General features: G+C 45.7%; 1 protein-coding gene across 1 annotated transcript; it reads left to right on the top strand.

The window, feature by feature from the left end:
- The first annotated feature begins 23,261 nt into the window (after window positions 1-23,261).
- On the top strand, window positions 23,262-48,750 carry LBH (LBH regulator of WNT signaling pathway). The gene is made up of 3 exons (XM_006197246.4): window positions 23,262-23,509; window positions 26,100-26,202; window positions 46,170-48,750. Exons 1-3 carry the CDS (start codon window positions 23,484-23,486, stop codon window positions 46,356-46,358), a joined length of 318 nt encoding a protein of 105 aa, XP_006197308.1. The 5' UTR covers window positions 23,262-23,483; the 3' UTR covers window positions 46,359-48,750.
- Window positions 48,751-71,756: the final 23,006 nt, after the last annotated feature.

Here is a 71,756-nt window from a genome sequence, read left to right as displayed (position 1 = left end):
AACATAATGAGCTGCAGGGCAGATGCTTGGCAATCAGATTTGAATTCTGGGGAGACTGGGCAGGGCTCTGGGAAACTGAGGTGTGTAGCCTTCCAGACTGGGTGATCTCTTAATGCAAAAATGCCAAACCTGCTCACATGTGGCAGAATATGAGATGGTTTTCAGCAGCTCCTCTGCCAAAACTGTCAAGTAATTCGAGTTGCCTTCTCTACCTCCTTTTTCTGAACACTTTCCCAGCCTCCAGGTTTGGGTGCCCTTCTTCCCAGATGTCCTCACCTGGTCCCTTCACTGCTTTAAGTTCCTCACCCATCCAGGCTTACCTGTCCCCAAATTACCTCTCACCAATGGTGTTCTGAATCGCTTGCTGCAAGCATCAATGAGCTGATCTGGATTCCATGTGGAGCTATGAATGGCCAAAAGACCCACTCAAGAACAACTGCATTGTAAGATAAGTGTAAGATATTATACCCCTTTTATAGATAAGGAAACTGAGGCTCAAAGAATTGGAAAGATTTGCTCAATATCCCACAAAAGACAGGCGGTTCAAGCCTTCCTATATTTTAGTCTGATGCTAATAGTATGATATCATGATTTTCATTCTGTTCAGACACAGTAAGAGCTGGAGAAAAAAAAGAATCCCAGAGAAAGAAAATGATCTCAAAGAAGAAATGCAATTGAATGGATAGACTAGCTGAGGGCAATCTCACAAGTTACCAGAAGAGGGCAGAAGCCTGCCATTCTAGATGCTTACATCCTTTAAAGCCCACGGAGCTCTGGGAGTAAGTGTAGTAAGGAGTTTTCACTGAGAGGGAACCCAGAGAAAGAGCAGGGAAGCATCAGTGTGGACTGCTGCTGTCTCAGGTGGCATGCATCTAGGAGCCAGGGGCATGGAAAGAAAACTGCTCTCCACTTCTGGACCCCCACACCCAGATGCTTCCAGGAGGCCTACAACAGCACAAAACACGGGAACATGCACAGGATCTGAATACAGACCATGCAAGATCTGCCAGTGTCTAGCTTGTGCTGCTTTCCCTTTGTGCACCTGCTTCTGCATCCATGAGCATTGTAGGAGCATTGGAATTATCAGGGTAAAAGCACTTTACAAACTATAAAATATGCTGGCAGGCTAGTGGTGGAGAGTCCGAAGGCTGCTCCCCCTAGCGTCTCTCACTGGCAGGGAGCTGTTGAAAAGGGGCCCGTTGACACCTGTGATGGGAGGCCGGTGGGGAGGGGGTGTGGGGCTGGCATTTGAGGTGCTAGACAGAGGAGGGGATGCCACTACTGCCATTGTCTGGTCCGCGTCACTCTGACCTCAGGACACTCCATTCCAGGTGATATGCTTCCAGTGGGATGCCTGTCCCTCTGGGGTCCTGTGTCCTCAGAGGAGAGCCCTGAATCCCCTGGGGAGCAGCTGAGAGGCCTGAGGTTCAGTGATGTGGCCCAGGGACTGCGGACAGAGTCTCCTCCCAGCCGGATACTCAGAACTGAAATGCTGCTGGTGAGGCTGAGTGTGAGAGACCAAATGTCCCAAAGCGGCTCACCCACAACCCTGCACTCATCACAGTACTAGCACTTCACAGTTCTTCCCGGGAGCGCAACTTCCTCTCTCATTTGTGATTTTGCTCATCAGGCACGCAATCCTGAGAGGGAGTTGGGACAGATATGGTTTTAACTCCAATTTTTTTAAGATGAAGAAACTCTCAGCCAGCTTAACATTTGTCCAAAGCCACACAGTGGTTAAAAAACAACAAAAACAAAAAAACCCCGAACAACCAAGAATCTGGTCTTATGGCCCGAAAGACACTACCTTGTGCTAATATTTCTATTAAGAGAGATCCTCCATCTCTTTCCATCTGCTCTCTCTCTTTTTAAATTCCCAGTGTAGAAATATAAGGTCATCATTTTCAACTTGTGTACATGATCGTTGTCAAGCCATGCAGAGATCTTCTCTTATTTTGTTTGATTTTATTGCATTTTTCATTATCCACAATTTGAATTTCCACTCAACACCTCTTCTCACTCCTTAAATGGGCACCGCCTCCTATCTGGTTGTTTGGTTGGCTGGGTGGTTTTTCATTCATTGATTCATTTGTTTATTCATTGATGAATTCATTGATTTGGAGGCTAGAACCAGATACTTTTCTGACCAATACTGTGTCTAAGGTGCTATTAACAAGCATTTTTTGTTATTGTTGTTCACAACTCATGAACCCCAACCTCGGGTCCTCTTTCTCCATATTCCTAGTCATTTCCCATTTGTATGTCTATGCTTTGCTCATCCCCTACTCCTGCCATCCCCAAGTACGTTACCTGCTACTTGTGCCTACTTGGTTTGTTTTATTCTTATTGGCCCCTGATTTGTTTTATATTATTCTAGGCTTTATCACCTTGGAGGTGTTTCCCTGCTAATTCTGTATTATTTGTGTATTTACTGTACATGTCTCTGAGTCCTTCATCCAAGTTGGTGACAGTGATGTCCACAATCAACCACTTTAGTCAGTCCTCACCATCACCTAAAAGTCTGAGTAAACTCCTTATAAGGCTGACAGTCAATCACTGATACACCAAGAGAACTTTCCATGATCATGGAAATGTTCTATATATTTTTGTGTTGTCTAATATGTTAGCCATTAACGGTATGTGTCTATTTGAGCAGTTGCAGTGTGGCTTGTGTGACTGAGGAGCTAGATTTTAATTTTAATTAACTTAAATTAAAATTTAAATAGCTTCATGTGGCTAGTGGCTATCTGTTGGAAAGTACAGATCTGTTGCATTACTACCCAAAATGTGGCCCCTCCACCAGCAGCACTGCCCTCTGGAAGCTGGGAGCTTGTTAGAAATGCAGAATCTTAGGCACATAAAATTCTACTGAATTAGATCTGCATTTTAGCAAGATCTTTGTATGATTTCTATGCACACTGAAATTTCTGCCTTCCTCCCATATTTATTGAGTTATAATTGACATATAACATTGTGTAAGTTTAAGGCTTAAAATGGTGTTGATTTAATATACTTGTATATTGCAAAGTGCTTACCACCATAGCTCTAGCTAACACCTGCATCACGTCATATAATTACTGACTATTTTTTGTGGTAAGAACATTTAAATTCTACTCTCTTCCAGGTATATAATACAATATCATTAACTATAGTCACCATGCTGTATGTTAGATTCCCAGAACTCTTTTATTTCACAGTCAGAAGTTTGCACTCTTTGACCAACATTTCCTCATTTACCCCTCCCTGCAGCCCCTGGTAACCACCATTGCAGTCTATTTCCATGAGTTTAGCTTTTTAGATTCCACATATAAGTGATATCATACACTATTTGTCTCTCTCTGTCTGACTTCTCTCACTTAGCATAATGCCCTCAAGGTCCATCCATGTTGTCACAAATGGCAGGATGTCCCTCTTTCTTGTGGCTGAATAACATTAATATATCACATATGAAGGGATAGAGAAGATGTGAGATTATATCTTATATCTCACATCTTCTCTATCCATTCAGCTATTGATGGACACTTAGGTTGTTTTCAGTCTTGGCTAATCTGAATAAAATGCTGCAAGGAACATGGGAGTGTAGATTTCTTTTCAAGACCGTGTTTCCATTTCCTTTGCATATATACCTAGAAGTAGGGTTGCATGACCATATGGTAGTGTTATTTTAACTTTCTTTGAGGAACTTCCATCCTGTTTTTCATAGTGGCAGCACCAGTTAACATTCCCACCAGTAGTGCAGAAGGGTTCACTTTTCTTCACATCCTTGCCAACACTTGTTATCTCTTGCCTTTTAGAGGGCAGTCATTCTAATAGGTGTGAGGTAGTAGCTCATTGTGGTTTTGATTTGAATTTCCCTGATGATTAGTGATGTTGAGCACCTTTGCACCTGTTGGCCATTTGTGTGTCTTCTCTAGAAAGAGGTCTTTTAAAAAAATCAGAATGTTTGTTTTTTGCCATTGAAGTGGATGATCTCTTTATATTTTTTGGATGTTAACCCTTTATCAGATATATAATTCACAAATATTTTCTCCTATTCTATTGGCTTGATGTTTTTGTTTAACTTTTTTTCCCTTTAAAGATATTATGCTCCTTTATAAGAATGATACTCAAATACTTCATAGGTTGTTTTGTTGTTGCTGTTCAGAAAAAAATGGTATGCTTTTAATTTTTTTTAATTTTAATATACTTTTTATTGGTGATATAGAAGAAAGACCCTTATAATATCTTTACTGGACAACTTGCTAAGCTTTCTTATTGATTCTAATAATTTGTTGACTATGCTGAGTTTTCAATGTGATCAGTTATAGTTTTTTAATAGTATAGTCAGTTTACAATGTTGTGTCAATTTCTGGTGTACAGCATGTTTCAGTCATACATATGCATACATATATTCATTCTCATAATTCTTTTTCATCATATTTACTACAAGATATTGAATATAGTTCCCTGTGCTATACAGAAGAAACTTGTTATTTACCTATCAGTTACAATTCTTTTTCTTTCCTTCCTATAGCTTTTATTTATTTTTCTGATTTTCTTTCTTTGGCTAAGTCTCTAAGACTGTGCTGAGCCATAGCAGTGCCAACAGGCACCCTAACTGTGGAGATGAATCTAAACTTCTCCATGTACTATATATATTATAGATACTTAAAATGTAGCCTCCATCAACTTAAGAAAATGTACATTTATTATAGTTTTATGAGAGATTTGTTTTTAAAATTCAAATGTGTTTATTGGATGTAAATGATGTTCAAAATGCTTTTTGATATAAATGTTCAAATTTAAAAAAAAAACATTTCTTGAGACAATCATGGAATTCTTCTTCAGTCCATTAATGGTAAAAATTACATTAATAGTTTTTTCTCACGTTAAACTTTCCTGTATTCCAAAAATAAACCTTGCTTGGTCATAATTTTTTAAATACACTGTTGGATACAGTTAGCTAATACTTTATTTAGAATTTCATATCTATATTCAAACATGAACTAGCCTTTTAGTTTTTTGTTTGTTTTCGACCATCCTTATCTGACTTTGTAATGAAGGTTAGACCAGTCATATAACAAAGGAGAAACTGATTTCTATTTTCTGAAACAATTTGTGTAAGTCAGGGTATCTTGACAAGTGGGTGGAACTTATCTGTAAAACCATTTGAGTCTAGGGTTTTTTTAGGAAGAGGGGAGTCTTTGATCATATTGTAATTCTTAATAGAATACTTGAAAATTCAATTGCTATTTATTATTGTTGCAGTTTTGGAATCTTATATTTTTCCAGAATTGTATCAATTTTAATATGTCTCCAAATTACAGTTCTTCATAATATTGTTAGTCTGAAACTTTTTGTTATGTTTGTGTTTATTTCATAATTAATTGTATTAATTATCTCTTTCTTTCCTCTACTAATTTTGTCATATAGTATTTGGATAGTTTATAATCTTTTCAAGAAACCAGCTTATTTAATATCTTGTGTTTCTGCACTCTGTTTCTCTGATTTCTCCCCACCCTCTTCTCCTCCTTCTTCTTCTAGGTTTATTCTGGAGATTTTTTCTAGCTTCCTGAATTGAAAAATTAGCTCTAAGAATGTTTCCAAGCGGGTTTGGAGATAAGCCATCTAAAGCCTCATATGCTTGGTACTATTTCTATTTTACTTGAATTTAAATAATAGTTTGGCTGGATATAATATTCTAGGTTTGAAGTCCTTTTTCCATCAACTTTTAAACTATTACTTCATTGCTTGCTTGTAACAATTTTTGTTACTGAGGTTTCTTGTTATTCTGATTCTTTTTCCTTTTTAGTTGATCTACTTTTTCTTTATAAATATTTTGAGAATTTTCCTTGCTGTTAATATTCTTAAATTTCACTACAGTATAACTAGATATGAGTTCCTTTTTTATCCACCTTGTTTAACACTGAATTCTTTCAACTGAAGTTTTATATTTTCTTTATTTCTGTAAAATTTCAACTATTATACCTGCAAATATATCCTCTCTCCTTAATTCATTTTCCCATTCTGGCTCCAAAGCCTGTGATCCTAACCACTACATCTCACTGTGTGGTGAATAAATGAATGAATGAATGAATGAGCTAAGAGAATGGGGGAGTGGTGGTAGCCACAAGGCTGGAGCAGGAGTTGCTATGGGGCCAGGACAGCAACCAAGCTTCATGATAGTGCTGTGTGCATGACCTCTGTCAGGGTGGCAGCTCCTTTAGCAGGCCCGTCCCTGTGGGAGGAAGCACCTGAGGCAGCCAGCCGAGCCCAGTCATGCTCTAAGATAATGACCTGGGGTCAGTGCCTGCCATATCTTCAACTGGCTCTCCATATGACCCAAAGTGCCATTCTGACATCTGTGGGGAACCTGATGTGAGGCCAGTCTGACTCCCTCCTGTCCAGCTGTGGGACCTATAGCAATTTGCCCTCCTTTCTGAGCTCAGTTTTTTCTTCCATAACTTGGGGATAATGTCACTGTCCTGTCCAGCTTCCAGGGGTATAAGAGCAGCAAGAGAGATATTTAAGTGCTTGCAAACAAGGTGATGCTGTCATCAAGGACATACCACAGGGCACGTAAGAATCTCTGACCTTGGAGTCTGTGTTCTGAAGAGAGATCTCATGTGATGGTATGCAGTCCTTGATCTATCTTGCTTCCTTGGAGGGGAGTCTTCCACTCCCCACAGAGCTGTGGCTTTTCAGATCATTTGAAAAAAACATTTGAGAGGTAGAGCCAACTCCCTTCCAGATGGAGAAGCAACTCTAGGTGGTGATTCCTTGCGTTCTTCACCCTCCTCTCCCACATCCTTACCCACACCCTTATACCCTATTACCCAACTCCATCCCCTCATCGTCCCCTGCTCTGGTTTCATTGAGTCTCTATTCTGGCCTTCCCTGCTTGGAAGAGGGTCACACCCTGAGCATTTCCCTTTCCCTATGCCCAGCAGAACTTCCTTTGCTGTATATGTACCTTGTGATCTGCTCTCAGCTAAGCCTAAGCTGAGGAATTCAATCTAAGGATCTCTTGGATGATAAGGGCTTTCTCCTCATGAATTATGCGTATTTTCTTTCAATAGGGCATCAAAAGTCTTAACACAGAGGTAGAAATATCAAGTCTCCTGCAGCCTGGTGGCAGGGAGAGGGGAGGGAGTTGTTCCAAGCCCTTCAAATAACCCATTTAAGCAGTGATGAGGACTCTTGAGAAGTATTCCCTTGGTTTCCAAGGCACAGACATTTTTCTGAATGAGGTTCTCTCTTTTGGACCTAGAACCACCCCCTTCCTTTTGGCTTCTCTTCATGGCCACTCCCAGCAACCTTTCAACCTTTAGCGATTCATGCTATTTCCTACCATCTCTTCTGTTTTATTTTTTAAGTAGATCTGATGCCCTTTTAATATTCTTGCCTTTCTGACCTTTCACAAAAGTCTTCCTTTTTCTATAGATTTATTTTAAGAGGTTTCAAGCATGAGGTAAGAAATTAGATTTGATTATCTTGGGCACCATCCAACCTTGAACTCATTGATTCTGTGAAATTTGCTACGTGGTTAAAACTTAACTAGCACCACTGAGGACCACTAATGATTAAACCTGCAGCTATGTGGATGGTGCCCTTCTGCTTAATGAGAAGATATAGCACTAACAAGTAAGTTCTTTGGCATTAAGATTAGTGAGTTACTCTGACTTTATCTAGTTTGAACATTGAAACTAGCCACATTCCCAATGTGCCATGGGAATCCCATCTTAGTAACGACAACAGTAGGTAACACAATATACCAGGTGCTGTCTTTACATGCATTAAATTATTTATTTCTCACAATAATGCTATGAGATAATTAATATTCTCATCCCTACATTACAGAAGGGAAAACTGAGGCACAGTGAGGTTAAGTAATTTGCCCAAAATAGAGCTGGGATTCAACTCAGCAGTCTGGTCTCTACCACTATCCAAACTATCTCCTGAAACTTAGCAAAGATTACTGTTCACCCCCCTATATGTAATTATGCCATCATATCTCCTCACTGGGGACTATTGGAACACTCTCTATTACTCCCTTGTCATTATAATATGTGTCTGGGGTTTATCCTTTGCACACTGGGAAAGGTTGGAAGAATTAGGAGATCTTTGAAAGAGATAAATACTACAAGTAAAAATACTGAAGCTACAATAAGAAATAGGAAGTGAGCAATGTTCGCGTCAAAGTGAGAAAGGCTGGAGAGGGGAGCAGAGGAGGAAACGAGGGCTTGAAAATCATAATCGCATGTTATACAAAATAAAATGAATAGGAACATTCAAAATCACAAAGGTGTCAAATTCATCTATAGAATGTTAATTAAAGTCCAATAGGGTGTTTTGCTTTATTTGGAACTTGATAGTCTGAACCCAAAATTGATTCAAAAGAGGAAAGGGCCAAGAATAACTGAGAAGCAGTTTTGAAAAAGTACAAAGTGAAAGAACTTGCCCTCCCAGATATCAAGACTTATTATCAAAATAGTTAGTAATGAAGACAGTATCATTTGGGCAAAAGGATAGATTAATGGAGCAGAATAGAGAACCTAGCCACCGGCCCACCCACACTTGGAAGCAATACAAGGCGGAGGTGACGTTAGAAATCAGTGTGGATCTATTTAATGACTCTAAGGAGCAACTTTTCCATATGGAAAATACAAAATTAGATTTCTACCCTAGATCAACCCTAGGTAGATTAAAGAACTGAAAACAAAAAGTAAAACTTTAAAATACAAGATGAAAGTATAGAAAAAATTCTTCATGACTTAAAGAAGGATTTCTTTAAAAATACACACACATAAACAGAAACCAAAAAAATTGGGTAATTTTGACGACATTAAAATTAACTTCTACACACAAAAAAAGGCCACTATAGCAAAGTGAAGAACAGGCCATAGCCTCGGAGAAGATATTTGCAATGACTGTAACATGTAAAGAAATCTTTTAAATTAATTAGAAAAAGATAAACAACACACGGGGGGAAATGGGCAAAGAATAGAAACTATTGATTTATAGAAGAGAAACCCTGGGAGATCAATAAAAATACAGAAAGATGCTTGCTCTCACTATTAATCAAAGAAATACAAATTAAAACAATAATGTAATACTATACACACTCACTAGATCAGCAAAAATTTATGTCATCCAATGCCAAGTGCTGGCAAAGATCTATTAAATCATGGAGTCTCATTCACTGCTAGTGGGATTATAAATTGAAACAAGTACTTTGGAGAGCAAGTTGGCAGTTACTAGTAAAGTTGTAGGTGGTCATGTCCAGAAATTCCACCCTAGGCATATGGCTTTGTTTGTGTGCACAAGGAGACATGTATTAAGATGTTTGCTACAGCATGGAAACAACCTAAATGTTCATCAACAAGAGAGTGAATGACTAAATTGAGTTATAACTATGCAGTGGAATACAATACAGTATGTGTCAGCATAGATAAAAATCTCATAATTGTAAATGCTAGGGGAAAAATGCACATTGCAGAAGATTATGGTTATGTATACACACACATATAGTTGAAAAGCTGGCACAGCATAATAATACTTTATAATGTTTATGAATATATAAAAATGCAATAAATATAGTAAAAAATATAAAAACATGCACAAGGATGATTAACACTGAATTCAAAACAGTGCTTTGCTCTGGGAAATGAGGGAGGAGAATGGGGCGGGGAGGAGTACAGAGGGAAACTCAATTGTATCTCTAATATTTACTTTCTTTAAAGTAGGAAGACTTGAAGCAAATAAGACAATATGCTAATATTTGCTAAAGTTGATGTGGCCATCATTAGTGCTACCCATCAAATATTTCTGGCTCTCTGCCTTCCAGGCCCATGGTAGGATTGCATTTTCAATTTGCTTTGAAGTTAGGATTGACCTGAAGACTTTGGCCAAAAAAATGGAGTGGAAGGGACTTACATTTCTGGCCTCATGAGCCAGTACACAAAAGTGTTGGCTAACATGGCAGCCCAGAGACAAAACTTCTCTCCTTCCCAGGCCCTAAGGAGATATGACATCTCCAGGTAACCTGTAGAGGACAGGTGGATGAGTGAGAAATCAACCTTTGTTGCTTTCAGGGGGTGTTTGTTACCAAAGCACAACCAACTCTGTCCTGACTGATACAGCTAGGAATTGTGTCCACTGGGGTTCACTATATTAATCTCTGATTTTATCTACATGTTGAAATATTATAAATATATTTTTATATTTGTATTATGTGTTACAAATACAAAAATAGTTTTTAAATTGGACTGGATTAATCATATTTCTCAGTTCATGGCACTTTACCTTTACTGGTCTGAATAAGGCCTCTTATTTTACTAATTCTTGTTTTCTTAGTAAGTACTTTGAACTTGGGATGGAAGCAGTGTTGAATGACAGGAGATCTTGATATCTTGGTAAGGGGAAAGAATGATGGGCTTGCACTCCTAGCATGAGTCCAGATTTCCTCTAATTGCTATCTGTTAGCCTCCAGCATCTCTCCTCAGCTTGTGGGAGCCAGAAACCCAGTTAGAAAGTCGCAGTTCTTCTCCAGAGAAATGTAAACAAGAATTGTGATGAATGCAATGGTCCCAACTCTTTGTATGGTTTTAGAAAAATTGTTTCACCCTTTGTTCCTAATTCTCTGAAAGCACTAGGCTTGCCCCCAAGGAGTCCCTTCCCTACCCCCTTAGAGCCAACATCTGCCCTCCATCCTCACCAGCCAGCAACTGTTTCCCCAGATGCAGGTCACCTCTCTGAGAAATGCGAAGAAAACTTTCCCACATCTGGTGACTTCCAGGTTCCCTTTCAGGGCAGCCTGCAAAACCCTCAAGGAGTAAAAACCCCAGAAAGAGGTGGGGGCAGAGTGCTGGGAGAAGGAAGAGAAACTTGTGCTCTGGCCAGTTCTGTTCTGCACCGTGCAGCGAAACACAAGCGGTGCTTGGAAGTCGCCGTGAAATGCGATGCCTTTGAGAAGTTCCGTGGAAAGAATGACATCATGACCAACCACTCCCCCCACCCCACCTTTTTTCCAGTGGGAGTGAGAAATAAATAGGCTGACACATTTTCCAGTCAGGGAGCGATTCTGGAGAGCAAGTTTACCTTGGCACGGGAGCTCAGGTGGGGCTGTGAGAAACCTTATCTGTGCTTGCCCAGTAAACAAGGAGCCCTCGAACTCTCCGAAGCCTTGGCCACTAAGCAGGTGACCACAGCAGGTGAGCAGAGCAAGCCATGTGCTGCCCGGAGCCACTGCAGAACTAGCCTGGCCCCGAGCAGGATGTTATAAGTAAATATTGCCTACACTTGACTGACCGACTCATTTACTGACTGTCATTTACTGTCTGGTTGCCAAGAGAAATGCCATCACACCCACTAGATTCAAAGGTGAAACGGACGTCCCTTAATTCAGTGTTTCTCAAACTGCATCTGGTGCATCTGGTCACCTGGGGGCTCTCGTTGAAATGTAGCTTCTGATTCAGCAGGTTGGGGCAGGGCTGAGAAATCATATTTCTAATAAGCTGCCAGGTGATGCTGGTGGTGTTGGTCTCCAGATCACACTGTGAGCTAGCAAAGTCTTAATGTTCAGATGACTGTGCATTTTACACAATCGAGAGAGTTACCGTTTAAGGAGCTCCGTTGGACTCTGTGACAGGTGCTGCACCAGCTGTTTTCTCTCAGCTAGCCCTTTAACTCTTCGTACCAGCTTTGTTAGTGGGCGTTGTTATCCCTGCCCCTTCCTTGGCAGGTAAGGAAATTGAGGTTAAGAGAGGTTAATTCCTGCTATGTAAGTGTCATTTCCAAGAGTTTCATTGCTGCCTTCCCTCCCCTTCCCAGCAATCTGAAATTACCCAAAGGATAATAAACACCCCATGGTGGGGCTGGGAGTTGTCTGCTTGTGCTGATCGGTCCTTTTGACACCTGAGAATGAGTAATTCCTTTTGTACAGAATCATCAGGGCCAAGCACAAGAATTCAGGAACCCTAGGGTGAACATTTGGCCCTGTAAGCCTTGGCCTCAGTAGAGACAGTCACTCAGAAGGGTGGACGTGTCAGGTTTTCAAATTCCTCTGGTACTGATGTATTCACCCCTAGGACATGTGATTTGAGATTCTTAATACCGGGAGGAGATGCTTTGATGTGTCAGCTTGGAAAGAATGCCTCTTAAGGGACATTCATGACTGCAGGAGGGAAAAAAAAGTGCCCCAGCTTGTGGAAATACCAAAGTGAAGGCAGTTATAACTGACTGACCCACCTGGAGATATTCAAATACCTTGAAGAACTGTGATGCGCCCTTGCAGAACCCAGACAGCTTCCAGGTATGAACTTGCATCACGTCTGCATCTCAAGGAGCAAGGCGGCCAACTGGCTCCTTCGGGCTACACACAAAGCAAAGAGGGAAAAAAAATATGAGACTCTCCCACAGACCCTTGGAAGACCTGAGTTCTGGTAACCGCTCAGGAAGTCAGACTGAGCTCCAGTCGGACTTCTAGAGCTCCATTAGCATTTGAATCTCATTAATAGTGGTTCCAAATGCAACTGTGATTGGTACTGCAGGGTGGGGGAGGTCAGGTTCAGGCCCTCCTGGAGGTTCACAGCTCCATCCCTGGGAAGCTGTTACGCAGAAGAAAATACACAGAGCAGCAAGTTCTGGACAAATTGAAGGCCTCCAAAGACGTCGTATTTAATTTTTTTTATTTACATATTATATCATCCTAGAAAGTATTTGAGGGATTTTATGGAAACCACATAAAATAAAGTTAAAAATAAGAGGAGAGACTATGGGAGGAGGGAAAAAAAAGGTAGAAGAAGATTAAGCCTCGTGCGGTCGATACCTCTTCAACTACTGTAAGGTCCCATGCACTTGGACTAAGGTACCTTTAAATGAAACTCTCACTTCCTAACCTACAAGGCAAAGTGCAAGGAAAGCTTGTGCAGCACTCACTGCTCCTATGCTGTAAAAAATTAAGCACCTGCTTCAGAGAAGCACAGCTGTGTCTGATGCTGAGGCCCCCATGGGGCTTCACGAGGGAGAATCAGATGACTCAGTGGAACGTCATTGAGTGTCCTCATACCAGCTCCACGGGAAGCCCCACAGGTTGCTTCTTGGGGACGTTCCCTGTACTGTGCTCAGTGCAGGCCAGTGGCCGGCCAGGGCCTAGTCCACTGAGAGCAATTGTGACTGACTCCAGAGTGACCCCACTGAGCTGGCTCAATCCCACTATAAAAATCAGAGGCAAGGAACTGCTTTGGGAATCTGACTGCTCGATTTCTAAGCACTCCCCAGGCCTGCCTCTCTGGGAATCTGAGTTCAGTTTGCTCTCCAGGTCTCGTGCCCACCTCACTCAAGTGCTTTGGAGTGTGAGTCCCTAGTGCTTCCAGCAAATCTACAGACAATGATGGTGAAGATGGGTGATGTGACATGCAGCCCGTCCGCGAGCTGGGCAGCGGTCTTCTCAGCGTGACTTGCTGGGCACAGAGCAGTTTCTTTTCCTGGGCAAGCACAGGCCGAGGAGCCAGAGGACCGAGTTCTGCTCTCTGATATCAGAGTTGAGAAAAGTCAACTCTTCTCCCTGGGCCTTAGTTCTGTTGCCTGCAAAACAGAGAAGATGGGTGGCATCTAACCTGTCCCTTCTCTGAGAATCCCCCCAGCTGTGTCCTCTGCAATGCACAGCACACCAAAGTGAGGTAGTAGAGCAGGGATGCAAGCTTTGGGGTCTGTGGGAGAAATGGAAATGTGCTGCCTGGACCCCCTTTCAGAGGAGGCCACGCTGCCAGCTGCGGTGAGGGGGTCAGGACACTGCCTCCAGCTGCCAGCTCCTGCAAGGTCAGCCTTGGCTGAAGAGAGCCTCTTCACCTAAGATCATGCCTTCCTCAGGACAGCCCACACCGCTGACGCAGGGGAACAAAGGTCCAGGCATTTTGTCCCAGTGCAGAACACTCTGGTAGGTAGTCTTTACCCAAAGCTCCCCGTAGGTTTGGCAGAGGTGTGTTGAGCCTGCATCACTATCATCACCTTTAGACTTCTTTTTCAGCCCAAGCCTGCTCTTCTCCTTCCTTTCATCGGTGCTGGTCCCAAACCCTGTCTCCACAGCTGCCTTTGAAGAACCTAATCTGCACCAGGGTCGAAGCACCCATGGCACAGAGACCTGCCAGGCACTTGACCTTTAGAACAGAAGTCTTAGCCACAATGGACCCCAGAAGGAGAGAAACAACTAGTGTGGGTGATATGACAACACTTTTCATGTGCTGCAGCTCAACACAGCTGCAACTCACTGGGCAGTCATCACGTGGACGCCCCCCACTCCCTGGTCTAAAACGGACATGACCCTCTTCTCCCCAAACCAGCCCCTTCTAAACTTTGCTTTTCCAGCAGAAAGTGACAGTTTTCCAGTCACTCAAGCTCAAGGACTCCAAGTCTTTTCCAGTTCCCTCCCCCTTCTGCTCCCACATCCAAACAGTTACTGAGTTCTGAAGCCTCCATCTGTGGCCTCTCCCCTCATCGTCTGCATCCCCCACTGACACAACCTCCCTCTTTGGCCATCATGGCAGCTCCCTTTCTGACCTCCCTTTCTCCAGTCCGCCCCTCCTTTCCAACTATCAGATTGTCATCCCCCAGTGGATCCCTGTCACAATGATGGCCCCCGCTGCATCATCACTCTGCAGAAGGAAGAGAATGCAAGATACCTTGGAATCACACCAGCCCTCACACCTGTTTCCCCTGAAGTCACGGGGAGGTATTTGTTGCTGCCTGTGACAAATACTCAGACATAAACAAAGGTGATAAAACACCGTGAATTGGATGAGAAGTTTCTATTTCTATTTGGATTGAGATCAGCATTATTTCCCTAGCTTAGACCCAGAAAACAGAGCATTTGTTTAACTGCCGAGGTGCCCCTGGCACATAAGTGTACATGTTTGTGTGGACATGTGGAGGTCCCAAGGACAAAAGAAGAATGGGGTGACTTGCTGGCACTCAATACCAGGGTACGTCTTAATGTTCCTTGTTGAACAAACAACTTTCATCTGCCTGTGTGCCCATGTGCCAAAAGGAGTGCTGTGAAGGTGGGACACCATGTCCTCGGTGCACACAATCCAAGGAATTTGCTGGGAAGAGGGAGGCATGGGTTATCAACCACTGTATTTGGTATCATTCTCTCCTAAGAGAACTGGCTTAGCCTCTCTTGCTCAGAAAAGAAAAGAGTTGTTGCCTTTGCTATGTTTTCCCGTTAACAAGCAACAAAATGAAATAATTGATGCAGGTTTCACTTTCCCATCTTTTTACTGTTCATCTCCACGTATATCCAGTAGAGGATAATTTAACACCACACTTCTTTGCCAAGGAAGTTGAGTGTTTGCTGTTACTGCTCCATCATGTGTGACTAGCGGAGGGCAGGGACTATCAGGCCCATCTTACAGATGAGCAAACTGAGGCTAGACAATTGAAGAGACCTGTTCATTCTCTTATTCAGAAGGTCAGACAACATCATATCTGATGTATAATTCATTAGTCTTTCTATTTTCTTTTTAAATGGCAAAATAAGTAAGCATTGTGGAAGATTAGGGTCTCAGAGATGCCACCCCTACATAAATAAAAGCACATGGTTAGGGCTGGGGAACGCCCACCCCCGCCCCTACCCTAGCCTCCAGAAAGACTAAAACATGCCTAATGGTCTAGAATTTTTCAATAGTAACATCAGAGGCATTAAAGAGTGAAGTTAGGAAAGAGCCTAGGGAGGGTCTCCTTCCCTCTTTCCAGTTTTCATTTCCTAAGAGGAGGCCTGGGTGAGGAGGAGCAAGATGGCCAGATGTTCACTCAGAGGGTGGCTGGGGGTTCAAGGCAAGATTCCAGCAGTGGTTCAGGCTTCAGATGTCGGGGTGGGAGGTGTGGGCGGCCAGCTGCCCCATCGTCCTCAGCAGCTGGTGAGCAGTACTGTGTCCAGCTCTGTCTGAGCCCAAATGTGCCACACTGTTTATTCACTAGGCTTAGAAACCCTTTGTGGAAGCCTCTGTCGCCTCAGGCCCTCATCGAGCATGTGAAAAGGCCTTTCTCTCCATCACCACCTGTCACCAGCTTTGTTCAGGCTGGTGCAGGACTTCAGCAGGGATGTCAGAACCACCTCTCCTGGTGCACACCTGAGCTTCTTGGCCTAGCCTGGGCTTGGGCAGGGGCCCTGAGTGCCTGGAGTCCACTTGGAGAAGTCCCCTTTGGTCTGAAGCTCTGTCCCTTCTTAGTAAAAAGAAAGGAAGAAAATAGTCTGCCCAGACTTGTTTTTACCCCTCCCCATTGATCAGTGGAGTTAGTCTGCTACAGTGCTGTTGTCAGATTAGCGCTGGAGGATTCCAATCAGATCCCTCCAGAAGGGCTGTGACCGACTAGGGAAGTCATTTTATATGTATACCCTTGGTGGCATCCACCCAGCACTTCTGAGGGGTTCACTTCCTTCTCTGTCTTCTCACAGCATGGTTTCCCCTCAGACCCCTACTGCCAACCATCATCCAACCTCTGGGACTCAGAGATCTTCCCTCTTACCCACTTACCCTGCCAGAAATGGCCGTATTAGACGGAGGCCCTGGAGGTACTGTGAGCATGTCATTCTCACCATAGTGTGAATTTATTTGGCAGATCAAGTTTGCTTGTCTGACAGCTGCCTGAGATTTAAGGAGCTGAAGGATGGACGTTGCAGCAGAAAAGAAAAGGGTGGCTTTGGAGTTTGGAAAGCTGTTATAGAGGAGGGAGCGTGGGTTTCTTGCGATCAGTGGGTGCCCGGAGGTGGTCAAAGAGAGGTGTGAAACAAGAGAAGATGGAAAGGGGAAGTCTCAGAAGAAGCAATTCATGTAAACTCTATCTGACCTACTTAACACTTCTGCTGAGGCCCCACCCAACTGGAGGAGAAGTGCTGATATTAACTCAAAATAACGTAGAGGCGAGGAAAATGGGATTGGTTTGGCTAAGAAGTGACAGACTTTTTTCCTGCCAGAAATTCGGAGCTCAGTCCATCCTGCAGAGCACAAGGCCTTTTCCTAACAAACAAGCATTCCATTCCACAGGCAGATGCGGAGCCCTAGGGGCCTGCAGTGCCCCTCCACCAGATCCGAATTCTTCTGCTCACTGCTAGTTCCCAGCCCATCCTGGCACTTTCTCACTGCCCCCGCCCACCGCCTTTGCTTATGCTGTTCCGGTTGCTAAGACTGTCCTTCTCTGGCTTTTACCCATCCTTTGAGGCCAGCTCAGTAGCATCCTTTCGTAGCTTTTCCTGATAACATTCATTCATTCATTCAACAAATATTTCTTGCATGCCTATTCTGTGCCAGGCACCCTTCTGGGTGGTGATGGTACAGCAGTAAACCAAACAGACTCAGTCCTACCTCTTAAAGAGCTTAGATTTGGGTGGTCAGCACTGGCTCCCCAAGACAAATCAGGACATCCCCCTACCCATGCACACATTTCTGTCACAGCAGGTATCAGATGGTCTGGTTCTCCCAATCTCCCTAGTGATAGACACCATGACAAGCATCAGAGGCAGCTTCTGATTTCTTGATAAAAGGAACTTGGGGGTAGAAAATCTGGTAGGAAGGGTAGAGGCTAGGGGTCTTATATGGAAACTGCACTTACATAGCATATATGCTGTTTTTATTCGGCTTTATAATTATTTAGGGGTGCACTAAAGCAATTTAGTGATTTGTCTCAGAGCTGTGTTGGCCTGGCAGAACCCCTGTGATCACGTAGTGTGTGTGTGTGTCTATTTGGGATGGTTTTGAGGGTGATGGAGATGGGAGAGAACTAAAGATCTCCTAAAGCAATTCCTTGGAACTCCACCACCTGGCACATGGTAGGTGCTGAATACCTGTTGGTAAAACTCTTATTGAAAGGTCAAGAAGGTGTAATATAGACCCAGCTATGTGATCCTAAGGCCAGGCTCCACGTGGGTGTGAAGTACACTGGGGACTCCAGTAAGCTGGCGTTAACTCGGGTTACAGAGTTGGCAGAAGCATTCAGAAGGCGCTGCTCCCTGTGCATAATTCACTGCTCGTTCCTCCAAGGAGGAGCGGTGGGTGTGAAATCAACAGGGACAGATGCAGCTGTCCCTGGAGGAAGCTAGCTGACATCCTGTATATTTGAAAAGAAAACTGAAAGTGCTTTTCTTCACAAGAAACTATTGTAAGTGTTTTTCTCTGTTTTCCTAACCCCACAGGTATCATGGAGTTTCTCTGGTCCAGAGCTGTGGGTGAAATGGGGGGAGGTGACGTGTTAGGGTGATATGAAGGGAATTTAGATTGTTCTGTGGTCCATGCTCTTTGTCTAATTCAAGGAAGGTATCAGCCTGCTGGAGCCCACCCCGAGGAGCCCTCTGCTATATGATCTGTGTCCTGGTGATAGTAACCTCTTTTCTGGCTGTTAAAGTGCATTCCTGGGTAGATGTGGAAAGAGAGAAAGCACGCTAGGGCCGGAGCCAGGACAGGAATGTGAGTGTTTCCTTAATTGGACACGAGGGCCTTGAACTGGTTCCAGTTTTAGTGTTTTCTTTTAAGAGCCTGGACTGTAAAGGTTCCATAGAGTTTTCTTTCTTTGAAAAATCCCTTTGGTTCAAAGGCCCCTTGGTAGAAATAAAGAGTAAGCCAGGGCTGAATCTCTTTGATATTTGGGAAAGCAAGAGTTCACGGGCTGCCAGATCCCAGGGGGTGAGCATGTTGGAGAACGATGGAGGCTCCTTGTGAGATGGCACAGCGCAAGAGTACCCACGGGCTTTATTGGCTACAGAGCCCTGGTGATGGGCTGCAAAGCACTTCCCTTTTGAGCATTTATAGAAGCAATTTCTCTCAGCCTTCTTAGCACTCCAAGAGTGAAAAAGAGACATCTATTGCCTGCTTTTATTGCTTTAGGAATCTGAGACAGAGAGGTCACACAACTTGCCTGGGGACTTACAGCAAAGTCAGTGGAAGGCTGGAGGGTTCTGTCTGGTGGGTTCGGGTTGCTTTGTGTGGGGGACTGCTAATTCCATAATGGTCAAGGTGGGAAAGTGTGTCCATGCTCTCAGGCCCGCTCATTCATCATGTATCCAGAATGCAGCTTAATCCTTGCTGGGAAGAACTCATAGCGTGTGAGGGGAGCTGCTGGGACACTGGGACCACAGCAGTGCCCACCAGGCAGAGCTTCACTGCTTGCCTCTGGTGTCTGCCCCCCTCCCCCAGAAGCTGGAAACTTCAGTCAAGGGGCTCCAGGGGAAAATGGGGCAGTCTGTGGTTGAAATAAGTGAAAAACTGAGGCCGATGCAATCACGTCTGCTGAACCTCCTCTCTCCCCACACACCTTAAAAACAAGCTGTGCGTCTGTTCAGTGCTTTCCAACTTACCAAGTGTTTTCATAACATTATCTCATTTCATCCTCACATCAACCCACACACATTCTTGCCTTTCAGATTTCTTATATACTCAAATGAGTTTCACCGAAAAATTGGCTAGAAACTCCCCTTCTCCCACTCACTATTTTTTTAAACCCAAGCCTTTGACTGACACCTTTGAGACATTCCCAGATTCCCAGGGTGGGAAATTTGTTTATTCTGCCAGCCCTACCCCACTGGATGGACACAAAATAGTCCTGATCTTTGCTGTTGGAATCAACACTTTTGTATTCAGTTTATGGATTAGCTGTTAAGACAAACAAACAAAACCACAGAGGCCAGGATAAATGTCATATTGTGGAGAAAACATAGGCTTTAGAACTAACAAGCCCCAGAATCAAATTTTAGTTGAGCCATTTCAGAGTCAGATTACTTAACCTCTCAAAGCCTCTCCTTTTTCAGCTATAAAATGGGGCAACAGTGCCTCTGTCTTAAAGTTGTTTGCAAGACATAAATGTTCTAACAGATAGGAGCGTACCTCAGCAAGCTTACTTTGTGAAGTTCCTTTTAGCTAACCCAAGGTCCAGCTTCACCACTAGGTGAATTACAAGCAATACTGCCTTTTTGCAAAGCCAGAAGAGGAATAAAGTGTGGGAATATGTTACTAAATGAATGTAATTGGAGACTTTTTCTACTCCATGAATAATTAGCTACATGTCCTGAGTGTGTGACACAGTGATGCTTGAGCTAATGCTAATAAGATATAAAACTCGGTACTTTTATTCTTTTTTAAAATTCTTATTTCAGTTGAGAGAGAGAAGGAGCTGGGAAACTGGATTGATATAACATTGGAAAGCACGGAAGTTCTGATTACCCTTGGATTTTTATTGAAGCAGAATTGCAATTCAGCTCTCTAGTTCCTGCAAAGGTAGGAGAAGGAAATACAGAAGGGTGTCTAGTTCCCTGGTCTGCACTTAGTAGATGCTCAGTAACTGTTGGTGGTGGACTGAGGGGGTTTCAAGAGACCAGATCCCATGTTTGACCTCTGCTGTTGACTTCCTGGCAAGTGCAGTGCAGGGCGTAGGTTTGCAGTGGAAAGAACATTTGACCAGCCATCTGAAGGCCTTGTTCAGGTTCCATCTATACCATTTAATATCCTGGCGACCTTGGACATGCCACTTAATCTCTTAGATGTCTTCTCACCTGTAAAATGAGGAGACTGGATTTGGTGATTTGGAAGGGCTCTTTAAGCTCTTGAGTTCTATGCAACTTCATTTGCTTGTGTTTCTGCTTCTTCATTTACTCAAAGGCAGTAGGGATAGAAACCTATCTCATGGGATATTGGGAAGAAATGATCAGTCTGCAGGTTAAAATAACTTGTGTCTTTAGAGAGATGAAGGAAATGCATGATCCAGAGCAATGCAGCACAGTGGCTGTGTGATCCTGGGAAGCCCTTTCATTTATTTCCGCCTCGGTTGCCACATTTGTAAACTGGGGACTGTACGTTGTGCTATGGTAATCTTTCTACATTCTTTTGAAAGTTGAGATAATAGAAATGCCTTGGAAACCTGCAAGACACTATATAAAGTATTATGATTGAAGAGTGGTGTACTCATTATGGTTGCATCAAGGTTTGGCCCCATGATTCCCATATTTTCAAATGAATAAATGTGTCATGGGGACCCAGAAGGGAAACAGAAAGTGTAGATTTGGGGTCCCAACCCGAGGCTTACTTTCAACTCCATCTTACTGATGGAAATGAAATTTAGCTAAAATGGGCATTAAAACGAATTTTCTCCAAGAGGAGCATAAGATAATTACCTCAATGTTCTCCAAAGTAGGGAATTTTTCCGGAGGCTGGATATCTGCTGGTGAAGGCCTTACTTCCCATCCTCTTCTCCAGAATGAGGCCATTTTGACACTAAGGGATGTATGTGTGTCTGTGTGTCTGTGTGTCTGTGAGTGGTAGGAGCAGCTTTCTGAATTTTGAAAATTTCACAAAGCGATAATCACAAAGATGTAATGCAGGGCTGTTGCTAAGTGAAAGTGGTGAGACAGTCTTTCATGCCAGGCCTTGCCAGGGATTGTTACTGGGGAGAGATGGCAGAAGGCATCAGTTCTGCTCACCAAGGGCCTAACTCAGGCACTGTCCTCTAAGTGCCCCAGAAAGTCCAGCCTGGAAACCAGCTCTCCAAACATTGGCTTCGCCTTTGGAGAAGTAGACGACAGGTCACATCTAGCCTTTGAGAAGCTTCCAAATCCTACGCACAAGGCACACAGCGCCCCCTGTCGGCAGTAGCGCTACACCGGACCCCCTACCCCTACCCCTCTGCCCACTCCTCGCCCCCGCCCCGCCATAGCACCTGTCCACAGAAAAACATCGCCCACCATCAGGACTCTACCTCCAGAGGAGCAGAGTGGAGGTCGTATTTGGCAGCACAAATCAATTTCTGATTTATTTTGTGGCGAGAAGCTCCTGAATTTCTCTGGTTGGAGGGAGAAACCCGGGGTCTGGTCTTGAAGCTGCGTTTTCATGGGAAGTACACTGTTTTTATTCAGGTTGTATATATGAATGAGTGTAAAAAATAGCAAAGTTGGTTTTAATTTGATTATTCTTATCTATTATTCTTATTTGTGTTGGCTTGGGTGGGCTGATCAAAATTATGAGGGTCTCCTCATAGCCCTGCCAGTGTCAAACCCTCGCCATAAATCCTATCCTTTTTACCTGAGATAGGCTGATATTTCCCCCTTTAAACACATATATATGTATTCAACACATTCCCTACCTTTCCATGCACACTTAATTTTGCCTAGTTTTGGATACCATCCCCGCCACGTCCCTACCCACACACACACTTCCTCTGTCGCGAGGACACACTTGGGTCAGGGTTATAAAGACATTTTACAGGAGGAGTCTTGAGGCAGAGGTGTGAAGCAACGCACTCCAGCCACAGAGGGGCAGACTCCCATCCGGGCTTTAGGGGCTGCGCACCGCCCGGAGAGACTCCTGGCGTTGCAATTCCTGGGCAGTGTGGGAGGGGTTCGGCTGAAGCTCTTTGTTTCTTCTTCTTGGAGCAGATCTGGGAGCCAAAGCTGGTGGAGTTTGCTTGCGCGGCGTCCACCAGCATCCCAAGACACCCGCCGCAGGCTGGGTGTACTTGTCCAATGGAAAAACCCTACGACGACAACACATCTTTTCTTATACAAATAAGACCCTCCACGGCTCTCAGGGCTGCAGACCAGCTCCTTGGAAGCTAACGCGACCCCAGGGCCATAAGGTCCTCCAGCTCTGCTTCCCTTCTCACCTTCCCACCGCCTCTTTGTTTTAGCTGTGCTCTCATTTCCACTCAGTTTCCTGGGGGTAGAGGAGACGTGCCTCGGGCGCAGCGATCGAGGTGCTGCGAGCGAGGATGCCTGGGAAAGGCCTAGTTTGGGGGATGAACGCTGAAGAGGAGTCCCGAGGTGGGGGCTGTAGACTGCTAGTGGGTGGAAAAGGGGGCGCTGGTTAAGGGATGGCGCCCTTCCCTGGCGTAGGGCGGCCGCTGAGCGGTCACAAGCGGAGCCTGCCCGGGCGCCCTCCTCACACCACGTCCTTTGCCCCCAAGCACCCCCGGGGTGTGTGCAGGGAGAGGGGCGCCGACGCGGGTGGGATTGTAAACGCGAAGCGGCGCTGACTTTGAACTCCGGCCCCCTTGCGTGCGTGTGTGCGCGCGCGTGTCCACGCGCGTGTCTGCCTGTGTGAATCGTGGGGAGGGGGTCGGGCTAGAAGCTACAGCAAACCACGGCTCTCGGGGAGCGGAGCCTAGCGCGCCCCCGAGCCGCCGCCCGCCGAAGCTGAGAGCGCCGAAGCCATTCATGATTTTGGTGACGTTATTCCAGGAGTGGGCGAGAGAGGGCGGGGCCTCCCGGGGCCGAGCCCCGCCCCCGCTCCTATAAATACGGCTTCCTGGGCCCTTTGTGGGGCTGCGAGCTCGGTGGAGAACCGAGAGCTCCGTCTTCTCTGCTGACGCCGCTGGCAGTGGGGCTGTCTCCAGGAGGCGGACCGGCGAACGCCCAGTGCCCGCACTCGGCTGCCTGCCGCGCCTGTCTGCGCCCGTGACATCCTTACACGGGACGCAGTGACCGTTTTTAAATCACAAGGGCGTGGGTCAGGCTCCCCTAGGACTTCATGTCTGTATATTTCCCCATTCACTGGTAAGTATCCAGCGCCCTCGGCGGGCATTTGTCTCGTGGCCGTGGCTGCGGGTCCCGGGCGCCTGCTCGCACCGGTTCGGGTGCGAGGGCAGTGAGCGGCGAGGGCGCCTGGCATTAAACCGCTGCCGAAGCCCGTGCAGGAGTCAACGTCAAGGTTGCAAAGGTGGGGGTGGGGGGAGGTGGTGCTGAGCATCCAGACAAAGGAAGTGAACTCGAAGCCCTCACTTAAGTGACAGCTGGGAGGGTGTGTATATGGTGGTGGTGGTGTTGGGGGGTGGTGCGGAACCAGGGATCACAGCTGAATCCAGTTAATAAAACCCCCTATGCGGAGGGCTGCAGGAGGCGCGCACCCTGCCTGGCGCAGGGGCTCCTGCTCTCCCTGGGCCCCTCCCCTCTTCCTTTTTGTTTGCATGCAAGTCTCGGCGTCGAGGCCGGCGGCAGAGGGGCTGAGCTGGTGCAGCGGCGGCGTTTGCAGAGCTCCGAGGGGTGGGGGAAAACGCTCTCCCCACAATTAACCCGGCTGAAACCACAAGCAGCAGCACAAGCTGTCGTTGCACCCTCTCGATCCCTTTCCTCTCCATGGCCCCTAAACCCGACGAGCATTTATAGGGGCCCGGGCTGAGGAGGAGCCGCCCTCACCGGGCCCGGCTGGAAGGGGCCCTGGCCGAGCGGGGGAAGGCCGAGATTTGCACCCAACCCCGATTGGGGCTGGGAGGGATGCGCTCTGGGCGTCCGGTTCGTTGCAGAGCGAGGCCACGGGCCGCTGGGACTTGCGCGCAGGCTGCTGCTTCCTCCCTGCGCTAGGGAAGAGGAAGAGCGGTCGAGGGGCGAGCGCTGGCGGCCCCAGAGCGCGCTCTCAGGTGCCGGCGCGGAAAGTAGGGCCCCGCAGGCTCCAGCTCCGCGCAGTCCTCCTCAGCACAGGAACCGGAAAGTTCATGCTTCTTGCTTTAACTTTTCGCGGCCGCGCATAGCCGGGAGCGAGAAGTGAGCGCCCTGAAACCTGATTAAAAGCCTGGAGAGAGCCCGGTGGGCGCTCTTCTGGCCCATTTCTCTGGGGGTCGGCGGTAGCCTTTCCATGACTCAGGAGGAAACGGACTTCGGAGTCCTGACTCCCAACCTTAAACTTGCCCGGAAACCCAGCATCTTCTCTTAGTTTTCCCTCCCCCATCCTAGTCTGGCTCTTTTCAGAGAGGAGACTGAACTCTCAAAACAAAGTGAAAATTTCCTCGCCCCTGAGGCTTGCAGTGTCCTTCTTCTTCTGAGCGCCCCTCCATTCCCTCCGTGGTATGTGAGCAGCCAGGTACCATATGGGTGAGACTTGGAAGGCCGTTGGACGCTGTGTGCCCCTGGCCACTCAAAACTTGCTAAAATGGGTGTTAGGGCCTATCAGAGTTATCGTCCCCTGAGAGATTAAGGTTTGGAATTACTTTACAGTTGATGAGCATTTCAGTTTGCAATGCTCTCCCCCTAGATAAGTCTTTTAGCAACTGTGAGATATGCATAATTAGTATCGTGGTAACAGCCTAACAGGGTACCTGCGGCTCAGAGAGGTTATATGACTTGTTCAAGATCACACTGCACTTGACTGGCAGAGCTTGGACCAGAACCTATCGCTTCTGTTTCCAAATCCAATGCCGTTTCTACTCTATGTAGGAGCCATAAAATGAAGAAGAGTTTGGTACTCCTGTTTCCTTAGTCTTTCTAAAGCCTATCCTACTTTTTTTTTTTTAACCACGTGTAAAGGCATGATGGTGAAAATACTGGATGTTATGTGGCCGGTACGTTGACTTTGGTATGTGCTACTTGGCATTACACATTCGGGACCCTGTATGTGCCCATGGCTTGTGTGAGGATAATGGAGCATTTGTATCCTGCTTATGAAGTACAAAGCACTTTCACATGTCAGCCATTGGTGGGCCAGCTTGGCCCCTCTGGAAATTTCCTTTGCAATCAGAGTCCAGGCATCCTTAAGGCTTTTAATCCAGGGGATGTTTTTCAAGCTGTGAGCTGCAGCTGCTGTGGCTGGGGCTGGAGAAGGGGGTTGGATTGCAGATGTGAAGCTTGCAGAGAGCTTACCCCTTGGGGCTTTAAGTGGGACATTTTGCAAAAAGGAACACCAGAGAGACAGAAATTTAGGAAGGCAGCATTATTGAACTTGGTTTCCCTGAGGTTGACCTGCTATCATTATGTAATAATAATATTCAGTTCCCCTAGAGACGGGTTGAATTGGTGTTAATATAGACAGATGGCCTCAGCTACCTACTGTTTTGTTTTTTTTCTAGTTCTGTCACTTAAAAGAAAATCCAGAGTCACTCTGTGCCAGTGGGGACAAGTACAGGAGAGGAGGGAAGAGGAGGTTTGCAGAGTGGTTTTCAGACAATGGGCTTTGTTGGTAGAGGTTGAGAGCTTGATTCTCTGGGCTTGTAAGGTGCTTCCTCGGGGCATGAGCTTGTTTTTCTGAGAGTTCTGTTTCGAACACCTCTCATCCTGCTTCCGGACAGTCCCCTGCTCTAAGAGCAGGACGCACCACCGAGAGTAGGAATGTGAAAGTGTGTGTGTTTGTTGACTTTTTTTCTGGGTTTCTTGGCAGCCCTGACTATCTGAGATCGGCCGAGATGACTGAGGTGATGATGAACACTCCATCCATGGAGGAGATTGGCCTTAACCCCCGAAAGGATGGCCTTTCCTACCAGGTGAGTTCATTACTGGCTTCCTTCTGGCTCTTAAGAGCCTGGTGGCTTATGCCAGGGCTGGAGGCAGACTTGATTCTATATCCCAGTGCCACTTGTAAGAGCTATGTGCCCTTGAGAAACTCCCCTAATGCCAGTAAGCCTCAGTTTCTTCCTCTGTAAAATGGGGCAACAATAGTCCTCATCTAAATTGTGGTGAGATTCAACATGATGAAATGACATGTATAAGGCATTCATAGTGCCTGGGACACAGTGAGTGTTTGGCAAGCATGAGGCAATGTTATTAACTAGTTGTCCTGGTTGCTGTGGACTCTCCCCCTCACAGTGGCAAAGGGGAAGTGATTTGTGCAGTCAGTTCAGACCAGAACTTCCCTTTCCAGCTGTGCCTTGGGCAATGACAACATCACTGTGAGGGGCAGCTTATGGAGAAGGGTGGTCTGGTGGAGGAATGGCTGTGTCAAATGCTTCTTTCTTCCTCTGGTTGATGGTTGACCAACTGATTCCAACAGGGTTAATGTTCAGACTACTTAGAGTTGAGGAGACCTTTCCTCAAAGGGTAGCTATCTCAGGGATGTGATTGCCAGAATCCAGCTTAGAGATCATCCTGTGTTGTGGATCCAGAATGCATAAGGACCAAACAAGTGGCCTAAGTAACCCCTTCAGGTTCTCAGCCCAGTGCTGGTTCTGGCTGGCCATGTGCTTTTCAGTTGCCCCTGGCTGACTGCAGAGACCTTCACATACATCTGGGGCAGTGAGCTGTCTTCAGATTTCCAAGGAGAGTGTCTAGGTTATTACATTTGGGCGAGGAAAGAGTCTGTTTTTAAGCAAAGACTTTGGAACTAGGGAAATTGGGCAGGATGGCTGGCCAGGGAAGATAAATAGGTGTGATGGGCTCATTCAGCAGATAGTAACTGAATGCCCACCATGCCCTTTACAAACGTTACTCATTCACTCTTGACTGTAGCTCTGAGGTGGGAATTCTTGTTCTATTTCACAGATGAGGAAACAGACTCAGACTGAGTGGATGACTTGGGTCTTGGACTCCAAAGCCTCGCTTTTCTGATGTATCACGTGTCTGTGCCTTGGGGCTGGGTCTTGGCTAGAATCTAGACTGGCTCTGGGTAGTCATTCCTTATGACCATCCCGGGCCATTTGTTTTGTAAAAGAAGTAGAAACTAGGAAGCTGAGTGGGTGTGATGGAGGGAGGGTGATCAAAGGGAGGTGACATGAAAGCTAAGGTTGGGTAAGGTAGCTTGGCCGGTGACAGCAGAGTCACCTCAGACATGCTGGGGAGGTTCAAGAAGGCCCCTTTGTTGTGTGTCAATGTGGCTAAGCACCTTGGCTGGCTGGAAATATGTATTAGGTAGCCTGATGGGGTCCAGGGGGAGAGGGGGAATACCCTTTCCTGGTTGGTTTTATACCTTCCGCCCCCACAGTGGGTCTGAGAGGGGCAATTGGAGGCCCACAGCCTGTAGGAGGGTAGAAGTTTCCTGACCCACTGGCTGGGGTGTTTTTGGATACCAGTTTCCAAGCCGCTGAATCAGACTGAATCTCTTTGTGGTTACAGGTGAGATTTTTTTTTTTTTCAGTTCTGAGCTTTAGATTTCCATCACAGAACCTTTCCAAACACAGCCTTCGATATATCCTGTGTATGCTTTTTATATTCTCCTTTTGAACATGTCCCAGGATAAAGGGCCAGGTCCTACAGGGCAGTTTTCTTCACTTTCAGATCATTCTACTGGATCTGAGGATTATTGCAGGTGATGATGGAGAAGGGGCTGCAATGCTGGGTGAGGACAGCTGACTTGGGGCTGCAGTGGCAGGAGGAAAATAAAATCACTTCTGTGCTCCTGAAATAACTTGTTGCTGCCTAAGAAAAGGACCCTCAAATCTTCCCTTGTGGTACTAGAGTGAAGGCCCAGTTTTCTCTCAGGAAATCTGTCCCTGCTACCTGAGTGGTGGCTACTACCCAGTTCCAAAATATCTTACCTAGAACTTCAAAGCACTCTGTCACAAGATTTTGTCACAGGATTTCAGAAAGTTCTTCTGGTTGCCTGATGAAAAGAAAAGGGGGAGGTGGTTATCTTCAACCAAGCAACATTTATTGGGTACTCGCTGTATGTAACGTGCTATGCTGGGCACTTTAGGGAGGGTCCAGGGCCCATGTGGGAAACCAGTATCTACATAACTGGAGCACAGGCAGTCTGGTGGGACAATACCAAAGCTACGGTCAACCCAGGCATGTGTGGCAATCAGAAGGCTTGGGAAAAGGCAGTCAGACTGGGGCTGGGCGTTGAAAGAAAATTAGGACTTTGAGAAGGCACCTCCAATCTCTAATTTTGTTGCACCTTCAAATACCGCTTGACTTGCTTCTGTTTAGGCCAGCTGCAGGGCTCTGCAGAGAGCTACTCTGACAATTGTCATATGACTGATATTCTCTAGACCCACTCAAAGCCAGTGCCATCCAATTAAACACATTCCCACCAGAGCTCTGGGGATTGGTTGGAGCTGCACTTGGCCAGAGCCTGTTCACTGTGCATGCTCAGGCTGGGCTCAGATCTGGGGTGGGAGGTCTCCAAGCTCTGTTCTTGGCATTTGTCCTGAGGGTAATAATAGTACATGGCTTTTACTGCGACCTGCTTTTCCAAGGAACTAAAAGTGGGAAGGAGACATCAATCTTGACTTGGCAGATGAAATAGAATCTCAGACTTGTGGTTTGACCTTGAAACAAGGTTGTAAAATAAATAGGCACACTGAACTTGGTCAGTCATCCCCCCACCTTCTGGACCTACCCAGATGAAGCTTTCCCGATTTCTCTGTGCCAGATGTGACCTTTCTTCTTCTAACACCTGTGGCATTTGAGCTTAAATGATGCTGCCCTGATCCTGCCTGACCTTCTCCCTGTCCAGGTCTCTGAGGGCAGGGGATGACTTATTCTCTCTTTGTGTGCATCAGCCATCACCCCTCTAATACCCCTCCCCAACCCACGGTGCTTGCCGGCCCAGGGCCTTCACAGAGCAGGTGCTAAGTGGATGGTGGTTGTCTCAGTGAAATCAAGTCTCTTGATTCTAAAGCTGGCCACCTTCCCCTCTGCCATAGGATTTTTAAAGGGCCTTCTCAGACTCAGATAGATGTCTTTTTATCCCCTGAAGGATTCAGGTAAGCTCTATCTCTTGTGCTTAGGAAGTTAGTGCCATTTTATGAGCATGTATAAAAATCAACAGAGCTAGTGCCTTGTGTCATCTTAACATTTATTTAGAGAGTCAATTCAATATGCAAAATCCATGTTGGCACTCTCACTTGGCATGAATTATGACACCTTGCCGGGTGGGTGAGTAAACGGTTACTAGAAAGTCTTGAGTACGTTTTGGGCGGGATGTGGGTGGCGGCCAGCTCATGGGGCTTAGTGGGAGGGTCTCCACGAGGATGTTTATGTCCCTGCTGTCTGCAGCTCCCTCCCCACGCTGTGTCTGTGGGCCTCCTGTTCTCCGGCTCATGGGACAGGAATGTCTGTGCCTAATGCCTTCTTACTTTTCCTAATTCAAGAAGGCGGGTCAGTGGCTGCCTTGCAGGGCCCTCCTCTGACTCCAGGGGCTCTAAGAATGTGGCATTTCCAAATGCCTCGCTGGCTGGGTCTCCTTCCCTGCTGTGCCCGAATGGTCTGGGCCCTGAATGGGGAAGGGTCCTAAGTGTTTGCCTGTGGACACTGATGCTGCCACAACCCAAGGGCTCTGATAGTCTGACCTTGCTGCCTCACTTCCCCCAGCACAGCACAGCATGCTGAGGCTTCTGCAGTTTTATCGCCCATGCTAAGTTCTAGACAGAGATCTGGCTCCATGGTTTTTATTTAAAACTGTCCCTTCTAAAGCAACTGGACCAAGATGATAACTTTTACCCTTCCCGAGGCTCTCTAAATTCCTCTCTGATCAGCACACATGTCCCTCACTGGTCGCCCATTGTATTCCTCCTGCTGTTCTTGGTCACATACTCCTACCATTTGACATCCACCAGTCAGGCTGGCAGGGGGAAGCCAGGGAGGATGCACTGTAAACCAGAGGTGCTAATTCTGCACGCGCCACAGTGTCCCATGTCCTGGGCCTTGCTTTTGATCTGCAGAGCTAAGATCTTCCCTGCGTCTTCCCATGCATTTCTCTAGACAGGGGGAGGGGTATCTTGGTGTTTTATATGATAGGGAGGAGGGACAGTGGTGGGTGACCTCTTCCTGCCACAGTCCTTTCTTTTGTTTCTTGCAGTCTGAGCCTCTGTTTTGGCTCTGCATTAGGGTGGGTTCAAAACACCGTGCTGGCTGGGAGCTAGCCCCTCCCCAGACGGGACCTCTGCCTTTTCCATCTTCAAGGCCCAGCAATAGCCAACTCCTTCATCTCCCCTCCTCACTCCTTCTCAGAAGCAGCAACTCCTCTCTCAAAGAACAGGCTCAGTTTAACAGCTAAGGTCAGGCAGCAGTTCAGAAACACTTTCTCTTCACTCCTATCTCTGCTGAGCTTTTCTTTACGAGACCCCCTGAGCCTGGCTTCCCTGTTCCCACCTGTGTAAATGCAGATGTTGAAATCATTGGTGGGTTGAGGTTCCTGAGTGCATCTCTGCTCCGTCTCCCACAAGCCCCTGCTCACAAGGCCACTCCAGGTGGAGTTCATCCACTACCTTCATGTCCTCATCTTTGTGCCCTTGTCTGATTGGCTACCCACAGCTGGGTACCCAACTTGTTCTCGAGAGTTTTGGAGGCCCTACTGAGCAGCTGCACAGAAGTCCCACATTCACCAGGAAATCATCTTTCACATCAGACTTTAAAAGCCTCAGTTGTCCCTGGAGAGACATAAAGCTAAAATTCCAAAGCACTTGGCAGGAGACGTCCAGCCATGGACACGCCACATTACTGGAGTTTTCTTTCTCCTATTCCTACCCCGTCCCCCTGCTCCCTGCTTAGTACAATTCATAAGAATGTGATGCAAAACAGGCAGATTAGGCCACCCAGTTCAGAAGCACAAGGAGCCTGTTTCTTTGAGTGGCATTAGGCCTGTATCTGCACGTGCTGCCTCTTTTTGAGTCAGTGCCCACGTTGGTAAGGTCTCGTCTACTTTGTATGAGGGATCCAGCACCTCCCTTCCAGTGCCCAAAGCCTCAATACAAACTTGGTGTTCACTATTTTAGAACGCCACTGGGTGAGGGCCTGCAGAGGGCTGGAATTATTCCCATGGCCCCCCCCAATACGCACACCGGGGTCACAACAGTGAGTCTGTAACACAGCCAGGGAGAGAACAAGCTCGCTTCACTTCCCAAGGCAGCGTGTCACACACTAGAGCCACACAGCCTGGCCTTCTCTCAAAGGGCCTGTGTTAGGCCAGAGGCCTCTCCATCGGTGGTGCGTTCATCACTCTACAGACCCCGGCTCTGTGTCTTAGACGGCTCTTTGTTCCCACAATGCTCAGTGCAGTGTCCTGCAAATCGTTGCTTAATGATGCTTTGTGATTGATTGGACCCTTCCGCTCTCCCTTTCCTGCACTGAGAATTATCCCTCTACCTTGGCCATCCCATGGCATGGATTTTTATAGGATCAGCATTTTCTCTATGCCAATCCAGTCTCCCAAGTTGGATAGAGAGGAGGATTGGGCCATTAGGGAAAGGGATGAGTTTGGGTGGTAAATCTTGTGACTGGAGCCAAGAGCTATTCTTGGGTGTCTAGTGAATGTCCCGAAATGATCTTTCAGGCCCAAGTCCTGAAATAAAATCCTCGGAGGGTAAAGACAGGCCTTCATCTGTGTGGGGCTCAGAGTTGCCAGGGCTTCGCTCCTTTTCAGTCTCCTAGCTGCTGTGCCCCACTGGCTGCCTCACACCTCGCCACCCACCCTTCCCTTGTCCCTGAGCCCGGCTCAGGAGGATGCTCTGTCAGTCAGTCAAATCCTGTGTCTGCTCCTTTCTCCTCGTCTGGGGGAGGGCCCCTTATTGCACAGACCTGTCTTAGAAAAAAATTAAAATTTGTTTAAACTTTCTCCAGACCATTGTCCAGCTAGCCTTTGACCTCAAGGGAAGTTTGGGGGCTCCCTCAGCCCCCTCCCTGGTAGAATAAATTGCCTTGCACTGTCAGAAGCTCCTTTTAGGTAAACTGTATAGAAGAGGCACCTGAGCACTTGGCTGGAGCAACGCTGACTATTTGCAGCTTGGCCAGGAATTGTATTGGAGCCAGCGGGAGGGAAGGTTCTGGACCTCTCAGCCAAAGTAGGATTGGCCTGAGCAAGGAGGGCAGTTAACCAGCCTCAATCCAGAGAGGGTTGGTCTCTAGGTCTGACTTTCTCCTAACGTGAACCTGAAGGTAGTTTCCAGGCAGAATTAATAATATGTCTTGGATTCATTGTCTGCCTTTGCTCTGTAGAGCTTGAAACACTTGTCTACCCTGGATTGGAGAGGCATCCTTGGTTTTCCCAAGTTCCTAAGTATTTTCTCCAGAAACAGCCCTGTTTATAAGCTCTAATTTGTCAGTAGGAGAGCATTAGCCCGAGGTGTGTGGGCAGCGCCAAGCTCAGCGGCTGATCCCTGTGGACAGAGCCTGAGGTGCCTACGGAGGTGTGCACGCTCACACACACGCACACACACACACTCTTACGTGAACTCACACATACTCACACTTACTCATGACCGAAAGGGCAGACAGCGGAATGTTAATAGCGGTTGTTTTAGGTCAGAGTGCTGTAATTATAGGAAAATTTTCTTTTCCTTCCTACCTTTTTGAGTAATTTCATATTTTCGGTAAAATTGGCGTATTTTATCATTCTTATGCTTACTTTTCAAATTTTTAAAGTAACATATGACCATTATGGAATTTTTATTTTCTTGTCTAAGCTTTTTGTTTTCCAGTCACCACAATCTCACCATGAGTGACTCTCAACTGTTAACATTTTAGCATCTTTTCCCTTCTTTTCCATAGTGCTTGTATTTTTATGGGGCCAAGATCACAGAGTTGTGTTCTGCTTTTTTACTTAAAGGTATGAAAGTCAGTAGCATCACATCATTAAAATTTATCTTAAAAATGCTTTAAAGCCAGCATTTTAATAATTGCACTATGTTATATCACAAAGTTACAACATGATTTTTTCATCAGTCTTCAATTACTGAATTTTAAAAAATTTTATACATTTTCTTTTATAAGTAATGTGATAATTTATATGTAATTTTACATATAAATTTTTTATCCATAATTTATACTATTTCCTGAGAGTGGAGACTGAGAGTAGAATTTCTGAGTCAAAAAGTGTAAGTGTGTGTATGTGTGTGTTATTATAAAGGTAATATTAATTCCCTTTAGAAATTTAGGAAAATACAGAGAAGTACAAAGGACAAAAATGCCCATATTTCCATCACTGAAACATTTTGGTATGTTTACTTCCAGTATTTTTCTATGCATTTTTATTAAAAGATAAAATTGAGATAATACTGTATATGCTAGAGTGAATCTTTTCCCACTTAGTATAATATTGTGACTGTGTTCCTGTCATTTGTTTTTCTTTGTAAAACGGCATTTCATTTTGTTATGTACCACTTATTGCTGAATATTTAGGTTGTGGCATATTTTATTCTCACAGAGAACACTGCTTTGAACATCATTTTACACAAATCTCTGCACAGGTCTGATTTGTTTCCTCGGAATGAATTTCTGGAAGTAGAATTACTGAATCAAAGAGACTCAACATCATTAAGCCCCTTGATTGTATATTACCTTAAAAACAGAAAACAAAGAAAAGAGTTTATCATAATATAAGCTTCCAGCATTGAAAGCTCTAGCAAATAGAATCTCAGGGGTGTAAAATCTATAGAGATGGGATAATGGAGGAACTTTGTGGAGAGAAGTCAGAAGGGTGTTTGGTTATTTTAAAGGGTTTGGGAGATGTTGTACATCTTCCTCTAGCTTGTTAATTGCTTATTTTGAGCAGAGATGATGACGATTAAGATGTTTAGGCAACATTTTGTCAGCATTGCCAAACGGCCGGGGAGTGTATTCTTGTCCCATAGTGGGAAAATTGATGTGCTCTGTGGTTACGAATGCACATGAGTCCGTGTTTGCCCTACTCATCTCCTTTATTCTATTAATGACATTGGAGCACCATGTGACCTTGAGGAAGACCAGAGAAGCTGCCCCAGCCTGGAGCCCCAAGAAGGTTGACCAGATGTACATTTAGTCCCCAGAACCATTTTGGTTTTCCTGGGGTTCTCGGTCTGACTCATGAAATAGTCATGGTTTAGAAATATAGCTTCCCTGGAATTAAAGATAAACAGGCTCTTAGAGGTAGATCTGACCATAATAGAAGTGTTGGGCCAGTGTTCTAGGGGCTTCCACCAATAGCATTGCAAGGCTCTAGGTTCCTTGCAACAAGTAAACAGCCTAGGCCAACATTCCAGTAGGATCCATCTACGCCTGGTGGTTTACAAAGTTAATTTAGGTGTTACACAGACAAACTTTAAAAATGTTAGTGTATTTTATGGTTACTACCTATGACAAGTAATACTAATTTTCCATTTATGTAGTGAAAGAGTTTTATTTAAAAAAATATGTTTTAAACATGTGAGTCAATGAAAAATGCAATGGAGCCATAGTGTGTACATGGACAGGAGAGAATAGTGATGGTGGTGTCTGCCTTCCTGAGGCTGGCATCACTGCTGTTACCATGAAGGAATTTTTTTTTTTCTTGAAGGGTTGAATGTGTCCTCTTAGATGGAAGCACTCTTACAGCTCAGCTAATACTAAATTATGATTTCTGTATTTCTTTGGTCTCTTGCCTCTTGTATATGGCAGCAGAAGCATCAGGAACCTTCTGGCTGTTTTCCTTGGCACCCTAATATTGGGGGTTTTAACCCCAAATTTCTTCTTAATAATGTCCTGTGTATACACCACTTCATGTTTTAACAAAGTGTTAAAACCAGAGGGTAGCTGTCCTGGGGTTCACACAAACTTTCCAAGGGATGTGACAACAGAGAGCATTTTGGGGAAATCAATTTCCACATCTTCTGCTTCCTTCTGTTGCTTTTCTAAAACTGCATTTCCTGAAGACAGGCTTCACCAGTTTTCTTTCCCTACCTTTCCTGTCAAGATTGCCCTCTACCCTCTTTATTAAAAGGACCTGGTTCTCACTCTCCTGAATCTTTTTAAGGTGTCTTTTTCCCAGGGTGTAGAAACCTTAGGGCCATCAAACAAATGGGCCATTTAAAATGTTACTGTCTAAGAAGCTTTGTAAATCTCACCTATCTACTGCAATAAGAAACCAATAAAAATTACTTTTTTGTCTAATAATTATATGTGGTATGTTTATTGATCACTTTTATACTAATAGCTGCAATAAGCCAATCCAATTTTTTTTTTACTCATAAGCCTTAGGGTCATGGGACAGAAAAACATTTCAAGTCAATTTATATACATAAGTACATCTTTTTACTGCAGAGAAGTATGAAAAAAGCTAAAGACTAAGTACTTTTAAACATGAAAATATATTAAGATAGAATTCTATGGAGCAGTAGAATAGAAAGACATTTTTAGGTAGAGAAAGGAATAAGATTTGACTTAAGAGCTTGTTTATGAGTTTTTTTTTTAATAGATGGTAGTTGATATCAAATTGCTATGGTATTTATAAGCCATTAGGTATATATTTAAAAGAGTGGCATGAAAGTTTTGTTTTAAAATGGTAATATTTGTAATGTATCAGAAGCGTTATGTGTCAATTTTCAAAGATTTGAAAGGAGACAGAGGTTATCAAAATTCTTTCAGGGAGTATGCCAAGTTTGGAGATTGTGGATTTAGACACTCTCCTTGGGATCAAAACTGTGGTACTGCAGCATCTCGGCGTGGGAGGGCACCTTCGAGACTGGGCCAGTCTCTTTCAGACAGGAATGTGGTCTACAGTATTATGGCATTGGGTCACTGCATGTTCTTTGGACCCTGCCAGTGACACCAAGCTCAGAACCTCTCAGCACAGCAGATTGTGGACTACGAATCTGGAGAACTGGTTTCTAATCTTGGCTTTGCCAGTATCTGTCATCTCAGGCAACTCACATCACCTTTTTGGGCCTTGATTTCCCCATCTGTAACAGGGAGAGTTGATTCTATGATTTTTTGTTAGAATATTGTATGATGAGGTGAAATCTTCCATCTTGACCCTAAATCAGCCCCCTAGAGTTAAAAAAAATCTCTCTCCTTCATGGCAACCTTTCAGATATTTGAAGGAACCTTTTATGTTCGCATCAAATTTCTTCCAATTTTAAAACATATTATCCTTCAACCTTGAGTTACGGAATCGTCTTCATGAGGGTATTTTTTCTCTAGGCCATTGGTCCTCAAGTTGTTTTTATCTCAGTCCCTTTTGCATTCCTAAAAGTTATTTAGGACCCCCAGAGATATTTGTTTCTTTGGGTTATATCTTTTGATATTATGACAGTGTTTAAAATTCTTATTATTTATTAATTCCTTTAAAATAACAATAAAACCATTACATGTGAATATAAATAACCATTTTTAATAAAAATAAATATATTTTCCTAAACAAAAAAGTTTATTGAGAAGAAAGGTTTCACATTTTTGCAAATCTGTTTGGTATCTGGCTTAATAGAAGACAGTTCGAATCTTATATCTGCTTCTGCGTTCAATCTGTTGTGTATGTGTTAGTTGAGGTAAATAAAGAAAATCTGGCCTATGCAGATATGTAGTTAGAAAAGGAAGAAATATTTTAACAGCCTTTTCGTATATTTTTCTCTGCTATTTCAGCAAAACTCAAGTGGTAGTTTCTTAACGGCTAGTGGTAATGAGGAATCTAAACCCTTATCAATGAACTTTCTGTACTCTTACATTAAAATTCATTAGTCTGTCTTGCACTTTGAATGAATCTTTTACACACGCTTGGTTTCATAACGTGCCACACTGATCATTAGGAAAATATAGGTTCACTGAGTTATGCAGATCTTCCAAATGATAACACATTTCATTATACAATATCAAAAAAAATCACATTAGTTAATATCTTCACTGGTCTCATCAGAAATTCTTCAAGTAATAGGAAACTATCAAGCTAATGGTGGCTGATACAAGTTTTCCAAAATTCTAATTTTTGCTTGAGACCTCAGTTTTTATCATTGGTACCAAATACCATCAGTCATTTTCTCTGAAATGTCAGGCTTCTATCTGCCAAATACCCAAGTCTGAATAACCATGGTTTGCTGGTCAGTCATTCTTTCAACTGAAAATGGAGTTCCATGGAAAAAGTGGCTAGTTCAGCTTGCAAGTCAATCACACAAGTGCTTTTCTTCCAGACAACCGTGGCGCTCTGACATGCACCAGAAGTGTTTTATGCCAACTTTCCATTCCATCATGTAGAATATTGAAACAACATGTACTTGTTTTTAAAACCCCTTTATTGTGGCATAATTCCTCTAGAGTAAACTACACATATTTCAGATGTACAATTTGATGAATTTTGATAGATGTATACACCTATAAAACAACCACCACAATCAAGATAGCAAACATTTCCATCACTCCCCAAGAGGTGTAAATTTCAAACTCCCAATTTATCCCTTCTTACCCTCTTTACCCCCTGGTAACTGTAAGTTTGTTCTCTATGTCTGTGAGTCTGTTTCTGTTTTGTAGATAAGTTGATTTGTGTTGTTTTTTTAGATTCCACATATAAGCAATATCATGTGGTATTTTTCTTTTTCTTTCTGGCTTCCTTCACTTAGAATGATAATCTCAGGGTCCATCCATGTTGCTGCAAATGGCATTATTTTATTCTTTTATGGCTGAGTAGTATTCCATTGTATATACATACCACAACTTCTTTATCCAGTCATCTGTTGAGGGACATTTAGTAAAACAACATGTACTTAAGAGTCAGTATTTCATAAAAATTAATCTTTATTGCTTCAGCTAGGACATGAAGTTTTTTGTTTTGTGAGAATGGTGAGGAATACAATGAGGACAAGTACAGTTTGCTGCTGATCATTAGTTCTTGCTAAAGTACCAGCAATTTCACCCACCATTGCTTTTTATACCATTAGTGCAAGTATCAACACAGGAAAAAAGGTCAATAACATCTTAGTACTATTAAGAAAATATTTTAACTCTATGGACACTCTCTTCTGGAAAGGACCTTGGGAACTGAGCTTTGAGAACCACTTCTCTAGACTGAACGGACTGTGTCTGATCAGAGGACAGCAGGACATCACCTCCCTGTTAGTGTCAATGGCTTCCATGAGGTGAGCAGACCTCTAGGAACATAGGACAGTTAGATCCAGTGTTTTTGCATCAATACTGTAGTTATGACCAACTAATATCTCCAGGTCTCTTTTCCTGGACCTACTATCAAGCAAGGCTTCCTATTTGGGAGGGGGGGAAAAGAGTTTTTAACTTAAAAAAAGACAGATAAATTAGCTGATGACCTCACTTTGGGAAAAGGTGAGTTGGAAGTGATGGATGTCATCCAAGTGGACACTTTCCACAGATGGTGGAAAGGGAGGTGCAGCTGCGGACTGGGGAATCCTCAGCCTAACATGGACAGGTGAAGCCAAGAAGCTGCCTGAGTCCAGAGAAAAGCCTAGGGTGACACCAAGTTCAGGGAGGGCACACGGAAGGTGAGGTTACACAGGTTAGGTGAACCTAAGGAGGGTCATGAGAATGAGGGGAGAGCGGAAGTCCCAAAGCAGGCTGCCCAGGTAGTGTTCTGCAGAGGTGGTGGTGACTGAAACCCAAGCAAAGGCCCTGGGGCTGGGCTGTAAGCAAGTCCTTAGAGACTTGAAAGTGTTGTTTCCATCCAGGGATGGGTTTGGAAGCCCTGTGGTAGAGGTGAAGAAGGGAACCCCAGACAAGGATGAAAAGGCTGTTGGACCAGGCCAAATAATCAAGATTTTTGTCTCCAAAACAAAGAATGAGGGGATGATTGGAAATGGCAGCCATGTCAGTCTGGGCTTTCTGAGAGGGGAGTGTGGCTGTGGGACACCGGTAGTACCGACAGGAGAGATGGAGAGAGGCCATCTCCAGAGGCCCAGAGATGACTGGGAAGCATGTCTTCTTTTCAAAGGGCACTAATGATATAGGTGATAGGATGCGGGTGTTTGAAATCTTCTCTGCTGGATGGCTGCGATCTTTCCTAACCACGCTGGAGAACTTTGAGAGGTGCTCTTTAACATTCCAAAAGGCCCATCAGCTTGCTGGGCCCAGAGTTATCAGCAGCAATTAGTGCTAATTAATTGGAATTTGGAACTCTTGACTTGCAGGATGGGTGTGTGTTTGGGAGATGTTTATGAAAGATGGTGTTTATCCAGAGGATTTCCTTTTCTTTTAAGTTTCAAGGCTAGAAGCTTAAGCATCTTTAATCCAAAGGAAGGAGCTCCAACAGTTGTTATAAAGCCCCAAGTCTCTGCTCAGGCCTCCCAAAGGGTTAGTGAGATACCAGAGAAGGGTAGGAGAGGGTGAGGTGGATGTTCTGTAACCCAGTCCAGGGGAGATTCAAGTGAGTTGATTCTCAAGGATGGAGAATGAGGTCACTAGCATCAGAGTGGAGACAGGAGAATGTTCTTTCCCATCCCCTGAATCCAGTTAGTAGCCACTGTCCCTTTGCTATAATTCTTTCTGTTCTTACCAGCCACACTTTGAAAAGTCAGTAAAATCCAAATAATGATTGATGATGATAAAATAGCAGGAGGCAAGGATTTCAAAGAACATATTTCTTGCCTTCACATACTGTTAGGGACAAAAAGCAGGCTGTACTTTTCTTTTGAATTAGCTACTGCTCATTCATTCAGCCTTTGGCAGCGCAGGATGCTGGTAGAGATCTGCCCATTGTTATAAACCAGCCCCTCCTAGGAAGGAATAAACACACAAGGCCAATCCATTGTTGTTCTCCAGGAAAAATAAGAAACCCAGGCCCCTGCAGTAGGCTGGGGGTGGGGGAGGGGAGTTTGCATAATGGGAAGACTTCTAGCTGTAGGGGCTTCCACTGAAAGGCCAGGATCTGGACACGGCAGTGGCTTCCATTCCAGCTGGCCTAACCCGAGCCCTGAGAAAAGAGAGGCACTGGAGGGGAAGTGATGAAGTCACCACCATTTCTGCAAAGAACTTGGCCTAGAACTTGTGAGCATGAGCCCAGGAGTGCTGCTGATTTGCTCCTGTCCCAAGCCACACAGCTACAGACTTCCTAGTCCCTCACTCTAAATGCTTCTTGGGGACCTCAGCTTTACCTAGTAAGAACCATCATTAGGAATTTAAAGTTCACAGAACATGTTCACACGTAGCTGTATTTGATTCTCTCCAAAGCTCCATAAGGTGGGAGTTAGCATCCTAATTTATAAATGAGACAAGGGAGTTGGGCCTCCACATCTTTGAGCCTGTTGGGTACCATGTTGGGCACTCAATCTGAAATATCATGTCATCCTTCAAACAATACTGTAAAGTAGAAACTCCTTCCTCATTTTACTCAGGAGACAACTGAAGCTCAGAGAAGTTAAAATGACTTGACCCCAGTCACAGAGATAATCAGACATGGGGACAAGGTAAAAGTCAGGTCTTTCAGACTCCTGGTCTACCTGTGGGAGTGGTGCTATGCCCTTGCAGATTTGAGGTTGATTCTCCCTGCTCTGGAACCAGAGAGGGGAGAGGCTCACTGTGTGGTTTTGGGTGCTGAGGCAGATCCCTCTCAGGGCCTTGGAGGGTGACCTGGTTATTCACCTCAGGCTCTCTGCCCCACCTCACCTCTCCCTCGCACCCCAGCTCGCCTCTTTCCTCTGTTCCACCCCAGCAAGGAGGAGCAGGATGGCCAAGCTCCCTGGGTCTCAGCTTGCAGAACTGGTCATTAGCCCTTTGTGTCGAGTTAACCACCTTTCGTCTCCTCTGCCTGCTGGTGTCCGCTTTCCCCATTAGCATCTCCCAGTCCTTTGTCCAGCCCTCCACCCTCTTTGTGCCAGCTCAAGTTGTCTGTCCAGGATGATGGCCGAGGGATGCATACACATGGGGGAGGGCTGCTCCAACCAGAATCGCTCACATTTTCCATCCGAGGTGCCAGACACCTCTCTCCTCTCCCACCCCAGAGGCAGCCAGGTTTAGGTCACCTGGCTTAGAGGCAGACAGTTGATAGGTAGGCCCCTAAATTTCGGGCCTTTGGAGTCCTGGTATTACTTTTCAGTTCCACTCCATGGGTGAAATGGGAGCTGACTGACTGGCAACTTTTATCCTCAACAGAAGCCTGCTGACTGATTCCTCATCTCCAGGAGCTTACCTTCACCTCAGACTTCTCTGCTCTGACGCTGCCCATGGGGGTCCATCAGCCAAGCATCCTCAGTTTTCCCGAACAGTTCTGCTTTTATTGTTTCCATATTTAACCATTCATTTGTGTGGCTATTTATGTTTGTATTTACATATTTCATATACATTGATATTAATAAAAATGAAAGGAAATTAAAAATTTTAGCCTCAAGTGTGGAATAGCCACATGTGGCTAGTGTTTACAGTTGGCCAGTGCAGACAGAAAACATTTCCATTATTGTGGAAAAATTCTATTGGACAGCTGTGATCTACACAGCCAAAAATTCCAATATATTGGCATCCAAACTGTATCGCACAGATCATTTCTTCCTAGAAGGTCCTAAAATGCCTTTGACCTTTCAAGTGAACTCATTTGAGTTCCCAAAATGTCAGGGCCTGTTTGAGTTGGAGGCTACCTGGCAAAGGATGCTTTTGAAGAAGTGTCCCCTGTAAAATTCACATTACCAAGTTGAATGCCTGCTATTCCTCCGCAGTGGGACATGTGGGACCCGGGATGTTCTAGGGTTAGGGTTAGGGTTAGGGTTAGGGTGTGTGTGGGTGATCTCCAAGACTTCATTTGCAAAGGAGGGAACTTGATGTCTCTTAGTTTCATCCAAGCCATCATCCCTGGCAGCTGAGTGTGACAGCTGGATGTGGAGTCCAGTGCTGGTGCACAGAGGAAAGGGCAGGGCTGAGAGACACACAGCTGGGGTTGGATGCTTCTAGATCTGTCCTGCCTTTGAGACTGAGGGTGGGAAATGCCTCTCAGAGCCTCCTTTCTAGGCTTCCTTTCTAGACTTCTTGGAGATGAGCCTTTGCTGCAGAAAGAAGAGAAAAGGATCTTTTTTCCCCCCTTTCCCCTGTCCAGAGAGAAGGGACGCTTTGGGGTAAGAGATTTAACCAGAAGCAGTTTCTTTTTGGAACAAGGGCAGTGCTTTATTCCCTGCCAGTTCCTGCAGGCAAACAGCATGCCAGGCTGGCCTGCCGCCCCAGCCCTACCTGTCATGTGTTTGGCAAGTCTGATTTGAGTCCTTTTTTCCACTGCCTTACCCACCCCGTCAAATTGCAGTTGCAACCTCTCATTTTTCTGCTGCCTAGATGATTAAAAAGCATGACTTAGTGGAAAAATCTTGACCTCCTTGGGGTCAGCCTCTTAGGCAGCTATTGGAGATAAGATTGTACTAGCAAAATACTCAGCTACGCTTTGCAAGCCTTTCTGTGTGGATGTAAGGAAATGAGAAGCTGTTTGGTTTTGGGTGCGTTTTGTTTGTCTTTGGAGAGAGCTACAATTTTCCGAGGCATAAATTGGTACTATCTGATAATAAAATAAAATCTCTGATGGGAGGGTTAGATTACTACAGTGATTTTTTTAAATGTCATTAGGCTTTGCAAAAAAGAAAAATTTTTTTTTTGATGGTGCCTGCTTCAGGGAGCAAAGTTCTCTGGCAACTAAGCAGTATCAGAAGTTCAATGCTCAGACTTCCCCCAAGGACTTAAAAGACTTAATTGTGCAGCTTCTGGTATGAAAGGCATTGTCTGGAGTTATTTTAATTACTGTATTAGTGTTGCTGCTTCTTGCTTGGAGATTGAATACTTACCATAGTCCTATTGAAACTGCTCCAAAGAGGACATTCCAATTTGAATTTAGCATATGTCCTCAAAGCATTTTATCGTCTCTGTATTTGCCAAAGATTTGGATCCATCTAGTAAGACCAGAAGGTCACTTCAGTTCTTTTCTTTTTTTAAAATACATTTTTATTGAAATATAGTCAGTTTACAATGTTGTGTCAATTTCTGGAGTACAGCACAATGCTTCAGTCACATAGGAACATACATATATTCATTTTCATATACTTTTTCACCATAAGTTACAAGATATTGAATATAAATTCTCTGTGCTATACAGTGTAAACTTGTTTATGTTACTTTACTTCTTAAAGGGAGAAACTGAGGCACAGGGGATTGAGAGGTCTTGGTTAAGGTTATACAAGTGGCATCAAGGACATAGAATCTGGGGTCTATGGCTTGACACTATGTGTTATCAAATGAACACTTCGTTTGAAGTCCTGGAGGTCTGAGTTTGGGTCCCTGTTCAGCCACTTCCTAGCTCTGTGGCCTTGAGTAAGTCACTTGCCGTCTCTGTGCTTCAGTTTCCTCATCTATAAAATAGTCATCACACCACGACATACTTCAGAGGATTATGAAGACAGGTCCTGCTCAGCAAATGTGCCCGGCATACCTTCCATCATCATCATCATCATCCTTACTTTAACATTTTTTCCCCTATTTTTGGTTAAAGACCCATTCCCAGCTAAAAATGAAATCACATGTTCTCCACCCTTATTGTCCTCTTTTTCCTTCCTTGCTGCTTGTCTCTTTGCTCTTCCTCAGCTTGAATGATCAGAATTAGAAGCCGGCTGCCACCTTTCTCAGCTGGGGAGGCACAGGGTAGGCACGGCCCAGGGCTTGAGGTCAGAGGGTGGAGGCAGGGGCTTAGGTCTGTCCTGGGCCAGGCATCCATCTCCTCTTCCTATGTCTCAGCTCAGTCCTTAAAGATTTAGAGCAGCTGTCCAGACTGAGAAGCTCACCTTTTGGACCTGACTGCCCAGATAATCATCCTGGGGCTTGAACTGGGGCCTCCAGCAGCCAAATGGGCTGTTGTAGCCCAGGGCCTTGCCCATCCTCCCTGCTCAGGTTTCTGTGAAATGGGCATGTTGACCCAGTGGTGTCCATTCATTTCCCAGAAGTCACAGATACTGAAAACAGCAGATCTAGGCTGGAATCCTGGCTCTCCCATGTGACCCTCAGAGCCCCAGGGTCTCTCTGCCCATAGTGGGTGGTGAGGCCTATGGGAGGTGAACTCTGACAGAGCTTTGCGAAGCATAGCATGTTTTCCACTTGTAGGGTTCCCTTCACTCACGTCCAGAGCTTGTGCTTGGAAGGGCCATGTGTCCTCACCTGTAGGGAGGGGCTCCAGCTCCACATGAGAAGTGAGGAGGGGCCCAAGTAAGCCTCTTGACCCTCTCCCTCCTCAGCACAGGGGTCTGTGTGCACAGCACAGTTTGGGGCAGATCTGCAGGGCTGGCCGCAGCAGGAAGAGAAAGCCCACAGTGGGGGTCAACTTTCCCCAGGCCTCCCTTCACCCCACCAGCCTAGCCCCTCCATGCCCTGTTCTCCTCCTGGCTGCCACTACGATACTTTTTATAAGCCTTGTTAAGTCTTTAATGATGCCTGGTTGTGCAGCTGGCTTAAGACTTAATCCCCAGCAATAAGGCTTTATTGGATAAATGGTTAATAATCACTTGTCTGCGGGGATTGGGGAAGTTGTATTGAGGCCCATGACTCCCAGAAGGCCCACGTGGCCTGTGACGTGGTCAGGGACTTGCCTGGTACTGCACTGCTTGGGGTTGGGTGCAGTAAGATTGGGCACCCTCGGAATGCCCTGGAGGTTGGGAAGGCCTGAGTTTGTAGGAGAGCACTTCTGCACCCTCTGAAGACCAGAGCCAGGCACAGGGACGCCCCAGGATCTCTTCAAATGTGTGTCTCCACCCTCCCCAGTTTTTGCTCTTTTCTTTTGCTATTAACAAGCTGTGTGACCTTGAGCAAGTCTCCTGACCCCTCTGGGTCTCAGTTTCTTCATCTATTAAGTGGAGAAGTTGGAAGAGATGGCTTTGAAGGTGCCATGTGATTTCTGTGTGCCCCAGCGCCCCTCTCTCCAGCTCTCGGGCGTGTCCCTGAGGGCTGTGAGTGGTGAGGGACTAGCAGCCCATCGGATTAAGTACTTAAGCTGCTGGGCAGAGAATTGGGTCAGCTGTAGTCACAGGGCAGTGTGCGCAAAGGGAATCTGCAGAGCCTGGATTTTATAGCCTGGTTTGGGGTTTCTCCCAGCTCTGGGCAGGGCACACAGTAGGCATTAAAAAATGCTTTGTTGACGGGACTCTAGAAAGAGAAGTAGACTCTCTCAGGTACAGAGCCAGGCGTCATTCAACATGTAGAAAAGGAGTCTGGGGTTGTGTTCCCAGCTTGCCTGTTTCTGGGGCCCCTCCCTCAACCCTGAGTTGGCCTTGACTTTACAGTTGCAGTGAGATCAGAGCCCATCTCCTTGAGGGGGCAGGTGGTATTGGGGCATAGGCTTGGGAGTCAAATTAAACCTGGGTTTGAATCTCATCCCACCACTGCTCATTTCCAGGCTGAGTGGTTTGTGCAACCTCCTTCTCCAAGAATCTCCCAGGATTCTTTCTAGTAGCATTAGCAGCACCTACATTTCAGCATGACTGTGTTGGGTCCAAATTATACATGTAAAGCACCTGGTAGCTGGCTCATACCAGATGCCAATAATTATCCTGGGAGGAATTTAATGTTTGGCACTTGTTGTATGCATTGGCTTTCTTGAGTAAAATGCTTGCTGCAAATGGAGATGTGACTTACTGTGGAATGATGTGATTTTGAGTTATTTTATCTGAAAACAAAACAAAAAATACAGACACTGCTGGGAAAAGTTTCAGCTTCAGGGCTAGTCTGCTAAGGGATGGTTTCCTCTGTTGCCCCAGAATCTGCTCCCTGGCTCCTGCCTATATCCTGGCTCTGTCCAGTATCCTGAGGGCTTAGCACGGTCCCTGGTGCACAGCGGGGGCTCCATCCTGCCCGTGTAGGTGACCGGGTTCTCTCTCCACTTTCATTTTAGATCTTCCCGGATCCGTCAGACTTCGACCGCTGCTGCAAACTGAAGGACCGTCTGCCCTCTATCGTGGTGGAGCCCACAGAGGGGGAGGTGGAGAGCGGGGAGCTCCGGTGGCCCCCGGAGGAGTTCTTGGTCCAGGAGGATGAGCAGGATAACTGTGAAGAGACAGCGAATGAAAACAAGGAGCAGTAAAGTCCGGCCGGCGCCCCCGGGTCACACCAGCCAGCGTCTGTACCTGAACTGTGTTCTTTCCCACTGCGACGGAAGGAGAACGTGCGCCACACTAGTTCTGCAAACGGCCAGCGATGGCTTCCGTTTTGCACCTGCAGATCACTGAGTTGGTTTTCTTTTCTTTTCTTTTCCTTTTTTGAGATGTTGGGCAGCAGAGCCCTCTGCGACGACGTGCCAGGCCTTCTGAGAAAGGAAGCTTCTTAGAGCCAGGGTGGGGGTGCGGCGAGGCGGTGCATCTTTGAGATCTTTATCTGAACCCAAGCAGGCTGGGGGCAGTGGTGGGATTCCAGTGGGCTCTGGGCTTGGGGGGGGGTGGGATGGGGGAGGTGCAAAGCCAGCAAGGAACATCCAGGGGTAAGAAAACGAATAGGAGACAGAAGAGAAAATACATGTTGTAAAGAAAACATAGAGCAGAGAAGTCCCGACCCCGCAGCCTTTCACTCTAGCTGCGGGGACTTCTCGCTCCAGTTTCACCCACTGTCAGCCTTCGCTTTTATTTTGGGTGTGCTGGTCTGCTATGGGGAGGCAGGTAAGGAGCAGAAGAACCTGGCTGCCTGCAAAGCCAGCTGGAGGTCATGCTGGGAAAGAAAAAAGGTCTCCTATTTCCTTCCCCACGCCCCTCCCCTCAGGCCCTGGCAGGTGCACTTGCCTGCTGTAAGCCGGAGAGTTTTTTAAGAGGCCGCACCTTTGAGCTCTCCCCTGATTTCATCCTTTTTGCCCCCCAGCCCTTTGGAAGTAGTGAGAGCCCTTCCCACCCTTGTTGGAAGACCGAGGTAGATGCTTCAACACCAAGGCCTCTTTCCAGCGGCTCCCCCTAGACTTGCTCTCTCCCTGAGCCGAGGCCCAGAGCGGTGGGCTCTCCCAGGCAGGCCCTTCCCTCTCCTGCCCTCCACCCTCCTCAGCCCCAGCCCCAGCAGTCAGGCCCATGTGGCTGCCAGCCCTGCGGCAGATTCCAGCCAGCCTGACCAGCCACAGCACCCACTCCCCTGTGGGATTTTGGCCTTTTTCTGGTGGGAGCTGAGTGGTAAGCAGAAGAGGCTTTTTCTGTTTCTTGTTGGGGGCAGAATCTTTCATGCAGGTCCCAAGAGCTGGCAAAGCCTGGGAATTATTGGATGGCAGTGACTGGCTCTCATGTATTCACCTGGAACTAAAGGGTGTTGTGAAATCCCTGGCTTCTTCCATGGTATTCCTGGGTGTGGGAGGAGGGTGGCGTGGGGGACACCTCCTACTTGTCCCTGGCAAGGGCACAGTTGCATGAGAAAGCTAGCTTGGACTTAGAGCTTCTTATCATAGTTAAGAACCACCTGGAGCTGCAAAGATTGCAGAACAAACTCTTCAAACCATCTCTGTCTCACAGCAGGACGGTGCAGCCAAGAGGTGAGTTCAAGACCCTCCCTGGGACTGAACTCGGCCAACCAAGACACCCACCATGTCCCCTCAGGTCTCCAGTCAGTCCAGGTCGACCCCGGCCAGGACTTGCTTGTTGGGTTGTATTTAATACCTCCAGGTTAGTGTGGGTCTGGAGAATGCTGGGGCAGGAGGACATGTCAGCGGGGCTTGGTTCTGGGAAGCCACTGCTCACCCCTTCACCCCTCGGCCCCCACCCTCTGTGTTGCCTGCTTGTGTTGCACACACCGATGGCAATAACTTCTTCCAGCTCCTCGAGCAAGTGGGAGAGGCCTGCAGCCTGCCCTGCGAGGGGATTTCTCTCTCTCTCTCTCCCTCTCCTCCCGTTTGGGCTGCAGAAAGCGTTTCCTCGCTACTCGCATTCTCTCCCAGCAGCAGTTCTCATCCCTTGTCTCCCTTTGTGGATGGGGTCTTGCCTTTGAAAATCCCGTGTTTCTGTGTCCTCCTCTCATCTGCTCCCCTGTATCATCTGTCCCGGTCTTGCTGTGTGATGGTAACGTGCTTGTAAACTGCATAACAAATCTACTTTGTGTATATGTGTGTTTATGGGGATGGTTCATTATTTTTGCTGGTCGCTAGACCCCTTTGTATGACCATGTGGAGTCTGAGCAGGCCAGGGGCTGACAGCTCAAGTCAGGACCCTCAGCAGTGAGCTTGCTGGGGGGACCCAGCTGCTCTTGGACAAGTAGCTGAGCTCCTGTCTGGCCTCCTCTTTTTTTTTTTTTTTTTTTTTTAGTAACTTGTGTGTATTTCTAACTGATCATATTGGAAAAAAAAACAAAAAACAACCAACCCTAGTATTTCAGTAAAAATGCCTGTTGTAAGATGAACCTCCTGTAACTTCTGTCTGTTCTTTTTTGAGGCTCAGGGAGAAACTAGCATTTTTTTTTCCAAACTACTTTTTGTCACTGTGACAGTTGTAAATAAAGTTTGAAAATGCTTTCCACTCTGGTCTGGTTTCCTTCTTCCTTCCTGCTCTGTTGAAACAAACAAAGCACAGAAGCTGCTCTCGCAGGAGGCTGAGTTCGGGGAAGCCCCATGTGAGGGTCCTTACATATCTTACCTGCTAGTCCTTCTGGGGTCAGCCTGTTCATGGTTTTTATTAGCTGGTTGAATGAAAGCAGCTTTTCCTTCTATGCCAGCAATTCTCAACTCTGGATGCACATCAGGGTTACCAGGAGAACTTTAAAAAATATACAAATACCTGAGTCTTACCCCCAGAGACTTGAATTTCAGTGGGCTAGAGTGAGGTCCAAGCATTAGTATTTTTCAGAATCACCTGGGGAGAGTTTAACATACACACTTTTCTAAGGGAAGAGAAAGACCCCAGATAATAATGTAAAGTTGTTCACAAAGACTGGGAGTTAATAGATGAGCGTGCATAGAGCTCAAGAGAGCTCCAGGAGGTATTCAAACCATTGACTGAGTGCCTAGCACTTCTCAGGCATTGTTAAGAGGTTGGGGTAAACAAAATAGTTGTGGTCCCAGTCCTCACTGCACTGCTCTAGTGTAAAATTAAAGTGAGTGCAAGGCAGGAAAAGCAGGTGCTCTTAGATTGAGTATCTGTTGGAAGGGTCAGGAAGGACATCTGAAGAAGTGACAAGGAGATGAAGGAAGGGGAGGAGGTGCATGGAGAGAGTGCTTCTGGCAGAGAAGTCTTGGGATGAGCTTGACTAGAGGGAAGAGGGGAGGAGGAACAGTGCAAGGAGGGCTTCTTGGGCCTGGGTGAGGAGTTTGGATTTTATTCCAAGTGCAGGGCCTAGAAGGGTATTATTTACATTTTTACCCAATCTGACCCTGGAGATGGGGTTGGAGGGGGCAAGGTGGAAGTCCTGGAGACCAGGAAAGGGGCTTCACCGAGGTCAGAGTGAGAGCAGGTGGTGCTTTGTGGAAAAGGTTTTTGGACATTTTTTGAACCTGATGCTGGATACTTTTGCCTTCACTCGGCCCACATGTAGGCTCCTAACCATGGTGAATATAGACCATCAAATGATCTGTGCTGAGAGTGCCCACCCCCTGGAATTATGGCATCTCAATCCATTTTAGCATTAGCCTAAGTCAGACCACTCGTATGGATCTGCTGCCCTGATGATAACGTTCATGCCCTGGCTGTCCTCATCTTGGATTGTCCCTCTGTGTTCCCCCAACAGCCGGAGGATGGAGATGATTAGGACACAGCCTCCTGGAACATAGCCCCACAGAATACTATATTCACAGATGACATCATCTATGTAGAAAAATCCTATGAAATCTACCCAAAAAAGCTACTAGAACTGACACGTGGGTTCCGCATGGTTGCAGGATCTAAGATCAATATTCAAAAACTCACTGTATTTCTATATACCAGCAAAGAACAACTGGAAATTGAAATTTAAAATACCACTTACGTTAGAATCAAAAAATACTAACTAGGGATAAATCTGACAAAAGATGTGTAAAACCTGTTCAATAAAAAATTACAAAACACTACTGAGAAATGAAATGACCTACATAATCCGAGAGGTATGTTCATGGATCTGATGACACAATGTTGTCAAGATGTCAGTTCTCTCCAAATTAATCTATAGATTCAACACAATCAAAATCTTAGCAAGCTTTTTATTTTTGCAGAAATTGACAATCTGATTCTAAAGTTCATACGGAAATACTAAGGACTAGGCTATCCAAAACAACTCTGAAAAAGAACAAAGTTAGAGAACCCAAATCTCAAATTCAAACCTTATTACAAAGTTACAGCAATCAAAACATTTAGTATTGGCATCAAGATAGACAAATAGATCCATGGAACAGAATAGAGAGTCCAGAAATAGATCCCAAATACATGGTTGCTCAATTTTTGACAAAGGTACCAAGGCAACTCAGTGGAGAAAGGACAGTATTTTCAACAAATGACTCTAGAACACCTGTATATCCATATGCAAATATCCCCCAGGGTTGGAAACATGAATCTTTATTTCTGTCTTTCATTGTCTCCATGTGACATTCTGAGTAGAATAATTATTCATTTAGGACCAAAAAATAATCCTTTTTCATGTTTGGCCGGTCACTTCAAAGCTGTCCCCACTCTACTCCATGCCACTTCCCCTGTCCCTAAAGGAGGAATATTGGTGACAACTGATGAACTGTGCTGTTTTATTTAAGTCCTTCTCAGCCCCTCCATGTGTTGGTCAGGGTTATCCAGGATCCTCAGTGTTCTTTTCTAGTACTTTTTGCAGAGGGATGTGAAGATTGAGCTGTCCGTAGGCACTCCACAAGTCAAGGTTTTTTACTTCTTCCCCTTAGAGATCTGGTAGCTAAGGAACTGGCCCCTGCCTTCTCTCCCCTGCTTTTTGTTCTGGATCCTGTGTGCACATGAGTCAAGGAGAGCTTCAAGGTGAGGACACCCACAAATGCACCTGCCTTCATCTGCCCGTTTTGTTCATCACCATGAGGGAGAAAAAGGGAAATTTAATGCCTTCTGTCCACAAAAATATTGGAGAGGGAAGAAGGGGACATCTCCTATCAAGCTAGACCTGAGGTCTGGCTCTCCTTGGGCAGAGACCTGTTTGAAGTGACAGTTGGGTTTTGTGTAAAGTGTGGAGAGATTGCAGGTGTGAGGGACAGCAAGTGCAAAGGCCCCGTGGTAAACATCGGCTTGACTTTTTTGAGGAATGTCTGTGAAGCCAGCATGGCCAGAGTAGAGGGAAAGAGAAGTAGCTGAGATCAGATACCACGTCAGATATCAACAGTTTAGAGTTACTATTACCCATTGTGAGAAGCCCCCTGGGGAAGGAAGCAGGCTTACCAAGCATCCCAGCCCCTGGAAATCCACTGGTCGGCCCAACCAAAGTTGTCTGACCAGCGGCATATGGCAGTCAGTATTGACAGACCTGAGGCAATACCACATCCTGGAGGGGCTTCTGGATCATCAAAGGAGAATTAAATTAAATAGAATTTGGTTTGTACATCTGTCCTTCAATTACTGACAGGTGCTTATAGCTAAGAGAATGGGCTCTGAGATCAGGCTCCTGGATCAGTAGCTCAGCCCTACCTCTTACTAGCTGTGTGACCTTAGGCAAGTTACTTTTCTTCTCTGGGCCTCACTTTCCTCCTCTGTAAAATCGGTACTTACCTCTTATAGTTGTGGTGAGGTTTAAATGTACTATTGCAAGTAACATGCTTAGAACAGTACCAAGAATATGGTAAGTGCTGAAAACTTAACTTTCGTGGTAGGCAGAATACCCCCCAACCCCCAAAGATGTCCCCATCTTAATCTCAGGAATCTGTGACTCTCCGATGTTACATAGCAGGTAGGAATTAAACTTGCAGGTGGAATTAATGTTGCTAATTAGCTGACCTTGGCTTGGGAGACCCTGGAATATCCAGGTGAGCCCAATCTAATCATAAGGGTCCTGATAAGGGGGAGAAGAGTAAATGCCAGAGTCAAAGAGACTCTAGCTTTGAAGATGGGAGAAGGAGCCTCTAGAAGTTGGTAAAGGCAAGGAAACAATTCTCCCTAAAGCTTCCAGAAGGGACATAGCCCTGCCAACACCTTGACTGTAGCTAGGTGACACCCATTTTGGTCTTCTGACTTCTAGAAAGGTAAGATAATAAATTTGTGTTAATTCGTTACTAAATTTATGGTAATTTGTTAGGGCCACAGTAAGAAACCAATACAGCCATTATTATCATATGACGATGGTGATGATGACACAGACTTCTGCTGTGTGACCCAGAGAACAGAGTAGCAATGGACAGAGGAGGTTCCAGGCAGGCCAAGGCCACTCACTGTCCGGCACTGGAGCCCACACTGTCCTAAGGCTCAGAGTCTTCTCCGAGTGTCACCAGGCAGAGGCATCTGTCAGATGGCAAGGGTGCTGCTGCACTGGGACTGGATACATTTGACGCTATAAAGCTCTTATTCTAGAATTTTGAAATATCAAAGATTAATGTGTGATTTATTTGTCAATATAGTCTGTGTATCAGAATATTCATTAGAATTCTCTTCTCTCCATTTACCTACTTAGCAGTCCTGCTTTGAAATGAAATTCATTCACACTACTTCCTTTACCATTTCCAATTAGAAAAACATGAATTCACTCTTCTAATATTGGCTACCATTGACAGAGCACTGGACCATAGGTTTACCGTCATTCTTCTAATTCTCACAACAGTTTTGCAAAGTGTAGGTTTTTATATATGAAATTTGTTTTTTTCTGTACAAACTACAATTAGCAATGATGGAAATTCTACAAGACAGTGAAGTTTGGGGACCTTGTCTTTCAAAGCACATCACAGTCAATTTGCATTTTTGTTTCGTTCCAGTCACTGTCCCTCATACTTACCAGAATGTACTCAATGAATGTTTTTTTTCCCATGAAGTAGGCATTTTTAATGTTATTTTACAGATGAGGAAGCTGAGGTCAGAGGGCTTCGAAATGTACTGACTTTGGAACCAGAAAGAGGGGTGTTAGAATCAATTATGTGCTGGTAAATGTGTAAGATCTGGCTCTCAAGGGAAAAAAACCCAAAAACCCTGATTTAAAGCTTTTGTCAGTTTCTATGGCATAAATGCTCCCACTCCAGCTGATTTCATGGACAAACTACTCAGCCTGTCCGAGTCTCAGCTTCCTTTCCTATAAAATGGATAGATACCTACAAAACTAGGACCATGCCTCGTTCAGAGGCCCTGTATAAACTCTAGTGCCCTTCCTTCATTCAGAAAAGAAAAACAGCTCCAGCAAGATGTATTTGGTACAGTATTTTTCTAACTGAATCATGAGTCTTTATTGGGTTGCAAATTTATTTGTGGGTTGCAACCAGAATTTTTAAAAAGAAAGATAACAGATAGAAAAGACTAGAACAGAACGAGAAAAAAATCAGACTGCAACAGACAGGGGAAGATTAAATGTCATTCTCTGAATCCTTTGTTTCATTCCTACATGTATATGAATGTGCGTACTAGGTCATGAAAAAAGAATTTTCTTGCTGTAGGTCACAGTCAAAACAGTTTGAGAGCCACTGACTTAGTGAACCTGGCTTTCTAGAGAGCAGTGCTTTTACCTTATAGAGTTGTGGGGTGGGACAGAGGCATCTTGAAGAAGTAGTTTTATATCTTTCTCTGCAGAGGAAATGGGGCTGCAGCACCCAAGGGTGGAGCTGGGGTGGCCCATGCTAGGGGAACAAGCCAGAAAGGACCACAATGCCCTTTGCCTCCTCCAAGTCCAGGGCTGAGCTCCAAGCAGCCCTCCCTCGTATTGCCTGGTGAGCACTGGAGAAGGGAGGGACCTTTGCACAAGGGAGGAGGAGGAAGCTGCACAGGAAATCCTTGCTGCAAGCTGGCTGCTTCTGGAACCCACCACAGCAGCTCTCAGCCAATCAACAATAGCGCCCTTAGATAAAAAATAACCCATGGGGTCTGCAGCCCTGGGGCAGGGGCACGCTGTCTAAAGGGCTGGAAGGTCACCAGGCTACGACTGAGGTCATGCTCCTTGGCGCTCTGCTCTGCTTTGATTTCCTGATTGCTAATTAGAGGGCAATTTTCCAGCTGGAGGTCATTTGGGCCAGTGCCAGGAATGGGGCCCCCTGCGCCCAGGGTCTCTGCTCCCCTGCACTTTTACACAGGGTGATGGAAGGATCACTCACGCTAAGATCGTGAGATCTGAATGCAGCACCTCTCCCAGGTGGACTTTCATCTTAAAAGAGAGCCCAGGAGGTCTTAACCGAAGCTTGTCTCAACGGACATTGGTGGGGATTCTCAGGGAGGGAGGACAGAGGCCTTCCCTGCAGCGTTTTCCCTCAGCTATGGGTGGGGTCTGAGCCCAAGGCACCTCCAGCTGGTCCCCCAAAGTCCTCTCTCCAGCCTCCCAGTTCCCCTCAGTGCTTGAGCTCCACCAGCGATCAGTCTCCCTACACACTGGGGAATGAGGGAGAGGGCAAGGGTCATGCCAAATGTTATTTTACTACAACAAAGCCAGCTCTGAAACACGGAGACTAGGTGCCTCTGTTTGCTTCTGGCCTCACAGTTTGCTGGCTAATAATCTTGGTTCTCAACCTCCCATGCCCACCCCAGAAGCACCCACATCCCCCAAGGACTAACAACATTACACAGGAACTGCACTCCACAGTTTACAATACACACTTCTGATCTTTCAGTAACTTACACAGCATTTTTTAAAACCTGGGCACATGGGTGGAATTCAGGGGTTCATGTGAATTTGGATGGGACAGAAAAATTACATCTGTATTTTCATTAACTACTAAGTGAAATTTAGCACTTATGGCTATTAGGAATATAGGCAACAAACCACAGCAGTGTCAGCAGCACAAGTGACTGTCACCAAAAGAAGTCACAGGTATTTTTATTTTCATGGTATACCTGTTGCAGGTATCATGAATCACCATTTGTAGTCATGGCTACCTCAAAATCACACCTGCTGCTGGATTTCATTAGATAAAGCATTTGTAAAGGACATGTCTGACTTTATCGCAAATGCGTAGCTGTATCTCAGCATAATTGTTTTTTTTTGCAACTCTTTGCATTTTATTTTATGCATTTAAAGCATTATTCTGAAAAGAGGATTAAAACTTCTTCAAGCTGACAAAAGGATCCATGGTCCCAAAAGATGAGGAACCCTGAGGCCCTGGTGCTGGGGCCCTAAGCAGAGCTAGAGCAGAGCGAGCAAGGGCCCCGTAACTGCAGTGGCGCAAAGCTGACAGATACCCATAAGCAAATAAACAATTGCAAACTAACTCAACGGTGCTGTGAAGGCAGAGGTGGTTTAGGCAGAAGCTATAGTTGGGGAAAACCTGGGATGGCCACGACGCGGGAGGCTGCTACCTCACTGCAGACTCAGTGGACTCACAGCCACCTCTGGCCAAAGAGAAGAGAGCCATCCTGGGGGCCCTGGGGAAGGGGCAGCTCTTCCCTGGACCTGCTCCATTTCCCTGCCAGCCGCAGCCCAGGGCCTGGGAACTGGGTGATGAACAGTCCCCACTGCTTCGGCCTGAGATGTTTCCCAGAATGCAGAACTTTTCAGTGCCCAAAGCGGGAGTCTTGAGCAAACCAGTACGGCTGGCCACCCTACTTGGAAACCAAACCCCACCCCTTTTACCTAAGACTAATTCAACTGCCTGGAATTTGGGTCAGCTTATTGCCATAGGCACCTTCTCTGTCTGTCCATCTCTGTCTGTACCTGTCTCTCTAGGTCTCTCTCTGGCTCGCACTCTCTCCCCACCTAGTCAGTTTCTGCTTTAGCTCCCAAGCTAGTCAAAGTCCCCCAGCTCCTGGCTGTCAAGTGATGTGAACTTTTTATTCCCCTGAGGGCCTACCGAACACTACTTGCTGCTTGCTTTTAATTGAGGTATAATTTACATAAAGTCTTCAAGTCCCAGGTGAATAGCTCAGTGAAGGTTTATATACCCATAAAACCGCCACCCAGGTCTAGATATAGAAAGCCATCACTGCCCAGAAGTCTCCTGAGTGCCCCTTCATTGTCAAGAACTCTTCCAAAGGCTAACCACTATTCAGTCCCCACCACCTTCATGTCAGTGGAATCACGCGCTCTGCACCCCTCAGCAGCGCACCTGCTCTGAAGCTGTTTAAGGTCCCAGTGTTGCCAGCCCAGCAGGACCATGAACAGGAGGGACAGAGAATGTAGGGGAAACTTTACACCTTATGATTGGAGGGAATAAATACCCTCATTTTCAAGTGATGACACGAGGACTCCGAGGGACATGTCACTTACTTGGTCCTTTTGGCTAGCAGTGACTGGGCTCAGGGACACAGCCTGTTAGAGAGACAGAACTGGGAATTAGAACCCAGAATCTCCTTTTAAGCCCTGCAGCCTCCTTTGGACAAAAGCCAGGGCTGACTCCCGCTGTGACAAGGAGGTTTCTCCCCTGGGGAGGCTAAGCAGGCATCCAGTTTCCTCTGCTGCTCTCCCTGCCCAGACACCCGCCGCGCCCGAAACCCCAGGGATGCAGAGTGGTGGCTCTCAATGCCTGCTGCACATTAAAATCACAAGGGCGCTTTAAAAAGTCTAGTGCCCAGGCCTCACCCCAGACCAGTTAAGTCAGTGTCTCTGGGAGTGTGAACCTGGGCCAGTAGTTTTTAAAACACCTCAGGTGATTCCAATATTCTCAGGAAATTTTGTAAACAGCAGCGCTTCTCAGGATTTACAGTAGATATGAATCTTCCAGGGCTCTTGCTAGAATGCAGATTCTGATCCAGCAGGTCTGGGGTGAGGCCTGAGAGCCTGCATTTCTAACAAGCTGCAGGCTGAGGCTGAGGCTGCAGCCCAGGGACCGTGTGTGAGTAGCAAAACTTAGAGGACCTTGCTGTGTCCCAGTCCTCCTGCATACAAACATATTCTGCAGTGATTCTTTTTTAAGTCTGTCTCTTAAATATAAGGCTCACCTACCCCTTGCCAACAATTTTATATCTACCCACCTTTACCAGGAAATAGTACAGTGATTTATCACAGGCTTTCTATGTGCCAAATATTGTCCCCAACAACTTTGAGGATTGAGAAATAAGGAGGGTAATAATATGAAAACGCTGAGTAGAAACAGAGAGCAGAAATGGAATATATAATATACATCCAGTTGGGGCTTATGAAGGTGATGAGAAGAAAAACGAAAGGGATACAATATCCAACAAGAAAATGGACAAGGAGGGAGTGGCCAAGACAGTGGAGGAGGAAGCCCCTGAGCTCACACAGTGCTGGATGTCAATTAACTGTCAATAAAACTAAAAGAAATTTTAAAAACAAACAAAAGAAACAAAGAAGGAAAATGGAAGACGGAAGAGAATTTGTTCTAAATCATTAAATACAACAATCCACAGATTTGAGAAGACTGCTGAATGCTCCCCCCAAAATGAAGAGGAATACACACCTAGACACAGCAAGTTAAAATTCTGAACACCTAAGACAAAAAGGAAATATTGAAAGCCAGAAGGAAAAAGATGATTAACTTCAGTGGAATTAATAGTAAAGTGACTCCTGAACTCTCCCTGGCACACTCGCCACCCCCAACAAACTAACTTTGAGAAATGATAGTCCCCCATTTTAATAATGAGAAACAGTAGCTCCCACAGTGTTAGCGGCATTTTTAATGCCAAGACACCAACGCTCTTCTGAATATATAACCTGCACCTTCCTACCCACCTCTTTTTTAATTGTATGAAACTTTTGGATCTAAATAAAAATTTACCTTAGGGCCCAAAACTCACCCAGTCTTCAGTGCAAGCAGCTAGGAAAAGGCCCTGCCATTTTTCATATCTGTCTTCAGATCTCTTGTTCACTTCTGATACCCCAGATTCCTTGCCCTGCACAGCCAGACCTTCACCCAACTTCCTTCCCAAATGCCCCTTCCTTTTCTCGCCAGTGTTACTGCCCCACCCCAGCCTCGCCCCACTGCCACACACCAGGGCTTCTCACTAAGAGGGTTAGCTAGAATGACCTTAAACAGCCCCTCAAAGAGCCACCCCAGTCCTGGCTTATCCATCCTTTACCCAACATGACCAGCTAGGATTGGGTTATGGGATCCTAGCTGGGGAGTCCCCCCAGCAATCCTGCCACCAAAGAGGATTGCCTCATAGAAGTGAAGGCTATGCCCTGGCAGAATCTGAGGAGCCATCCTTCTGTCCCCTTGCCTGGGGCAGGACAGATGACAGCAGACAGCAGTGACACCAGCATTGTCCATCATCACTTCCTAGCAGGTTGTTAACCAGCTACCAGTTAGTGAATAAAACAGGTTCTCCTTGGAAGCCTGTGTCTCTGTGGTTGGTAAGGAGGAAACCAGGAGCTGCTACACTTTGTGACATACCTGGGAGGCCCTACTCCCTTGTCACAGCTGGGCATTGTCATAGGGGCCATTGTGGGCCAGCAGGGCCAGCTCTCTGATAGGAGGCAGTCTTGTGTGGTGGCGAGAGAATGGATTTCAGAGTTAGACAGACCTGGCTTCAAATCCCAATTGTCCCGCTTCTCGCTAACTGGCTATGTGAATTAATCCTCTGTGCCTCAGTTTCTTGATCTGTAAATTGGAGGGAGACAATAATAACTAATTGGAGTAATTATCATAAAGACCAAGTATGTGTCATGTCTGGCATTCAGTATGCGGTAGGTTCAAGCAATTCTCTACTGTTGTGAGGATTACATGAAATGATCCATGTGGAAAGGGTGAATTGGCTCAGCGCCTGGCCTACACAGGGGGCTCACCAAATGTTCTGTGACTTCTGCCCCTTTCTTGATGACCGTTTCTCTGATGCAGAACAAGTCCTTTCTCTCTCATTCCTTCATCCCAGGTACAAAGGAGCAGGAGGTGTGGCTGACTGTCAGGCCACCCTTCCAGACAGCCTCTGACCACTTGCAGGCTGCACCATGGCTAAAGTTCCTGGGACCAAGGAAACTCTGCCCTTAGGCTCTGGGGGTGGTAATCTTAGGTGTGGTGGGGGTGGGAGAGAGAAAAACGTTGGTAGGTGGACTGGATCACCATGGCCCCAGCTCAAAATCTTCCATGGATAATCACTGTTTATCAACTCATTGGAAAAACTGACTACAATTACATTTCACACACCAACAAAAAGGAAAAATAAAAGCCTCATTGGAATGCCTGAGTCACTCTTCAGAGCCTTTAAATTACCCATTCATTTTGACCCTTCTCCTCCCTGCCGCCCTGCCCCTCGCAGGGAAGTGCAGGGCCCTACAGGCTGGCATTTGCCTGATGTGCCAGCCTGGCCCTATGTCCCTGTGGAGCACCCAAGACTCTGTTTGGGGGCTTAAAATAAACTGTAAAGAGTTATTAAAGGGATCAGTAAGGCTTGGAGGGTCATTCTTTTATGGGATCAGGGCTCTGGGCTGACTGGTGATGCTGGCGTGTCATTTACACACACATACAAAAGCCGGGAGGAATGAGAAGGCATCCCTTGGTGCTGGCGTTGATGCACAGATATAAAGCTGGCTTGTTTAAAAATGAATCGCTTCACTTAGGAGAAGATGGTGGGAGGACTGAGCAGTGACCCCACTGGGGCATCGCCCCTTTTCTGAGGCCAGGTGTGTGCAGTCCCACACGTCATTTGACGCAGTCCGCCAGCCCCCTGAAAACTGAGTATAAATTAAACACCGATCTTTAAGATCATATTTTAAATTCACAAGAACAGTGGTTTTAAAAGCATTTTGGGGGTCATGCACTCCTTCGAGAATCTGATAGAAGCTGTTGACTTTCTTCTCACAAATACTGACATAGTGCTTATAGATTCCGGGAGTTCAAGGGCTCCTCTGAGAGGCAGGGTGTCTCTGGAACCAAAAATTGCACTGGACAGACTTATCTTGGGGAATTTGTGAAGAGTCCTCTGTCCTGGGAATCCCTCAACCCACCTCACTTCTTGCATGTGCTTTGTATGACTTCATCTTGGCAAATAATGTTTGTTCATGGAAAGAGGAATAGCTCTGATGCCAAGGCCTGGGGGTCCCTGTCCCGGGTCACAGCACCCCTTGAGCTCCCCTTTCAGCTCAGGCGGGTACCAAGACATTCTTTCCAAACTGGGAAATTGGATCAGGCCAAAACACTCACTGTCAGGGCCTGGTGGGTCGCCTGGCTTCTCATGGGTCTCTCCCCAACGCCCCAACACCAGAACTTAGATATCTTGGCCAAGTCCATTATCCTCAGCATCCCCTTAGGGAATGCTGTTGGAGAGCAAGGAACAACAGGTCTCCAGAATGGAAGCACATGCTCTATCATACCCAGCACTTCAAGAGACTTGGCCATCGTCCATTCATTCTTCGACTTGGTCATTAAATCTGCGGGCTGCCGTGGGCGGGGAGCTACAGGTCTGGGCTGGAGAGGTCTATGTTTACAAAGCAGTTTTATGCCCGCCTGCCTGTCTGTGAACTTTGGAACACTCCTCCACCACAGCAATACTGTAACGATCAATAATGATAATAATGATTTCTTACATTTATATGACATTTTATCCTGTGCAAAGTGCTTAGGCATGTATTATTTATTTTTACTGTGGTAAAATGTGCCATTTTAACCATTTTTAAGTGTCCAATTCAGTGGTATTGAGTATGTTCACAATACTGTGCAACCATCACCACCATCCGCCTCCAGAAGGTTTTCCTCATCCTTAACAGAGTCTCTGAACTTCTTTCTGTCTCTATAAATTTGCCTATTCCAGGTACTCCCTATGAATGGAATCATACACTGTTTATCCTTTTGCATATGGTTTAGTTCACTGAGCATAATGCTTTCAGATTCATCCGTATTGTAGCCTGTATCAGAATGCCATTCCTTTTTCACGGCCGAATAATATCCCACTGTGCGTATACACTTTGTTTTGTCTATTTGTCTGTCAATGGACATTTGGGTTGTTTCCACGTTTCAGCTATTGTGGATAATGATGCTGTGAACATGGGTGTACAATATCTGTTTGAATTCCTGCCTTCAATTCTTTTAGTTATATACCAAAGAGTGGAATTGCTGGATTACAGAGTGATTTTATTATATTTTTCTATTGATATTGGATACACAAGCCTTACCTGATTATAACCATTTTACGCATGATGATACTGAAGCTCAGAGAAGTGAAGAAAATGAAATCACTCAGTGGAGGTTGCTAACTTAGGACTGTAAATATTCCTGTGCCCAGGGCTGGGACTAGGGTGAGGCAAGTGTGGCATCTGGGGTGCAGAAATTAGGAGGACTCCCTCTTAGGCTGTGTGACCCCTCATCAGGGCCAACTTAGCCATTAGGCACAGTGGGAACACTGCCTAGGACCTAGGACCCTTTCAGGGGCCCTGAAAATCTTTATTTATTTTAAAGTCAGAAGCAAAAAATGAATATATCCAGGTTGGATTCTATTTGTCCTTATATCAACACAGGTTGGAATATAATTATTCATATATGTTTCTTAATGGAAGAAGGGGTCGACAAAGGTAAATGGGCCCAGGGCCCCGGAACTCATGCTTCCTGCCCTGAGAGTGAGTGTCCTATTAAAAGCACAGGATTTAAGGAGCCTCTTATTTTCAGGTCCCGGCGAGGACAGACCCTGCTCTGTCATGAACCCCAGAGTGGATGCCTCCTTAAACTTTGTGCCCTAGGCACCTGGTTTGCCTCACCCTGGGCCTGGCCTTGCCTGGGTCTTGACAAAGTGGGGATGGTTCCTCGTGGTATGCTGGGCAACAATGTCTCGGGCCAAGAGTTCCTCTCCTGGTGGCATGTTTTGTTTTCTTAAGGGAAGGAATCAAGCCAAGGGAAGCTAGCTTTAGTCATAAAAGTCTGTGTGTTTGCTGGGGAGGTCACTTGAGGGACCATGGTGTACCCTACTATATGGCAGTCCTCACTAATAACATCTACACCCCTTACTCCATTTGGTAGAGTTTGTCACATCTGTAATTATTCTTACTTTACCTAGAAAGTCTCTACTCGTCTTCTTTTCCAAACCATTAGGTAACTCTGCAAACCATGAAGGACCAGAGAAGGAATGATTTCCCTTCTAAAGGTCTGCGTTATGGGTTCATGATCTTTCTTATTTTTTCATCCATTCAGGGACCCCACTGGCCACCACATCATGAGACACAGTCATTTCACATTCACTTCAGTGGGGAGAGGGCATTTAGGAAGAAAAGATATATTTTACTTACTAATTAGCTCACTCAGCAGATCTTCATTGAGCTTTGCTGTATACTTAAGCACAGGGGATACAAAAGAGAACAAAACGGTGAAAAATCCCTGCCTTTGCAGCGCTTACATTCTAGGAGGAGGAGATAGACAGTAAAAAATAAATAACTAACAAAAGGTCTGGTAGACCTGACAGTGAAATGTAATGGAGAAAATGAAGTTGGGGTTAAGGAAAGCCAGATGGGGCCGGTTGTGCAGTTTTAGTCTGGTTGGTCAGGACAGGTCTCATGGAGAAAGTTACATTTTAGCAAAGAGCTGAAGAGTGTGAGGAAACAAGCCCCTGTGTGTATCTGGGACATGTATTCCAGAAAGAGGAAACTGCAAGTGCAAAGGTCCTGAGGCTGGAGCATGCCTGGCCCTGAAGGGCTACTGCTGTGTCCCTGTGGGTGGACGCCTCTGTTCAGCATCAGCCTCTTGTACCCCCTGCTGAGGACTCCAGTTCTCAGATCCCAACTCACAGGGACCCCATTTTCTAAGAGTTGTGGGCATAGTTGTGTTTGCTCTCCCTCAGCCTATCAGATCCTGTCTTCTGGGAGATTCTGCTGGTGGTCTGGTCTGTTCTCATGTACAGTTGTGACAGGTCTCTATTGATACAGGGCAGCCCCATTTGCACCCCCCACCCACACACACACTTACAGGAGCAGAGCAAATGGTTGGTGAAGATTTGGGGAAGCAGATGTGCGGAGACAAGGAGAGGGGGATGGCCAGAGGCAGAGACCAGAGACGCTGATGCAGAGATAGACTAGGGGGATGGTGTTGGGAGGGAGACCACTTTTGGGGTTCCCAGTAGCTTCAGGCTCCTGATTCCTGTCCCCTCCTGGAGAGGCTCTCCTGGTTCCCACCTTGGATTCTACCAGATATCCCTGTGTCTCTGTAGTTACTCCCGCCTCTCCCTTTGTTTCTCCCAAGTGAGCTCCAGAGCCCACTTCTGGGATTCTTCTCCTTCTAGCTGCTGCTTCTCCCTAGAAGGTGTTCTGCCTTTGGCCATCTGCGTCCCTACAAGGGTGGGACCTCCAGTGTGGGCTTCCTGCTGACAGCATGGTGAAATAGCTGGGGAGTGTGGCCCTGGGCTCACCATCCAGGCCTCCGACGAGCTGCATAAACTTGAACGGGTCAGCTGACTCCTTGAGACTCTTTCTTCACCTCGAATTGAAGGCTGTGATCCCCACCCTGCCTGCCTCGCCTCACTGTTGGGAAATTTCAATAGAACCTCCGTGGAAGTGTTCTGCCACTTGTCCAATGTGGGCGGCCGTGGCCCTGCCCCACCCCCCTACCACAAGCTGTGACTTAGCTGGCTTCCCTGGCCCTGTGCCCTGTCACTCAGCTCTGTGGCTGAGCCTCCACCTCAGTCCGCCCAGCCCGGGTTCCACCCAGCAACTCTCTCCTTCCTGTTTCCTCCTTCTCTAACCCGTTAAGTTTTCCTATTGACTTTGTTACTCTGAATCGGGCCACCTTCCGTTGGCTTCTAAAAATCTGCATTTTTTCCTAAAGCTCCTTTGCTCTGTGAAAGTCCCCACCCTCCCTGAATGACTGGGCCCATGTACCACCCTGCCCACCCTCTCAGAAGCTCACCTACCTGGGTATGCTCATGTCACAAAGAGAAAACACCTTTTCCCCAGAGCTGAAGACCCAAGAGTCCAGCTTGACTCCTTGTCAGGAGCGGCCCCTTAGGCCACAACCAGGAGGGCTGGCTGAGAACCCTGGAACATTGCTCAGCTGTCTCTTGATACATTTTCCCTCCCCATAACCACTCTCAGTCTCCAGTTTAAGTCACCATCCCCTCTTGAGACTATTGCCACAATCTCCTGGCTTTTCTACCCAAATCTTCTCTCTCCCCGACCAAACCATCATCCACCCTGTCCCCAGAATAAGCCTATGCACTCCCCTCCAGCCTCAGAATTGCCTATGACTCCACGTGGTCAGTGGAAGGAAACTCTAATCCCTTAGTTTGGCATCCATGGCCCTAACCAAAGCCTTTCCCCAGCCTTATCTCCCATTACTGCACACTCCAAGCAATATGCTAGGCAGCCTCTGAGATGGCCCCGATCGTCCATATCTCCTGATATTCCCATCCTTGTATAATCCTCTTCTCTTGAGAGTTGCTAGGCCTGGTGATTTGCTTCCACCCTATGAGTAAGACCAAAACAATGGGAAGCAGTTCTTAGGTTACATCACAAGAAGACTGTGGCTTCTGTCTTGCACACCTCCCTCACTCTTACCTGCTCCAAGGGAGACCAGCTGCCAAGTTATGCATGGCTCTGTGGAGAAGCGTTCATGCCAAGGAATGGAAGGAAGGCACAGGCCAAAAGCCCATGAGGAGCTGAATCCTACTACAGCCCCATGTGTGAGTTTAGAAGTAAATCTTCTGGTTGAGCCTTCAGATGAGACCTCAGCCCTGGCCACTGCCTTGACCGCAGCCTGGTGAGAGACTTTGAAGCAGAGGCACTCAGCTAAGGTGTATCCAAATTCCTGACCCAAAACTGAGATAATAAAAGTTAGTTGTTTTAACAAGTTTGGGAATAACTTTTTAGACAGCAGTAAGTAATGAATACAATACAACCTCACTAATTCTCACTACATCAGAAAGTCTGTCTAGAATTTAGCTTCACTATAAATTCTTGATCTGTATTTTCAACAGCCTAAGATTCTCCCGTTTCTCTAGCCACCTCAGTCTTTATCTCTCTGCATCACACACTGCTGATCATCCCAACTCTCTTCAAATTTCCAACCCTCTTACCACCCACCCTCAAAGTCTCCTTCCCAATATATACCCTCCCCTGATTCCCAGTGGATGACTCCACCCAGAATATGAAACCTATCAGGTGAGAGGTGTCTCACCCTCCCACTCTAAAGGGACAAAGTTATCCACTTCAGCACCCACCGCTCATCCCCCTCTCCTGTTCAGATAGAGGGAGATTCGTTAAAGGGGGTCCCAGTCCCTCCTCTGGGGTGCTAGATCCATTCTTTCTCCTCTGTCTGCAGCCCCTCCCTCTCCTCTCCAGAAGTTCAAGTCACTCAGTTCTCTCCCATCTTAACAGACATTTCCTCAATCCCACAACCCCCTCTCTTCTTTCTACAGCCAAACCACCCTCTCTTCTTTCAACAGCCAAACTCTTGATATGCCCTCTACATTTCCTTCCCTTCCTTTCACTCTAGTCTGGCTTTTACCCTAACCATGCCATCAAGACATCTCTCTTTAAAGTCATCAGTGACCTAGAAGTTGCTAAATCCAATAAACATTTTCAGACCCCATCTTTTTGACCTTCAGGAACATTGAAATGTTGACTCCTCTGGACCTCAAGGCTCCCCTGAGCCTTTCTTTTATAGATGCCATTGCCAACTCCCTCCTCTACTCAACCTCCAGTGCTTGAGGACCTCAGGATCAGTCCTGGGCTCGCTTTTCTCCTCCCACTCCACACACTTTCCTTTTGTTGGGCAATCCCAGCCATATCTCAGATACCATCTCTACATCCATGACTCTCAAATTCATACCCTAACCCAGACCTCTCTGAGCTCCAGATCTACTTATTCAACTGTTTGCCTTCCACGTAGATAGCTCATGGGTGCCTTACACTCAACATGTCCAAACCTGAACTCATGGCATGAACCTCATGGTTGGTACCCTCTACGGCTTTATTTCTCAGTGAATTGCCCAAGCCAAAAATCTGACTCTTTCTTGGTTACTGCTATCTATTCTGCCTCCGAAGAGTACCCATTGTTTGCTCTCCATCTTCATCACCCTTAGGCCAAGTCACCATCTTCTACCACATAGAGTAGAACAATGTATTTTCTTTTTTATTTTTTTTCTTCCTTTCCTTTTCTTTTCTTTCCCTTTTATTTTTTTCAAAGCAATGTCCTAACTCGAGGATCCTCAACCCTAGACATACATTGAAGGAACCTGCAGAACTTTAAAAAATCACCAATGCCCAAGCCTCATGCCAAAACAAGTTAAAAAAAAAACCTGGGAGTGGGCTCTCATCATCCTTATTAAAAACTCCCCAGTTAATCCTAACTTCCAGGTAGGATGGAGACTCACTTGTCTAACTGGTCTCTCCACTGGGGCTCCACTCCGTTTTCCACACAGCCAGAGGGGGTCTTTTCCGTAACACAAGTCTCATACGTCACTCCCCTTGCCCTCAGGATGACCGTCAAAGCCTTCTGGTCCTGCACCATCTCACTCCACCTGCCTCCCACTGCCTGAGTGCTCTGTCCATTCTAGATACTTCCAGATTTTCTGGACCCCACGCTTTTTCTGCTTCAGGACTGTCACACAGGTTGTTCCCTCTTCCTGGAAGGCCTTGTCTGACGAATCCCCACTCATCCTTCAGGGGTCAGCTTAACTGTCTCTTCCCCAGAAACGCCTTTCTTGATTCCTAGATCACATGGTCCCTCTCTCATCCCATTCAAGCTCCTATAGTCCTTTCTCTTTTCAAGCACAGACCTGGCACAATATAAATAGAGCTAGCTGTGTGATTTTGTCTTAATTTCTGTCTTTCCACTAGAAAGAGGGAAGGATCTTGTCTGTGTTGCTATTTTCTGTACTCCTGGAACCTAATCCAATTACCTGGAACCTAGTAGGTTTTTAATAAAATTTTACAAAGTGAAAATAAAGAAACACGCGTTCTTTCACGCCCCCTAGTTTGGTACATTTTCCATGTCCATGGCATGTACCAGCCCTGTCCACAGCCTCCTCAGTTTTTTCCCCTGGAAAACTTCTATTATCTTCCAGGACCCAGTCTGAGTCCCTCTCCACAATTCCTTCCTGGTTCCCTCAGGCAGAAGTCAGATTCCTCCTTCTCTGTAAGCTGATAGTCTTTTCCCCCTTGCGGAATTTTTGCTTATGGACATTCTTCCTGCTGTAGTGAACTTCCTGATCGTGGTCCTTTCTCCTAGTGCTGATAACTCATTTGCCGGATGGATGAAAAAAATCAAGGAGCTAATGGGATCACATTACTTAATTGTGACTTTAAAGTAATGAACACGCATATGAATTGGCCAACGACATGGTGCTGAACTCGGGTCCTACGTAAAGTTCTTGTGTGTGGCCAGAGCTTTTTGGGATTTTCCTCTTGGGGCTCTCCAGACAGGTCTGGAGCAGTTCTTTAAGGCAGGCTACTGGGCGGGCTTCCAGAGTGGGGAAGGCTGTAAAACTCTCTGCTCCCTGCCCTGGGGGTTGGGAAGGGGAGATGCGGTCTCAGCCTCAGCCCCCTTCCCCCCCTACTACTGGAGGGGCCTGACTCCGCTTTAGGCCCTGACTTGGAATACTGAATTGTTCAAAGCCAGCAGACTAACAAGGGCCACAGTTAGAGACCAAGGCCAGAATGGAGGGAGAAGAGGGTCTGCATCAAGGTTGAAGAAACAAGGAAGAGATGCTTTGCGGCCAGGTTCCAGTTGCCCTAGAGCAGGAGTTTCTAGTATTTTCCAGCAGCTGCCCCCTCCTTTCCAAGGCACTTAGTCTGGGGAGGCCTCCATACCCTCAGAACGACTGCTGTTCATATGTGAGTCCTGGCCTCGGGCAGCTGGGCCAGAGGCCAGCTGTGTCGGTTCACGTCTGCTGGCCAAGTGGAGAGAAGCAGAAGCGGGGCAGGGCGGGGCCGGGCCGGGGGCAGTCATCTGGGGAAGGGCCGCAGCCGGCCTGCCCTCGGGCCCGCGCTCTCTTCCCCTGACCAGCTCCACTGCTGGAATTACAGGGCTGAGGTGGGGGCGGGCAATGGCATTTGGAAAAGGGCCACCTGCCCAGCGTTAAGAACGGTGCCAGGGGTGGGCAAGAAACACTCTTCTTGTGTGGAGGGTAGAGTGAGAAAACGGAGGCCGGGACAGGGTCTGGTTGGTGGCTGTGGCACCGGTCTGGGAGCTGCTCAGGCAACTTTGGGGTGCTTGTTGTCTGGCGGCCTGAGGTGACTGCTCTTTTCTGGAAGAAACAGTGGGAGAGGGAAAAAAACGAGGCCGAGCTGTGGAGCCTCGTGTGTCCTTGACCTATGTGTCCCTGCCATCTGGTTACATCTGAGAGAGTGTCCCTCATGCTCGTGGGCCCCCTACCATCCACCTACATGGAGACCTCCCTGCTTTGTCAAGTGTAGAGGGTGATACGCATCCCTGATGTGAATCCAACTCTGATAAAACAGTGCCTAAAGTGACTAAATGTTCCAGAAGTGCTGCTCTGAGTCCTGAGTTCTTTGCCCCCCAAAACAGAGTAGTCTTACCCTTGTGTCCCCCCTACCCTCAAAGAAGGACATTCTGATAGGACCACCAGTTACCCTGGTCCTGGTGGAGCCTCCTTAATCCACCCTGGCCCTTGTGGCCTTGACTTTACCCCTCAGGGGTTGGCTGCCCTGCCTCCGCATCTGTCTGACTACTCACGTGCTCACCAACAGACACTGTGCAAGTTCCCCTCACAATCATGATAGCTTCTGTTGGCACAAAGGTAATCACCAGTGGCCATGGTAGAAAGTTCTGGAGTCTTCAATTCTGGCTTTGTGTACATGGCCAAGCTTTGGTGAAGGAAGGGCTAATTTAGTTTGAACAAAATGGGCAGAATTGCACTCTACTGGGCTCACACCCAGGACCTGGGGAAAATCTCTCCCCGCTGGATGGTGCAGAACTCCCAACTTGCTATCATTCGTCACCTAACAGTATAAGAAATGGTTTGATTAATAGGAAATAATACCAACACCATAGTCACTCAGCTCGCCAGGCTTGGGAGCCTTGCTGACCAGGCATCTCTTCCAGTCACCCCACCCACAGCTTTCCCTGTGGGCAGAAGCCAGTCCTGCCCTGAAATGAAGACAAACCCAGTCTTCCGGCCAGATGCCCTCTCTCCTCCACTTTCCCCATTGGCTGTCCTTGCAAGGCTGGGTCAGAGTGAGTGCTGGGGACTGTGGATGCCCCACTCCATGCAGTTCATGGAGGCAGGAGACTCAAGCTCCCCAGCAAAGGAAATTCTGGAAGCAACACTGCTGGCATCTTTCTCTGTTCATCCCTTCCAAACCCCCTGCCTTCTTACTACTCCCCCCTGGTTGGAGAAGAGGCTTCTCCCAGTAGTGTGACTACGCCGCAACTTTTTCAACCCTTTTTCTTTTAATTGATGTGTGTCTTCATATTTCAATTTGGCTTCCAATAGACAGAATATAGTTAGCATTTACCTTTTAAAACTCCAGTCTGATAACTTGTGCTGTTAAAATGGGACTGTATATACAATGTACATTTAATGTCATTATTGCTGTGGCTGGTTTTAAATTTACTGTCTTTCCCTTTGTTTGCCATCTGACCCCTGTTTCTTCTATTTTCATCTTCTTTTAGGTTAGACTGTTTTCTGTACTTCTATTTTATTTCTTACATTGGCTTATTACTGATATCTGTTTTGTTTTTGATGATTCTTTAGAGTTTATAAAATACACCTTTAATTTGTCACAGTCTATCTTCAAATAATATGCCAATTCACATATAACATAAGAACCTTACCGTATACTTTGATTTCTGTCAGCCTCACTCCCAGCCTTTTTGCTAATCTTGCCAAATGTTTTACTTGTACATATAATATAAACTTCATAATTCACCGTTTTTATTGCTACTTTAAACAACCAAATGTCTCTTAATGATATTTACAATTAAATTTAAGGTTTTAAAAAAGTATTTACCCATATATTTTACCCTTACCATCTCTTTATTCCTTTGTGTGAAGCCAGATTTCTATTTGATTTTATTTTCCTTCTGCACAAAGGTCCTTCTTGAAGTTTCCTGTAGGATTGGTGATCAATTCTTTCAGCTTTTGTATGTTTAAAAAAATCTTTATTTCACTTCATTTTTCCAAGATGTTTTTACTAGGTAAAGAATTCTAGGTTTGCAGTGCTTTCCTTCTATCCTGTAAACAAGTTACTCAACTATCCTCTGGACTGCATTGTCTTCAACAATAAATCAGCTGTCATTCTTTTCTTTGTTCTTCATGAATGTCCTCTGGGTGCTTTTAATATTTTCCTCTTTAACATTGTTTTTAAGCAATTTGATTACATAATCAAATTTCACATGCCCATGAGTTTTTTTTTTTTTTTTAATGTTTCTTGTGCTTGGGGTTCATTGAGCTTCCTGGATCTTTCAAATAAAATTTAGAAATAGTTTTTCAGCTATTTCTTCCCTCTATCTCTCTACTCTCCTTTTGGGGCTGTGATTATTCCTTTATTATGCTGCTTGAAGTTCTCCTACAGCTTACTGGTACTGTTTTTATTTTTTTTCTTCAGCCACAGTTTCTAATCTATTGTTATTCCCATTCAGTTTTTTTTTTTTTTTTGTCTTACACAGGGTAAGGGTTTTTCTTTTTCCTCTAAAATTTTGATTTGGGTCTTTAAAAAAATCTTTCATGTTTCTCCTTAACATGCTTACAGAGATATTATATATTTTTTTACTATATTCCCCATGCTATACATTTCATCCCTGTGACTCATTAATTTTGTACCTGGAAGTTTGTACCTCTTAATCTCCCTCACCTGTTCCTTTCATCCCCCCTACCCCTTTCCCCTCTGGCAATCATCTGTTTGTTCTCCATATCTGTGACTCTTTTTGTTTTGTTATGTTTGTTCATTTGTTTTGTTTTTTAGATTTCACTAAATGTAAATGTAAATGAAATCATACAGTATTTGTTTTTCTCCATCTGATTTATTTCACTTAGAATAATACCCTCTAGGTCCATCCATGTTGTTCACAATTGGCAATGTTTCATTCTTTTTTTATGACTCAGTAATATTTGTGTGTTTGTGTGGTGTGTGTGTGTGTGTATTTCACATCTTCTTTATCCATTCATTATTGATGGACACTTTGGTTGCTTCCATATCTTGGCTATTGTAAATAATGCTGGAATGAATATAGGGATGCATCTATCTTTTCAAATTAGTGTTTTATTTTCTTCAAATAAATACCCAGAGGTAGACTTGCTGCATCATATGATAGTTTTATTTGTAACTTGTTGAAGAATCTCCATACTGTTTTCCATAGTGGCTGCACCAATTTACAACCTCACCAACAGTGCACAAGCATTCCTTTTTCTCCAAATCCTCACCAACACTTATTTGTTGTCTTTTTGATAATAGCCATTCTGACAGGTGTGCAGTGATATCTCATTGTGGTTTTGATTTGCATTTCCCTGATGATTAGTGCTGTTGAGCATCTTTTCATGTGTCTGTTGGCCAACTGTATGTCTTTTTTTGAAAAATGTCTCTTCAGATCCTCTGCTCATTTTTTAATCAAGTTTTTTTTTTTGATATTTAGTTGTAGGAGTTCTTTGAATATTTTGAACAT

Source organism: Vicugna pacos, chromosome 15 (genome assembly GCF_048564905.1).
Source record: "Vicugna pacos chromosome 15, VicPac4, whole genome shotgun sequence".
Lineage (NCBI taxonomy): Eukaryota > Metazoa > Chordata > Mammalia > Artiodactyla > Camelidae > Vicugna > Vicugna pacos.
The sequence above is the reverse complement of the archived record's forward strand: the minus strand, read 5'-3'. Positions and strand labels throughout refer to the sequence as shown.

Bases quoted from the DNA above. Each gene is read 5' to 3' on its own strand.
- LBH (XM_006197246.4), top strand. From the start codon at position 23,484: ATGTCTGTATATTTCCCCATTCACTG. The intron at 23,510-26,099 runs GTAAGTATCCAG...GTTTCTTGGCAG, and splicing joins GTATATTTCCCCATTCACTG to CCCTGACTATCTGAGATCGG. The intron at 26,203-46,169 runs GTGAGTTCATTA...CTTTCATTTTAG, and splicing joins AGGATGGCCTTTCCTACCAG to ATCTTCCCGGATCCGTCAGA.